At 28.9% G+C, this 59,582-nt stretch overlaps 5 protein-coding genes across 9 annotated transcripts; 3 read left to right on the top strand and 2 right to left on the bottom strand.

Moving 5' to 3' along the window:
- Window positions 1-1,009: 1,009 nt before the first annotated feature.
- LOC132949082 (probable peroxisomal acyl-coenzyme A oxidase 1) lies at window positions 1,010-6,919 on the bottom strand. 4 transcript variants are annotated; one of them, XM_061019855.1, is made up of 14 exons: window positions 6,769-6,919; window positions 6,006-6,153; window positions 5,765-5,933; window positions 5,540-5,708; window positions 5,351-5,474; window positions 5,169-5,288; window positions 4,965-5,089; window positions 3,725-3,888; window positions 3,501-3,663; window positions 3,200-3,390; window positions 2,762-2,911; window positions 2,595-2,700; window positions 1,740-1,886; window positions 1,010-1,664 (listed from the first exon to the last, which is right to left on the bottom strand). In XM_061019855.1, exons 2-14 carry the CDS (start codon window positions 6,124-6,126, stop codon window positions 1,404-1,406), a joined length of 2,010 nt encoding a protein of 669 aa, XP_060875838.1. In that variant the 5' UTR covers window positions 6,127-6,153; window positions 6,769-6,919; the 3' UTR covers window positions 1,010-1,403. The 4 variants fall into 4 exon arrangements, with proteins under 4 accessions (XP_060875838.1, XP_060875840.1, XP_060875839.1 ...); XM_061019857.1 differs by lacking the exon at window positions 6,769-6,919 and adding an exon at window positions 6,289-6,426; XM_061019856.1 differs by lacking the exon at window positions 6,769-6,919 and adding an exon at window positions 6,228-6,417.
- A 2,913-nt stretch (window positions 6,920-9,832) lies between these two features.
- LOC132948841 (TAR DNA-binding protein 43-like) lies at window positions 9,833-17,313 on the top strand. Of its 2 annotated transcripts, XM_061019501.1 has the most exons (7): window positions 9,833-10,575; window positions 11,925-12,097; window positions 13,045-13,182; window positions 13,246-13,886; window positions 15,988-16,092; window positions 16,196-16,263; window positions 16,951-17,303. In XM_061019501.1, the coding sequence occupies exons 1-4, from the start codon at window positions 10,338-10,340 to the stop codon at window positions 13,873-13,875; spliced, it is 1,179 nt and encodes a 392-aa protein (XP_060875484.1). In that variant the 5' UTR covers window positions 9,833-10,337; the 3' UTR covers window positions 13,876-13,886; window positions 15,988-16,092; window positions 16,196-16,263; window positions 16,951-17,303. The 2 variants fall into 2 exon arrangements, with proteins under 2 accessions (XP_060875484.1, XP_060875483.1); XM_061019500.1 differs by having other exon boundaries at window positions 9,834-10,575; window positions 13,246-16,092; window positions 16,951-17,313.
- Window positions 17,314-18,732: 1,419 nt separating this feature from the next.
- Window positions 18,733-23,245, top strand: LOC132948838 (V-type proton ATPase subunit H). Its single transcript, XM_061019496.1, has 11 exons — window positions 18,733-18,800; window positions 18,883-18,970; window positions 19,069-19,150; window positions 19,224-19,407; window positions 19,511-19,729; window positions 20,147-20,352; window positions 20,422-20,506; window positions 20,566-20,744; window positions 20,822-21,049; window positions 21,138-21,251; window positions 22,828-23,245. The coding sequence occupies exons 2-11, from the start codon at window positions 18,913-18,915 to the stop codon at window positions 22,904-22,906; spliced, it is 1,434 nt and encodes a 477-aa protein (XP_060875479.1). The 5' UTR covers window positions 18,733-18,800; window positions 18,883-18,912; the 3' UTR covers window positions 22,907-23,245.
- A 1,819-nt stretch (window positions 23,246-25,064) lies between these two features.
- On the top strand, window positions 25,065-36,103 carry LOC132948839 (putative cystathionine gamma-lyase 2). Its single transcript, XM_061019497.1, has 6 exons — window positions 25,065-25,429; window positions 29,660-29,947; window positions 31,997-32,131; window positions 33,231-33,366; window positions 33,883-34,210; window positions 35,825-36,103. Exons 1-6 carry the CDS (start codon window positions 25,265-25,267, stop codon window positions 35,982-35,984), a joined length of 1,212 nt encoding a protein of 403 aa, XP_060875480.1. The 5' UTR covers window positions 25,065-25,264; the 3' UTR covers window positions 35,985-36,103.
- On the bottom strand, window positions 36,027-50,041 carry LOC132948840 (putative cystathionine gamma-lyase 2). Its single transcript, XM_061019498.1, has 7 exons — window positions 49,883-50,041; window positions 45,193-45,363; window positions 44,452-44,739; window positions 40,129-40,263; window positions 38,965-39,100; window positions 37,444-37,771; window positions 36,027-36,259 (listed from the first exon to the last, which is right to left on the bottom strand). Exons 2-7 carry the CDS (start codon window positions 45,355-45,357, stop codon window positions 36,109-36,111), a joined length of 1,203 nt encoding a protein of 400 aa, XP_060875481.1. The 5' UTR covers window positions 45,358-45,363; window positions 49,883-50,041; the 3' UTR covers window positions 36,027-36,108.
- Between the last annotated feature and the right edge of the window lie 9,541 nt (window positions 50,042-59,582).

Below are 59,582 nucleotides of genomic sequence, written 5' to 3'. Positions count from 1 at the left end.
AAGATGGTGTTCTTACTTCCATCAAGTTTCATAATGGGTCGATTCATTTTAATTGTTAAACAAACGAAGCTAAGCGTGATCTCCTGAGTTCTGAGGGTAAATTAGCTATGTTATGCACTTGTAAAATGGAGACAACAAATGCCTGTTATATCCTCTTAAAATGTTGAATTCGAATGTCTATGAAAAAATGTTACACGCAACATACCTTAGTAGGTACCTACTATTTATACACTAGTTATCCACAATTATACCCAGCGATTTATGATGTAAGAGTCTCCTCAAATATTTAATATTATTCTTATTGGAGTGGGTATTTCCTAGTTGAATGATAATGTTCTAATCAATCAGTATTTTCGAAAAATATAAAATATTTTTAAGCATGCAAACAATTATTTTGTTACATTTGACCTAGTTAGTAAGTTAGTTTGTAAATCAAAATATGTATACATTATTATAGTAACACAGAATAGCTTAAATGTAATCTAATCTGTGATGATAGTAACAAACTGACATTTTTAAAGTATCAAAAATAATGAAAAACAATCAATTTAAATATTAAATATTACATAACGTAATAGTAAATAATAATAGTTATGTCAGGTGTTGATGTAATATGCTCAACAGGATTAGGTGAGTTTACAATAGGAATAGGATGAGCTGAGAGACATTCTTGGGTTCAAGGTTGAGTATTTCGGCTAGGTAACCAATATTAGTAATTTTCTTCTTTCCTGGTCATATATTCTATATTTAGTTTGAAAATGTTTTACTGTAAGGGAGACTCTACAGCACTTAAATTACCTAATGTTTTTTATTCTATTTGGTGGTCTTAATTCCATAAAATAGGTTAATAATTCATCTCATTTTGTTTGCAATTTTTGCTCATATTAGATTAAAATATTATTTAAGAACTAATTATTATTGATTGATGATATTTTAATATCATAAAACATGTATTTATACATTTTTATTTTAAAGATGTAGGTCATAAACTCATAAATAATATGTAAAATATTGCAATCGATTTAATTTATTTTCAAAAAAATGTATAAAGTATAAAAAAAACTAATAAACAATAAAGGATAATTTGGCAAATCCATTTACATTTCGATTCAGTTGTATACAATATTCACCATAATATAATTATAATTTATAAATATACATATATATATAATACATAATAGTAATAATATAAAAATAATAAAATAAAACTCATTTAATTTAATCATTTAAAAATTCACCTAAACTATAGCCACCCACTTACACAATTAACCTTTACTACATAACAACATCGTAATAACAGAATCTAGATAACAATATTAGTATTGCATTAAAATGTTTGATTTGTCACAAATTTTGAATTTTCTTAGGTAAATGAGTACTATGATGAATTTTGATATTTATGCTTATAAATTTGATTTTAAATAAGGTTTTAAATACTTATGAAAAGATTCGTTGACAGGCTCTTGATTTAATGGACTTTTATTTGCGTCTTCTATTAGACGCTCGTAGACATTTCCATCGTAAACTCCTAAAGCCGATCCCAGTATTTCATCTCGAACATCAAAACTATCGACCAAACCAACTGCATTGGGTCTAATTTGTTTCAAACATTCTTCTAACAGAGACTGTATGGAAGGAACATCACTTGGTTTTAGATTTGAATACTAAAAAATAATTTTATTACACAAATCAGAACAATATTACAAAACACAAAACTTAATAAATTAAATGAGATTTACTTGAAGAAAATCACCCATCTGATTAAGCATCCAGTGAGCACATACTAATTTACATAGCTCTGTTAGTACTTTCATTAATTCTGAAGACAAATGTACTGTTTTAACTGTTGTAATAAAACTCTGTATTACAAATGCTCTACAATGTGCCTAAAACAAACAACAATTAAAGAAATGTTTTGGTAGAACCGTAAATGAATTAATGTTTTAAGTTTCCAAAAATCTGATTTACCAGTCACTCCCTTTTTTTTAATCAATTGTATTATTATTGTATTACTACAGTCTACAGTACAATAGTACATATCTAGCACATACTATAATATCTATAGAAATAAATAACTATTTACAGTTTACAAATTAAACTTAAATTATAATTAAATTTCGTAAAAGATTAGTATGAAATATGAATTATCAATTTTTGTACCAAATTTTGAATTAAAACTGACCGACAATATATCTATTCAAAATTATAAATCAATTTATTAAGTGTCAGATAAATTACACTGAACCAACATTAAATTTTTTTTAATTACTTTACAAACAATTATCAAACATTTCTAAAAATACCCAACAGCTATGCATATGTTAAAGATAAAATATAATCAGTAAACTTCATAATTAAAATGACTATAACAATTAACTCTAACAGTTCCAGATCTACTTTAATATATTTTTTAACATTTCTCATTAAAATATATTATCAGTAAAAAAATTTGATTTCCTAATATCCATATGCATAGTCAATTTATGTATCACAAAAGGCATAGTTTAACATGTTTTATGTGACACATACTTCACTATGCATACGGGTATTAGTAGACATATATCTATAGTTAAATTGGAACAAATAAAAATTACTTCTGTTGCTTTCGATAATTTTATAGTGGTTTCATTCCAAGCATCTTCTTGAGACATCCCAGAATTGATTAGTTGATTAATAGCAAAGTAACAATTCTCAATTTTACTAAAAACAGGTTAATGATATTAGAATATTAGATTTAGATTAATTTAAAAATAAAATTTACCTTCCAGCAACTTGTAAGAATGCGTTGCCAATACAATCCAAATCTGTGATCCAGTTCCTACGTCTTAAGCTTTTGAAATTACTTAAATACAATACAGTTTCAGTTAATTTTAGTCCAGATTTTGCATCTTGACAGGCTTTCATCAAATACCTTCAAAATTGAAATTAGTTAATACCGAATAACAACTATTAGTTGTTAAACGATTCTGTTTGTGCTATAAAGATATGAAATATAGTTTTTTTAATAACCTAGTAAGTAAACTTTTTAAAATACAATCTTAATTAAAATTAAGTACATATTATAGTGATTGAGTTTCATTAAATTCTATGCCAAAGAATCGTGTAAAATGTAATTTGTTTTAAATTACTAATTCTTTATATTACTATTTAATAGAGTACATTTATTCAAATTTCTTTAATAACACCTTAAAAGCATTACCTAGCTGTTTGTAAAAGTAGCACTGTGTTTTCTCCTTCATATGTTTCAGCAGCAGATGCCATTGCGTACATATTTGGGAAATTACTACAATTCATATATCCATGACCTCCGCAAGCTAAACGGCATGTTGTTACTGCAACAGCAGCATCAGCTGTACTAACAGCTTTTAAACAGCAAGCCATTGCATGTAACTAAATATATAAAATTAATGTTTTATTTAACATGTAAAAAGTATTTTAGAAAGAGGTGGATTTTGAATTACTAGTTAGGATTAATACAATGGCATTTAAATTAATTTCACCTCAGGTAATCGTTCTAAATCTCCTTGTTCTAATTGTGAAGTAACATCATTGTACACATCCCAAAGCCATGATGCAGCAAATTTGTATGCTAAGCTAATGGCAATAGCTGGGAAAATTTTATACTGTTGTGTTTGGTAATCTAAAATTTGGGGTTCACCAGCACTAAAAAATAGATTAAAATTGAATTATTAATTAGCTTTAATGTTAAATAATTAATATTTACCCTGGTTTGAGTTCTGATTGCCTTCTGACACAGCTATATCTAGTTGCAATTATTGCAGCTTTTGATATATAATTTGATACTAAATCTCTAACAATAACTACACGTACAAAAATCATGGTACCGTAAGTTAGTTTATCGTTCACTGACTTTTTATAAGTACCATCCTTAAAAAAAATAAACGAGTTAACAAATAAATAAATAAATTATTTTAATAGCAATTTAAAATTAAGAATTTTTTAACACCATTTAAATATATTATGGGTACATAATAATATTGAAAAATATTTTTCCCTCATCAAATATTTATTTTTATTTTTACTACTTTAGTTATGACTAGAGCCCGGAATCATATGCATTTGCATATTTTTCCTAAGTGTATGAACGTCTAGGGGGTTTTAAAATGTCCACGGTTCATATTACATGGAATTTAAACACAACATTTTACATTGCATATTTAGAGGATTATTGCATATTTGTTCATAAATGTATATAACATGCATATTTAATGGGTCTTTAGTAAATTAGCTATTTTAATTTAAGATAAATACATTTTAGTAATTTTAAAGGAAAAAAAATAATCGTTGACAGTGTTTCCTGGAAGAATATTGTTATATTGTGATGTTTGCAATACTACATGAGATCGTAGCACGTATAGTTAAGGTATTAACAACAATAAATCACATACACCCGCGTTCCGGCTTACTATATGTTATTACTTCGACATGCTCAACAAATAAGGCAGTAACTCAATTTTACAACTTTTTTTTTATAAGTATAATATTTACAGATGATTTTAGTTTATTTTTATTTTGATTGTCTATTTTTTAAGTTCTCTGAGAGTTTTAGGCATTGTATTTTAAGCAATCAGTAATATGAAAAAATGAAGATTATAAAATATTGTATTTTGATTTTTGAAGTAATACAATTTTAGTTATATAAATATTTTTTATTTCTGATAAAATATCTAGAACCTACTTTCCTTGAAGTAAAAGTGTGTTTTTTTTTTAAAAAAACCACATTCAATAATGTATAGCATATGGCATATAATTGCATATTTAGCCACTTTTTCCTTGCATATTGGCATCATATTTGACACTTTTTAAATGCATATATAGTTACAACTTAGTTATGACTTATGAATTACTTCTGAGTTCTCAGTTACAAAATATTTAAGTACATTGGTTCATTATACATATTAATGGGTCTATGAATCCAACTATAATATAATATTAATATATACCTTCAAAACTTGGGCATTTTTCATCAACATATTCATTCTGGGTATTCTCACATTATCGAATGCTAAATATCCATTATTAGTTGAGTTCATACCTAATTTGCCACCAATTTCACCAATTTTTATGCCTGATACCACAGTAATAAAAAAAGTGTAATTATTTAAATCATAATTTAAATAATTTTTAATTAATTATTATATTATTACCAGGCATAGGGTTCCATGTTTCCTCGTCTCTGAGTTGAACTATAAATGGGTGGATTCCATGACATTTTCCTTGGGTGTAAAGTTGAGCTATTACAACTGCATAGTTACAGGTATGTCCAACTAAAAATTTAAAACTGTTTAAGGTTACTGTTAATTAGGTAAATTAAATTTTAATAACTTACGTCCACCGGGCCACCATTTATACGATGTTAATGTAGGACTATTCAAAACAAATTCTTCTGTAGCTGGATCATAAGTACAAATTGTTTCTAAGCCTCGAATAAATGTTCCATGACCGAGTTCAGTCTATATAAAATATTGAAATATTTTTTTTTAAACTAGAAAAGCTAAGAACCTTAATAGCAAAATACCTGAGCATAAGTGCCTATAATCTGATTGCTAAAAGCTCGACCAACCCATTCTCCTTGTTGCTCCAAGGTGCCCTGACCCATAATTGTTGGTATAAACATGACATAATGTACTGCAAAAGGAGAACCATCTTTAATTATTGCACTACCCACTGATCCACCTAGAAGTGACCTGAAATAACATCAATAATTATAAACCATAATTACATATATGTATTTATTTCATACTTATAAACCTCCATCGAATTGCTACCACTATCACCACTTTGTTGCCATTCATTGACTTTTTTGAATAAAATACAACTTTTACGCACAGCTTCTTCATAACGTTCTTTGTGACTTAGGTATTCCATAGGAATTTTATCTTTCAAATTCAGATCGGACAGAAAAAAGGATTCTATGAATTTTTTTTTAAATGAGAATATTAATATGTTAATTTAATGTATTTAACAATTAATTAACCACAAACCAAGTTTTCTTCTACTAAGTGTTTTATTAGCATCTCCATCCAAAAAATGTGTAAGTTCCTCTGTGTTAAATGTACACTTTAGGCGTTCTTTCCGCAGATCCTCATTGACTTTAGGATTCATTTTAATTCAAAAATCCGTGATCGTTACCTATGAATAAAAACAAAATAATTGTTCTAAAATAAATGGACTTATTTTTACTATTTTAAACAGAAAATGTATACAGTTTTAAATTTTACAAATTCAAATTAAGTGCTTTAAAAAATGGAACTTTTGATTTCATACAGTAAAATGTGTGTAAAAAACTTAAAGAAACTCGATACGATGAATGTTATGACGACACGATGAAATTGTTGAGAGAATGTTCAATAAAGAGGGAGAAATAGAAAATAATATGTTTATGCAAACACTGCGAAATACCGGTCCTAAGAGTGCTCGACAATATTATTAAAACGCGTCGAAATGATGATAACGGTGATGATGATGTAATGATGATGATGACGATGATGGTTGAGTGCAGTGACGAAGTTGAGAAAAGAGAGGATGACTATACTTCTATTACTATTACTAGATTTTTTTTCGTCATAATACTACACCAATTATTGCGCAAACAAGTTTACGTAAATAAAAATTGGAAGTGGTCGGTTTCCAGTGGGTCACATTAACAGTCTATAGTCGATCTCATAAATATTAAATTATTGTACGCAGTAGGCATTAACAAAATATTTATTTATAGTATCTATTTACGCCTATAAAAATAATTACTTTGTAAATAATTTATAATATTCCCATTGTTTATAAATAGTGAATACTTTTACTAGACACTACTACACTAGTATTTATAATGAATAATATGACGTATTGTAAATCATTAATAAGTTTATCATTATCAGAACTTAGCGCTAAAAAAAAAGATCAAAGAACAACAAACTACAAAGTACAAATCTGTTATCTGAGCAATCAACAGATAACAAATAAGTAACAACAATCAACAACCCTAAAAATATTATTATCAATTATCATCATCATCATTCATCGTCACTTCCGTTTCCGTCTTGCACATAGAGTAATATTACTCTATGGTCTTGCAGCACCACATAACCACAGAACCACAGAATAGATAAATACAGAACCCATCATCATATTATTACAATATTAGAATATTACCTATATTACCTATATCTTAAATCGTGCGCAGCACTTAGCCACCTGTTTAGTCATGGACTCGGGCACAAGGTTATATTGTTATAACTACCTTTCTCGAGCAGCAGCTTGAAGAACAAATCTGATAGGACATCGAGTTTTTGATCTGGCCATCTATAATACGTAATAATAAATAATAAATAGATAAGTTTAAACCTACACTATAGTAATAGTATAGATGTATATAGTACAGATGTAAAGTATCCCGTTCTTACGGTACCTCTGACCAATCATTTAATATTCCGGTAAACTTGAAACATTTCACTATTACTTAGGTAAATAATTATGGTTTTTAATTTGAAAATATTTTTAGTAATTGTTTAGCTATTTATAGAATAACATTTAAAATTTTTAAATTTTGTAGTGTGAGCCTGATTTGGGCATTTTGAAGCCTTAGGAAAAATAAAAAAATGCGGCCTCTTGTCAACACAATAGTAGCGTATCTAGCCCCTCACACACATGAGTTGTATTTAAAACAAATGAATAATTACAATTTACTTCTTAATTATCACAAACAAATTTACAAAGTTATACATTTTTTATCCCTACAGATTTCTTATACCTATTAATTCATATATACATACATACCTATAGTAAAAATTCAATTTTTTTTTTATATTAATGATTGTAAAAACAATAGATTTGTATTTTAGTATTATTAATAAGTTATTTGATAATAATATAAATACTTTTCTTGCTTTTTTTGAAAGAAAATTAATTTATTATGTCATTAAAGTTTAAAGAACATCGTTTTCTATCAATAGTAAACCTAAGTTATCAAGTATTTCTTGAGTTAGTGTTGATTTTAATCTTGTTTTAATCCTCTTCACTCTTCAGTTAAATTTAGTATAGAAAATGACCTTTCACTACTACGATTGGTACTTAGTACCATGAATTAAGATATACCCATGGCTTAAATATTTAAACCATGGATATATCTATATCTTAATTCGTGCTTGATTGGAAGCACACGTTCCTACATGGAATTGATAAAAATATCCTTAAATAATAGTTTGTATGTTTGGAAATGTTTGATGAATTTTAATTTCATACAAATGCTGAAATGCTTGGTGATTATGTGGATTCTGCTTACACTGGTTAACTAAAGTTACATTTTACGCTGATATAAGGATTAATTATTTTATTTTTTTTTTTAATATTAATTGTTGCTTATATTTATTCTATACGAGATGGAAGTTGTATTCTAAAAAAAAAGGGTTCATACAAATTCAAGGCCCACTAATAACGGAGTTCATAGGCAGTTGTCTAATGACTAATGGTAAATATGGCTCTGACGAGGTTCCTCGTAAGTTAGAATATTGATATTAATTAATAACCATTGAATATTTATTATAAATACTATTGTATGTTATTATTACTACTATATAATTCTATTATACTAATATTATACTACAACTATTATAATATACTATTTATAATCAATAATGGTTGTACCTATAACAATTTAAAAATATTAAAACTATAAAGGAGTAATATTTTTCATAGTAATTAAAAAATTTAATTTTAACAAAACTGTGTATTTTAATATCTATTCAAAAAATTACAATTTTAGTTATTATTTATGTCATATACTTATATTTTTATAATTCAGTAAACAATAATCTAGGGCAGTGGCGTAATTAGGAATTTGGTTTGGGGGGGGGGGGGGGGAGGGATATACGTTTTTAGCAAACATGAATGGTCATTATCAATACTTTGATCAAAATGTTAACGGTAAAAAAAAAGTTTTGGCGGGATCCATCCCCCTAATCCTCCCCCTAATACGCCCCTGATCTAGGGACTTGTTGTCATCGAATAAATTACTATTTTCTATACACAAAACAAAGACGTATATACATCTTATTAAATAAACGATGCTACATGGGGGCCAAGCAATGTGTATACAGTACGGCTCCCAATTCCCATGTAGTGATTAACTAAGAAAAAAAATACTTCCAAAATGACGATTCCCGCAAATTCTTTTTTTCACCATCGTTCTTAATTCGTTAAAATACGTATGTTTAAAAAAAAAAATTAGTGGGTAATTAAAGTGAATCTATTCCTTTTCCTCAGTATATTGCTTAGCGTTTGCGTTTCTATACCAATTTTGTTTAGAAATGTCCCCAGCCTACTGAATAATACACATGTTGTGTAGAACACTTGTTTTCCAGGAAGCAACATGCCAAAGGCGGCAAGGGGCGAGTGCCATAGCACCCTAGCACCCCCTCTGGATCCGCGCCTGAATATATTATATTTCAGAGTACAATGATACGTTTCTATAGTATGAATAGTATGATATACACCTCATATTAATAAAATATTAAGGTTTTTCAGGCAAAATTAAATATGTATTAAAAATTAAAAGTTATGGAAAGCCTGGGGGGCATGGCTAAAGTGCCTCCCCTCTTAGAGCGGTGCCTGATATATTATTATATTATAAATATAAATATATTACAATATAGAATATAATATCACTTAATCATTAATCACTAATAAATATATTTTAAAAGCGCGGTTAAAAATTATAACATCTGGTACTATATAGTTGATTTGTTCATTACTTGGCGCGTATATCTCATATTACAACAGCTGTTCTATGGTTTAATGTTTTACCAGTGTCCAGTAACCATTAACCATAAAAATAAGTTCGGAACCTTTCACAAAAAAAAAACTTTTAGATAATAGAACATTAAACATTTAATCTTTTTAGAGTTTTCTGTGAAATATTGAATTATAAATATTACTATTTTAGACTATGTCGTATTTTCGTATGATCTCGAAACTACCCAGTTCCGGACACCAGTATATTAATTATCAATAATTGTCAGCGACCGTGCGTCCGTGCTTTCAAATTTTATTGTCGCATCTGCATCAAACGATCAAACTCGTGGGTAAAAATTATTGACTTGTGTCGCTGTCGTACATTTTGTGTTTAAATCCATAGTAAATATCCGACTTTCGTTGTCACAACAATCAATTAAATCGATTGATAAAAATACAATAACATCATTCATAACCCATCCATTAAACTCGGATATCACTACATAGTGCGTCAGAAATTAAATTTTTTGTAAACGAGAGAACGGTAGTCCGTTTGAAATTCCCCTTAGGATCGTCGGGATTTCGACGACATGTCTGTCAAGTATGTCTTGGTGTCTGACGAAGAATATGGTGAAGCGGTCGAACTGCCACTTGAGGACAATGGTACATTACTGCTGTCTACGTTAACGGCCCAGTTTCCAGGGGCTAGTGGTCTTAAGTTTCGCACTGAAAACAATGTTGTCAGAGGCGTTCGGTTGGCTGACTTCCGATTCCATGTGCCTGACAACGAATGGGGAAAGACACCTTACTACTGTGTTTTCCCTAAAGGTAATTTCATAGTATTACAAAATGTACAACAATGTTTTTAAATTTTTTTTATTTCATCAAATATCTTGTCAACCTTTATATTAATAATCTACTTAACTGAGCATGTAGGTAGGTACATATTAATTAAGTCAAATTATCCTAACTACTTATAACGATTATGGGCATTCCCTAAGAAGCAAATGTATCTTAGGGATGCTTGCATACATGTATGTACTACATATTATAATATACTATAAATCGCAGAGCTGTAGACAATTTTATTGAAATTTATTATAAAATATTAATTATTTAATATCTTGAACATTTAAGTCTAAAAATCTATTATTTCTTTTAGAAAATGTATTAAATATTTTTATATTACTTAATATATACATACTATGAATGCAGTATTTAAAATATGCCATTAATATTAATATTATTGTTATTTATTTTCATTAAAGTTGAATGCAAAATTTAACAATTAAACAAAAAAATGTTCTTTAATCTCATCTGAGTTTTTCTCAAAACACACATCATTTTTATATTTTGGTTTATACACTTAAGAAGACGTCACATCCGCACGTGTCGTCTTCGTCTTACAAATGTATAACATAGCTAAAACTGTTTTGCGCGGGAAAATTTTTCTCGCACCATCTTTGTAGTAGAACTACCAAATTTTCAAAACACATAAAGAAAAACTTTATCTGTGCAATTATATTTTATTTTAATAGCACTATCCAATCCTTTTTTAAAAGCAAATGAAAAAACAAAAAAACAAAATGTTTAGAAGCAAATAACTTTAATTGTATTTATGTTATCTAAAATATAGGCACGCTGTTGCATAGATAATATTCTATGTTCAGACATTTTGGAGCCACTACTACAAACACAGAAAGATAAAAGTTGTCCAGCGCAAAACATTTTTTGTTATGTTATACATTTGTTAGATGAGACAGCACATGCGGGTGTGACGTCCTCTTAATTAATTACTACTTTCAAAAATTATACTTGAGTATTAATATTGAAAAAAAAAGTTAATGTTTAATAATTATTGATATCATTGCCCAACACTAGATAATAGAAAATTTATGTTCTTAGTGATGGAAAATATTTGATTAATAATTTTTTTTTGATAGGTAGATCTATTTACTTAAAAATTATCTGCTTCACCTACAGCAAATACTTACACCATTGCTTTAGGTCGTTTAGGATAATACATTTATCTAATATAAATAATTTGTATTATTTATTTAAAACCTACATAAATAAATAAATATGTGATTATTATTTTAAGTATATGTACTATAATAATGTAAGTATACCTTTATAAATTTAAAATTTTATATTTACCTATAATTTTACTATTTTAGTTGAAAATAAGCGAAAGATTGATGATAGTGTAGAAAATCCAACTGCTAAAACCAAGAGATTAGAGACAAAATTGAAATGTTCAGACTTAGTTGTCTTAAATATACCATACACTTATGATGAACAAAAATTAAAAGAATACTTTGGTCAATTTGGAGAACTACTTATGTTACAGGTAATAATTAAATGATCTAAAAAATGCATACATGAACATAATTTATCTTGTGCATAACTATCTGGAGGGGAGAAGAGAAATATTTTATTTTTGAATTTTAAAATTACACAATTATTGAATAATATTATAAATAGAGAGAAGAATATACATTTGTTTATGGTATTTACAGATATGGTTAAGGCCAGTGTTTATTTCAGGGGAGTGACTGGAGGAGAATTACCCCCCTCCCCCTCTGGAAAAAAATTATACCATCCCAAAAATATATTTTTACTTTCCTTCATCATAGGATACCACCTTGAAAATGTACAATACTCCCCGAGATAGAAGGTCTGAAATAAACACTGGTTAAGGCTTATGATGGAATTGGAAGCAAGGGGCTAAAGCCTAAAGATAAGTAGAATTAAAACCGAGATAATTGTGTTTGATTTTGAAGGATTTAAGTATTTGAAAAGTTTATGGGGCAATGCTTGTGATGAAGATGGGAAATAATGCAGTGTATGAAGTGAATAGGTTACAGTGTATATCCTAAATATGTTGAATAAAATAAAAGGTTTTGAGGATTTTGTGTGGATGGATGAAGTAGAGAGAAGTATTTTGTATAACAAGATGATGATGTTGAGATTAAATGGTAAATTGTATACAGCAGTTGTCAGGCTACAATCATGCCCATGGGGTATGCCAATCATGACTACAACATGTATGAATTGGAATGTTGGTCAGTGGACAATAAAACAGAATATAAAGTGAGCGTAGCAGATATAAGAATGCTAAAGTAGATGTGTAGAATGACTAGGAAGGATATAAGAAGAAATTAATTCATTAAGAGTAGTATAAAAGTTGAAAGTGATGGGCGAAAGGAAAGAAGATTATTATTGAATAGTGTCTTACACATATATCATTATAGCTAATAATATTTATCTATTATTATTATTATTATTATTCTATAGATAAAAAGGGATAAAAATGGACAATCTAGAGGATATGGATTTTTAAGATATACTAACTTAGAATCACAAGTAAGAGTTCTTTCTCAGCGTCACAAGATTGATGGTCGTAATTGTGAAGTTAAGGTTCCAAAGTCTAAGGTGAGATAAACTTAGTAGATTATACAAACTTTGAATATTTATTTAAGTATTTATATAATTTAGGAAGGTAATGGTTCAGAGCTTTCTGGAAAAGTATTTGTGGGTCGTGTGACAGAAGATTTAACAGCTGATGACATTCGTGAGTATTTCAGCAAATTTGGAGAAGTCATCAATGTGTTTGTACCCAAAAATCCATTCCGCGGATTTGCATTTGTAACTTTCCTTGATCCTGAGGTAGCTGCTAGTTTATGTGGAGAAGATCATATCGTTAAAGATGTTTCGGTGCGTGTTTCCGAAGCCGCCCCAAAACCACAAGCTCCCAAAAATCGTCATCAAACTCCCCCACCTAGTGAACCCTGGGAGCGTTCTAATAATCGCCATAATGACAATTATCGAAATTGGTATCACTCACAACATGATAATCGGGGGAGTGTAGACATGCCTAATCTACAGTCGTTGGGGATTAATGGTCAAGACAGCTATAACCCAATGTTGCCTTTGAGCCCAGCTATTGTTGCTGCTGCATTAACGCAAGCTGCTGGATGGAGTCTAGCTAATGGTCGTATGATGCCACCACCACCGCCTCCTAGTGGAAACAATCAATGGTCTCAACATGGTCTCAACTCTCAACGAAATAACTATAATAACAGGAAACGTTCTAATAATGATTACAATTCATCAGGCAATCGCTAAAAAAGATAATGGTAATATAATACAAAGTTAAATGAATAATATCAATAACAATTTATTTACTATCCTTAAACCATACCAGTTTTTCTAACGTATTCAATATGTACATTGTACATACATGATTATTACAAATAAAAAAAATTAAATGGCTTATGTTTTGTAGTTACAATTTTGTTCCAGTTGAAATGTTATTAGAATAATGATTAATTTTATTAAAATACAACTTGTTTTGATACAGAATGTGGCATAGCAAAAAAAAAAAAAAAAACCTTATTTACTGGACAAATTAACTTATTAATCAAAATTTAAAAAGTAGATTCACATTACACGCATATGAATAGGTATATGTAAAAACCATTTTTTTATGCATCAGAGTATGTATTAAATATATACTTATAGGTACTTGTGTATTCTTTGTTTATAAATCTATTTATTGTTACTACTATATAATTGTTAATTTAAGGATTATCTTAATATTAATAGAATGCATATTTAAATTATTAATTATCCCTTGGTGGTACGAATGAACTTACAAATGGTATGAACGTATTTGTATGACATTATTTGATTGGAAATTATACTATCTCATTAAAACATTTAATAATTGTGTTTTACTTTGTGCCTGAACACATGGTAATACAATATTATATACAGAAAAAAAAAATAGTTATACTTTCAATAGAAGTTTTATTATGTGTCTGTATGTCTACTGTATAGACTGGATTCTTTTTGTAACGCAATGAAAATATGGATGGTATTATGGCTTTCAATATCCACAATACAGTTATTTTACCTTACATAATTATTAATTGTACTACCAGCTAATTTTTTTTTAATATTCAAGTGTCATGTACTTCTACGTTTTCTGACAATTGAAAAATATTTGTTATTTTCTTATATCTAAATTTGCTATTAGTTTTCAATAAAATTATGTTATATTATATTATACTATATTATATTATATTATATTATACAGTCGTAAAAATATTTTAACCAAACCTATTTGAAAATAAAATGAAGTCTTAAAATACAATGTCATAATATATGTATAATGTATATATATATTTATTTGTTTGTCTTTCCCAATAGTTGACTGTATCAATGTTTTCTATAATAACATGTATGCATAAAATATAATCAACTTCCAAAATATTGATTCTGGTTGGTTATTTGGTCAATTAGTTATACTACTAATATTTGACTTATGTTTAATTTATTTAAAACAAAATTATAAATATGATGGTTTTTATCTTTCATTTGAATAAAATTACATTATAACAGTTATTATTCTAATAAAATCTAATACACAATTGAAAATCAATAATATACAGTTTGAGTCAGAGTATTTTATTTCATTCATGTTTTTAGTATATCTCAATTACAGTGATAATTGTTAATTTAAAAAAAAAACGTGTTCATTGGGTATGAAGTATGTTATTTAGCATGATTGCCATAATCCTCCTTGTATATATAATTATTTCGAGTCTGACTGAATGAACGATAATTTAATTGTGATTGTTATCATTATTGTCATAGACTATTTTGTCTGCCGGCAATGAATAAGTTGTTTCATTTTAACCTTTTTTAAATGTATGCAAAATTATCTGCCTGTATGGAGTGCTCGGTTTAAACTTTAAACATTGAGTTAAATATGTCTTACGATGTCAAAGTGGAGTAATGTGATAATTATTTGTTGCTGAAAATATAAAATTGAAATGAAATTCGGTCTATAATATTGTCGAATAGCTGTCAATCTGTGTCCGTGAATGTATTCAGCAAACGGAACATCTTCAATGTTTTGTAAGTATGTATGTTTTCATGTGTGTTAACTCAGATTCTCGATTATGTATAATTTTTGTTTTGTTTATTTTACCAGCATGTATTTTTTATTTTTATCCTGTTTATATAGTTGAGCATTGAAATATATTGGACATATTGATCAGCTTACATGTAAATTAATTATGATTTGTTCTGTTTGGTTTACAAATAGGTATTTTTTTATTTATCCAATGCAAAACCATTTTTATACAAGTATTATTATTATTATAATTTAAAATTGTATAAATCATGTTTTGTTTATTAGTTAGTATAGTTAATGTTATTAATTCATTTCAGCATTACGTGTGAAATTTACCAAATGTATCTGACAGCCAAATTTTATCAAACAAATGGTTATTCAATAAAAACTGAAAAATGCCTCGAAGAAGTAGAATCCAACAAGTAAATTTAAATTTTATGCAGTTTCACATTTTAAAACAGATTTACTGTTAACAATCTGTTAGTTAAAGTTTAAATAAGTACTCACGGTTTTTATTTTTTCTAGGAAATGCCTTTGAATTGAAAGAATAGTTATTGTAACCAAAAATCCTTGCTAATAACATTTTATGAAAGGTTAGTACTTTTTTTAATGGTTATTTATTTTATGATTTAAGAACACTGATGTATATCATTTTATATTTTTGCTAAATTTTGATAACTACAATATTTAAACAAACTAAAATCCAAATAGGCTTCCAATGATAAAATAAATGTCAGGCCTAAGTGCGTAATCTTTTGACTAGTAAATAACATGGAGCTTACTAATAATTATGGAATTATTACATTAGTGTTTAGATTTATAGGTTTATTGAAAACGATCAACACCTATAGTTTTAAGCCTTAACCACGAGTATCATAGATAGTCTTAATGATAGTGTGAATTTGAGACTAGAGGAGATCAGGTCTGAATTAAGAACTCTAAGGGCCAATACAGAATTGTGGACCAAGTCAATGAAAATAAAATGCAATACTACTCTTATGCTTGTTTGAACATTTTAATACGGCATACACATAACTTAATAAACACAAATAAAATAGTTTGACAGTTTCTTAAAATGTAATATTTTTCACTGTAAAAAATTAAAAAGCATAAATTATTTCAATATAATCTTTGGCTGGCAGTTATGGGCTTTTTACATATATATAATCTTTATGGGACAAACTCCCTCTTAATCCAGGCTAGGAAAAGATCAGATACTATCAACCATAAGCGCTCAAATAAGAAGCAGAAGTACATATTATTTTAAACTTCTTTTACAGGATGTAAGATTATTCAAAGAGCAACAACAACAAATCGTCCCGAGCGAGGGATAAGTTCAAGGCACTAGCAAGCAGATATTCTTTTGTGGATTATGGACAAAACTGAGAGAATAATTGTATGATACAGGAACGATGCATTGCTAGAATGAAAAAAAAAGGTTTGGAAGGCCTTGTAACTGTATTGAACTGTACAAGTTATTTTTTGTTTTTGTTTTGTGAGAGACATTATAATTCATAATATATAATAAGTTAAATATTTGTTTGACTTCTATTATTTGAATTTTCTACTGTTCTTCAATCCATTCTACTAAAAAATTAAATATCACTGTAACTATCATGTTTGCAATAGACGGAATATGGATCTGTTGGAATAAATAACTTATTAACAATAAATAAATAATTATAATATAATTCAGTGACTTACTGAACTAGTGATTAACTACCTTTATAAATATTTATTCAACAATTTTCCATGTGCAATGTTTTACTATTTTAAAAACATAATTATTCAAGTATTTAAAAATCTTTATAATGTTGGTAACCAAATTATACGTAATAGTGTTTATCATTTTACCATTTACCAATTACCAAAATTTCCATCCGAGAGAAACCGGTGAAGCAATGTGAGCAATGTATAATCACACTTCACAGGCATATAAACTAGTTTTATAATACTACTATGTATGTAGGTAGTATTATACTAGTATGTGAATAATATAGAATTTATTATCGATAGTAGTGGTACTTAAATCCAAGTTGTGTAACCGTATATATGGTTCATTGCATGGGCGTAATAGTATACGGAGTGGGCGACGGGCTATTTCACTATTTCAGAAAATTAATTGATATTACGGATCCGTAATGAACTATTCTTGCTGTTCTCGGTACTTATGGCCTATCTAGATTCGCCCAACTGTTTCATATCTCGGGTCTCGGGAGTTACCCAGCTTGCAACTAGTATTAATTGATATAATGATATAATATTAGATAAAATGTATATGACACGCATACGATAATGTCTGATTTGGACAGTGCATTTTCTGTTCGCTGAATGGAAAAAGAATTTTCCAACGCTTCATCCTCAAACTGTTCCGGTGAAAAGGATAATTTTCAATGCCGATGGAAGCGCTGGAAAACGACATTTTTCCAAAATCTATGTAAAGGAAATTTTTATGAATTTCCAACTCAAAATAATTTACACATTTTCGTGATTTTTACGTATTTTGTCAAGATTTGGATTTTAAATGCTTATAAAAACGCTTGCCAAGTCATGGATCGGCATATAAACTTTCTTGATTTTCAATTTTTAGAAATTTATTAACTGATATTACACCCAAGCGGTATAACAATTTGAATCCAGGAAAATTTCTGTGTGAACAGGCCCACAAAAAATCATTTTCATTTAGTGAGATAAATCTCCGAAACCGAATGGCGGATTTCGTTGTTTAGGATCTTGTTAGATTCACATTGGTTAGGAGAAGTGCAGTGAAGATTTTCAAGATATCTTAATTCTTAGTTGTCTTACATAAAGATATATATAGACATATAGTAATATTACTAATTACTCCATAGTCCATGATAGACCTATGACAAATTATAATTTATTATGATATATTATAATTGTCATGGATAGACGTCCTAATACCTATAACCTAAGTTATACAATATGTATTACTCTATATTCAATATTGTTCTATGATATAGATTATAGACTCAAGAACAGCTGTCGCACAGTATTACTTTCGCATTGTATTGGTCACACTGTCTTCCATTAACAGTGGATAATAATAATAATATAGGTCTTTAGTCCTTACTCTTCATAGATAAACAACGATCATCATCATTAGAAGGTTTGTAGTTATTTTCTGAATCCACATTAATAAAGATTAACATATTTTTCCCAATTTCTCTCACCAAACCTACCGATTCTAGATTCTCCTCCGGGTCATCAGAAACTGTGGAATGACAAAAACAGCGAATATGAAAGAAATTCTGCCAGCGTTTCCGGAAGAAAATATCGGTAAGCGAATGTCCGGAATAAAAGGGCGTGTACCTCCGGACAATATTCATCACGAAGACTCGTTTAAACAATTTTTTGGGACTTGTTTATGTTCGCAGATATGTTTGCCGCCACCAGCGTTCTGCAGCAACAGGCGGCTGAAATAAGGAACCTGAACCCCAATTGGTCTTCTTATTTACAGTAAAGTTATTTTATTTGATATCACCCAATGTGTGTGTGTATGCCTATTAGCCTAAACTTAACTCGGTTGCAGGTCTCAAATGATATCACAAGACGTGTTTGATTTCATCAGTGCCTACGATGTGACCGATACCAAAGGCCAATTTTTAAATGACAATCGTCAACAGTCTGCAAAGGCCTTCTTCAGTCTATTGGAACATATCTCTAAGGAATCGACAATACAATATGTACTTGTTTTGATTGATGATCTGTTGACCGTGAGTTGTTTCTTTCTTATTCTGTGCTCTGACCAAATCATTGGTCGAATGTAATCAACAATATGGTTAAACTAATTTTTTTTTCAAACATTTAATCTCACAGGAAGACCGATCACGTGTGGAAATCTTTCATGAATATGCTCTTAAGAAAAACGAACCAGTGTGTGGTAATTTTTTGAACCTGTTGAATGCTGCAGATGGGTTCATAAATAACATGTCTGCTCGAATTATAGCGAAGTTTGCATGTTATTCAACTGATCTTATCAATCAAACTGATCTTCAATTTTACTTAAATTGGATTAAAGAGCAACTGCTATCTGCTGTAAGTCAACTTAAAACAAATATGAAACAATTAATCTAGTTAGTATACTTATGTGTGCTATTATACTTTTTTAACTAAAGTATTTCAACAAGGTTGGGACGTTGTTTGAGATATTTTCAAATTAAATTGTTTTATAGTATAGATAAACATCTAAATTAATATATTTATGACAAATTTAGTTACAATATTTTCGATACAAAGGTTGCCAAATAGAACTATTGAATCAATATGTATTTCTATACAGGTATATGTATATTGTATAGGTCACAGATCTCACCCGTAACTAAACTAGACTTACACCAAAAATATTTAGAATCAATTTACTTTTATTCTATGTATTTCATTATAATGATAAATGAGACATAATTATTTCTTAATATGGTATTTTAATTTCAAATTATTGATTAATGATTTTAGAACAATGAATACATGCAGTCGGTTGCTCGCTGCTTGCAAATGTTACTTCGTCGTGATGAATACAGAACTGCATTCATTTCTGTTGATGGTATATCTACTCTTTTGAGTATATTATCAGGGCGTGTCAATTTCCAAATTCAATATCAATTGATATTCTGTGTGTGGGTCATGACATTTAATCCACGCTTGGCTGAACGAATGAACAAGTTAGATTTCAATAAAAAAAAAATCTAAATTCAATAATTATTGACTAACCTGTGTTTTCTTTTGTACAGATTTAATGTTATTCCAATTTTGGCAGATATTCTTAGTGATTCTGTTAAAGAAAAAGTTACACGAATTATTCTTGCAGTATTCCGGGTAAATTTTAATTTATTAAATTAATTTAAAAAAAAAATTTCTAATTAATCAAAATTTAGAATTTAATTGAGAAACCAGAAGATAACACTACTTCCAAAGAACATTGTATTGCAATGGTCCAGAGCAAAGTTTTAAAACAACTTAGTATTTTTGAACAAAGGAAATTTGATGATGAAGATATTGTTGAAGATATACAATTTTTAAATGAACGTCTACAAGCATCTGTGCAAGATCTTAGGTATCATCATCAGAATCTTAATTTTATATAATTTAATGCAATTCACTTATTTTGTTTAAAACATTTTTATTTTACAGTTCCTTTGATGAGTATGCAACTGAAGTAAAATCTGGCCGATTAGAATGGAGCCCTGTGCATAGATCAGCACAATTTTGGCGAGAAAACGCATCTCGTTTAAATGAAAGAAATTATGAACTTCTACGTATCTTAGTGCATTTGTTGGAAACAAGTAGAGACCCACTCGTTTTAAGTGTTGCTAGTTTTGATGTTGGTGAATATGTAAGACATTATCCACGTGGTAAACAGTGAGTATAAAATATCATATAATATTTAACTTTTATTATAACAAATTTATTTATTTCATATTACCGAATCTTCTTTAATATTTTACAGCATTATTGAACAGCTAGGAGGAAAACAACTTGTTATGCAACTGTTATCACACGACGATGCAAATGTGCGTTATGAAGCACTATTAGCTGTACAAAAACTTATGGTGCACAATTGGTAAGATTTTAAATGATAAATTGTTGATTAATATTTTATTTTTCCTCGTTGATTACTTGATGATACCTTATAAGTTATAATTATAATTAATTCCAAGTATCTACTAACTTAGGTCCTTGAAAAAATTATTCATAATTAGGGCTCAGATTTTAAAGCACAATTAATAACAAAAAAGAGGATATAATTGTTTGAAGAAAGCAAAAAAAAAAGTATGACTAATTAACTTAAACTAAGTAAAAAATTGAAAAGTTAGTTAAAATTTAAAAAAAAAAGAATGTACTACCTTGTATTTTGCTAGATTTGCAACAAAAACAATAATAACTCAATAACCATTTAGTCCATATACTGGGTTTTACATTTCTTATTAATTAAATTACATTTTTTTTATAACTATTGTATAATAAACTATAACATATTAAAATGCCACAGATGGAATAATTGCAAAAAATCAAAAAAAGCATTTACATAAAAATAGCCGAAAAAAAGCAAAAATAAATTTGTTTATTTGGAATAACAATGATATGAAAAGATTTTATGTATACTAACTAGATGTCTATAGAAGTATATCCTTTAAAATTCGAGCCCTATTTATAATTATACATTAAACATGTTGACTGCTGGCGTCCACACAGTATCAGGGTATGAGTGAATTTTGTAGACGTGGGTGATTGCATCTTGTCATTATCTTATATCTATAGGCCATATGACCGTGAGTTGTCTGTCAAAAACACATTTATTTGTCAATGGAATTTTTCGTGCCATTGGACTGACAATTAATATTTTTTTTATGATAGTGTATAAGAGAACATTTTTCATCAAATAATATATTTGTGGCCTTAAACGGATTAAAAATAATAATAAAAAAAAATTTATTTATTCAAAATGCAATACATTGAAAATAGAGTCATTTAACTCAAGGGGAACCCATGGTAGGTAATGTGTTAAGATAATGTTAGCACACTATATTTTGTTTTCTCTTTCTGACCTACGTGCAACATAGCAAATTTGCTACCAGTATAACCAAGTTTGTAATTTTAATTTTAGTATCAGAGTGAATTAACCTTTTATAAAACTTAAAAACATTTACTGCATTTTCACATTAAAATTTTTATGATATTTGAATTTGTACATCATATTATTATTTGAGTATACTTGTTGTGACGCTAAAAAAATTTGTTAGGTTTTTATATGTATATAAATAAATAAATAGTTAAAAAATGTAATTACCAAAATCCAACATTGACAGTGTATGCTTGAAGTGTGAACTAGTTTAGTTTGTATATTTAATTATATAAATTTAAATGTTGACAAATTCATAAATTGCATATTAAATATTAAATATATTAATATTATCTTTAATGATATATTATATACTGACCATTTTTCTTGTACATAGTTTTATGTACTAAATTATTATGAAAATTCAAATTTTTTTTGTTTGATTACAATTTATACTAATATTTATTTGATTAAACGAGATTGATTTTATAATGAAATATTAGTTAAAAATAAAAATACAACTTTTTTAAATTGATTTAAATTAATATATTATTGATTTGATTTTTAATTTTTTTAGGGAGTATCTTGGTCGTCAGTTGGAGAAAGAACAGGGTACCAGTACAGACAGAACCACTGCTCTTACAGGAAAAGCTTAAAATAATTTATTCATAAATATACACAAAAAAAAATCCAAATAATAATGTACAGATGTTAAAGTTTTCATTTTGTAGATTCCTCATAAATACAACACTAGGTTGAAAAGATTAATATATGATAACTTCTTATTAAAGTTAATATATATATTTCTTCTTCTAATTTTATTATCTATGTATTATCATTGTTTCAATGCGGTATTTTGTGATTTATTGTTTTTTTTTTCCATATTTTAATTATACCATTAAATTAATGTAGTTGTTAATCATAGATATATACCTAAGCAATGTTATTAATTTGATCATTCCAATATAATTCAAAAAGTGAATTTATTAATAATATTTTTGTTCATTTCCTTTTAGTTTTACATTTTATCATTGTACTATACGATGTACGTATTATGTTTACAGTATTTATTTATTTAAATATGATCAATCTTTATTATGGATAAACATATAGATCATCAACATAATATTAACATTACAACAATAAATTGTGATAATACTGATGTAAGTGTATTAAAAAGTGTTATAGTACATAATAATAATTATTATATCTGTAATCACCAGTTTAATCAATAATAGTTATTGGCTGTTAAGGTCATCTAAATTATTTTTAATAATTACTGTTAAATTATAATATATTTGCAATGTTCAATAATTAAATATCATATATAGTTAATGGTTATATTACAATACTTTCACAGTATACAGCTGGTAACAACTGGATATCCCTATTGAATGCCCTATATAGCCAATGTGAGCTTCAGGATGAAATCTCATATACTATAACACAAATAAATAATATATTATTTTTTATTATGATTTCGAGACCGCATATACACACACATTTATATATTATAATATTACGTCTATTTTATGTTAAAAATAATTGCTATCAACCCTTTTAAGGCAGGTACATTTGTGGGATTTCCAATGATAATTAATCCCGATTAATAACACTGGTGGCGCCAGGACTTTAATCTAGGTAGGAATATGAGCTAATTAGGGGCTTTTTTTTTTAATTGAAGGAATTGCTTATGTTTTTCTCTTTCACATATTTATTTTAGACAAAATATAACAATATACGCAGTATTAAATACAGAAGAATCAAACAATTATCCACAATCACAGGCAATACACTCATACCAGTAGTTATAAATACAAGTAGGTTGGGATATTATTAGGCAAGGCTGGGCAAGTTAATGATTTTTTTTAACTCAGTTAAGTTAAGTTAATATGCACCAATAACAAAAAGTTATAAGTTAATACACACTTTTTGTTAACTTTTTATTAAGTTAAAAAAAAGTTTATTTGTTTATACAACGTATACTATAAGTGTACTTAATTTTTTTCCAACTCAAAACTTTATTATAGGATCTAGTGTTTTATACTTCATACAGTATTTCCATATAATTTAGATTCGAATGATATACATTTTAACTTTAAACAATTTACGATGCATATTTTTTAACATGAAAACGAAATAGACTAAAATAGTGAAATATAATAAAATTAAAAACAAAATAAATTAACTTACTTCTTAAAATGAAAAATTAACTCATTAATTTCACGTTAATTAAGAAAGAAATTTAGTAGTTAACAGTTAAGTTAATGAAAAGCCAAAAGTAACTAGTTAAGTTAAAAAGTTAAAATAAAATTAACTTTTTAATTTTTTAACTCGTTAATGCCCAGCCTTGTTATTAGGTATTATATAAAATCTAGTATATTATTATTGTTAATTACAAACTTTTATCTACCTACGGTGAACTTACAATTTGTGTTATTGCTTATGAAACATGACCAAATTAAAATGTTTGAGATCAGGGTCACTCATTTTCGGGTAGTCTAATAATAATAATTAATAACCATAATAATCTAGATTTCTAGACAGTTGTTCGATGAACATAATACATACATACACATAAGACTGGCAAATTTACAATAAATTATATTGTTTAGTATAATATATGTGCGCATAAATAATAGATTATAGTTGTTCGATTGTACATAGCTTATGATGTTAATAGCTTCCAAACACTGCGGGACGGTGACCAATCGATCGAATGACTCCATATTAATTACATCGTCCGATTAATTGTAACGAAATTATTCGATATTATTATGCGCATTGTGTGACTACTAGATAATGATAATATTGTACACGGAGTTATGTTGTAATTTGTTACGAGCCATCTATACGTGTCATAGATCATTTTAGGTCCGTCAACGCACACGAAACAATCGTAGTTTATACCGTACAAATCAGTGGTGTGTATTCGCGAAGGCCTTTAATCAATAGCAGGCAGGACAAAGTTTTCAAGATATTCGTTCGTCAAATTTGCCAAAAAAAAAAAAAAAATGTGTGACAACGGGTCCGTGACGAAAAATAACGTAAAAGATCCGAATTTCGGAACCAAACTCGTACACGCCGGGCACAACCCCGCAGAGTGGACTTACAACGATGTCGTACCACCGATTGCAATGAGCACGATATTCAATTCAAGATCGCCGGGAGTAATCGAAGTAAAATATTGTGTTACCTTACTATACATTTTAATTTACTATGACGTGAAAACATATTGTGTAGATAGGTTCTCATCGTTCATTTATTAGGTAGGCATATTATAATATATTGTTATATATGGTATATTAATATTATGGTTTACATTTGCATATGGTTTAAAAATTATAATATTATGGTTTACAGAATTAGGTACTTACTGTGCGTTTGTGTAAAACAAATAGTTGATAATGATCTGGATACGGTTATAATATAGGTTACGAAAATGCGAACTAACAATTGTAAAATGGATCAAATCGAATAAAGATCAAGATCTTTTTGATGGCGTGTCATTTTCGTCAGGAATGCTTTTGTGATGGGAACTTATATTAACTGGAAATCACTTCTTAGTAAACATAAATTTGGTATAGTATATTTTAGAGGAAAATTATTTTTAGAAATTGAAAATTGATGAAAATATAAATCAGGAAAATAATACATAATACAAATTCAAAATAGGTAAAATATTAAACAGGAAAATAATGAAATAAAATAAATAGGTATAACTTTCCTGGATTTTATAGTTCCTCTTATAGGTATTGGTACGAGGTACCTACCTAGATATTTATGGTTATACACAATGTCACAATCAGTGATGTACTAAACAGTCATGTTCACCTCCATTTTTCCTTTAATAGTATAATTCGAATTCTATTTTTTAAAACCACCCAAAGACTGTATTTTCAAATTCCCGATATTTTTTGGACTACCTAGGTACTTGTGTCCTGTGGTGATACAAACTTATATTTCTAGTTAGGTATTACGTAATACCATAAAATAAAATAGGTACCTATTTATTATAATACCATAGACCTATTCGCGCTGTTCTGCGGTAAGGTGGTATTATTGACTCAAAAGTCAAAAGTTATAATAAATAATAACAATAATATAATTATATAACATGTTAGAAAATTTAATATACACTATAATACACTATTATAATAATCAAATATTAAATATTGTGATAAATACAATATTGCCGGTAAAAAATAAAGCAACCTACTGTAATACTAATAGTAAAATAATTTACTTTAGTTATAGCAATATCAAAAAACATATCATGAACTATATTTGAATACTTGATATAGACCATCATATATCTGTTTGGACCATCTCCACTAGGAATAATTTTTCGTTTACAATGATGTAAAGCAGAACAGCACTTCCAAACCTTTTTTTAAAAAATAAACCCTACACTTGAACTGTTCAAGTCAAATATTTAAACCAATTATGGATTCTCTTATTTTTGAATTAAATAAAACAATGAGCGCTTATGCAGAGATCAATAAAAAATTTTCTTTTTTTTTCCGGCTTCAAACGTTAAGTATAACAGAAGTTCGAAAACAAGCAGATTATTTGAGGAAGTATTATCCCGATGATTTACCTGTTACGTTTACAAATTAACATAATCATTTTAAAAGGTATTTACTTACAAACTCAAATAAAAAAAAAATACCTAAAACTGCTTTAGAAATGTGTAAAATGATACATGATGATGACATTTAAAATATAAATCCTTACGTCAACATAGCACTCAGAATATTTTTATCATCTAATTATTGTTCATCGGAAAGATCTTTTAGTGCTCTAAAGAGAGTTAAAACATATCTAAGGTCTAGGACGACAGATGATCGGCTCACGACGCCCATGTGCATACCTAATACACTTTAATATAAACAGTTCAAGTTAAATATTACATCTATGTAGGTACCCACATAAATAACTATGGGCATTCGTGTATCAATGTAAAAATTAAAAACATATTTTTTTAATAGTATACTATTTTAGATTCTGAGCGAAGCGATGAATGTATTGATTTTACAATGATGTGTGTTTTATTTTCTAAGATTTGAAAATGTAATATAAGATTATCCAAAAGTTTATGTACCTTTATCAAAAAAAAAAAATGTCTACAAAAAAGTCAAATTAAATTTTTATGAGCGTTTGAAATTCATGTTTTTACAACATTTGATATTCGATTTCTCGTGTAAAATATAAAATATAAAAAATATTGTGCCTATGTATTTTTAATATTTTTCAACTGCTATTGTAACAATATATCAGGAGCCTTGCATTAAATTTTCACGCTTTTTTACACAACAAATAAAATTTTATTAATATTTATAGAAATAAAAAATAAAAAAGTTGAAAACTGACAATGTCCGTAAACAGCTCAAAAAGAGTCAAATTATTTTCAAACTTTTATCGAAAATGCTAATAAAAACATTCAGTAAAATTTTCAAACTGAAAATGTCCCTAAACAGTTCAAAACAAATCAAAATATTTTGAAAATGTTATCGTATATAGAAAATGCAAATATTAACAACCAGTGAAAAATTCATTTATATACGTTCATTTGTTTTGAAGTTACACCAAAAACTAAAATTTAATTTTGTCAAAAACCGGTTTTGCGTAAAAATTTCCGTTTTTTTTAAATTTTTTTTTTGTGTTTCCGGGCGCTTTTGAAAGCTATTGGGAATTTTAAATTTTGACCTCCCAAAAGTACCAACTAGATTCACTTTCCCATCGAACAAGATACTGAAATTGAAAATCGAAGCATTATGTCGACTACTAATCGTGTACACACACAAAAATAAAAAAATAAAAAAACACACATCATTGTAAAATCAATACATTCATCGCTCCGCTCAGAATCTAAAAAAATTCCAAGTATAGACATAAACATTTTTAGTAACAACTAAACATTTAAAAAAAGTATGTTGAAGATTAACTGGCCTCCACCGTTGTTCCGATGTAATGTCATGCATTTTTCGAAGTATTTTCTGGGTGTTGTCTGGGTATTGACGGCGGTTGACAAAATTGTTTAGAATGGTTTACAGTCAAGTGATTATACCTAACCTTTATTTTATAAAACTTATAGGGTTTCCATTCACCTGACACGATTGTTGACATTTGTTGTTCCTGAAAGTATATTTCTTTTTAAATTATTGGAATAAGTGTAGCTCTATCTCGACGTTCAACAACAAAAGAAACGTTTCAAAAACCCAAGACCCTTCTACTCATTTTCCATAGTACCTACCTATTCCCGTTATTAGGAGGAATATTTTCAGAACCAGAATCTGAGTTTGAACTATTGTCGTCTATTCAATTTGCACCTCTATAACCCAGAGAATCATGCCTCTATTATATTTCCTTAAGAGGACGTCACACCGTCAAACTACCTACAATATACGTATTATATAATAAGAAAAATATTGCTAAATATAGTGTTAGTGCCTACTGCCTATTGGTTTAAGAAATAACTGAATTTAAAACATTGTACTTTTTACTAATTTACTGTTTTTTAAATTTAAAAATATCAAAACAATATTTTTAACAATTATGAAATGAATTAATTTTTATTAAATATGTCATATCATGTAAGTGATTTGCTTATAATTTCAGAAAACTTAAATTTTTAGTAACACAGAAAATTCAAAATAAAAATACATAGGTTGGTGTGTACCTATCTATATTATTTTGATAATGCCACGGCTCAAATGCTCTAAATACTCTTGTAGGTACTCTTGTATTTAGTTATTAACAGTACATAGTAACAGTAACTTTAGTCAGTACATATTAAGTACATGACCGACCTAAAATGATTTTTAAAACATTATATTAATATACAATTTGATAGGTAGTTAATGTGTTGTCTTGTTGAAATTTTACACGATTTTATATAGGTACTATTTATTAATTACTTTCGAATAAAGATAAGAAACAAAAGAATAAAATAGTCCAAAATATAAATGTATAGATTATAATAATTTTAGTCATTCTATTCCAATAAAGCCATGAAAAATAATCAATATTTTATGCGAAATACTCGACAACACGCTGACATGTATGATTTTCTTTTAGGGCTTTTGAGCTTGATAACCCCCCTCCGTAAGCTCAGAATCTATGCTTATAATATTATGGTTTTAGGTATACTATTATTTATCTCGGAACGTTTTGAGTATTCACAATTTAACAGTTTTAATTTCAAAGATTCGACATTTTAATACCTATACATACTTGGCTACTTATATAGGTATAACATCGAAATATATATGCGGGACCGGTTTACTCGGAAAATATCTGGAGGGTTCGACGCGCAGTTTTACACTGAAATTACATATTTTATAAATACGTCGAAATATTCTTTCGATACGTGCATAGTATTAATACTTACGTATGGTGTGTTATAGGGTTTCGAGTACACGAGATGCGGCAACCCAATCCGGTCGGTGTTGGAGAAATGTCTGATAGCGCTGGACCACGCCGAGTACGCGCTGGCCTACAGCTCCGGCATGGCGGCCATCTCGTCCATGGTCAACCTGTTGGCGCCCGGCGACCACATGTTGTGCAGCTCCGACGTGTACGGCGGCACGTACCGGCTACTGAACAAGATGGCCAAGCACGCGGGCATCTTGTTCGACTTTGTCGACTTTTCCGACATGGCGACCATCGTCAAAAGTATAAGACCCAACACGAAGGTGAGACGGGAAGCATAATATCGTACCCGCGCCCATACGCCATTATATTATACTATAAAGCTCCGAGTTTAATATAGTTTTAAAATCTTGAAAAATTCAAAATAAGAACAAAATTATTCCTTTATTTAATTCTTATATTATTCTTCAATTTAAATTCTCTCAAGCTTATCAATCAAACTTAGATTTGTAGTAAGCTAAAAAGCTTTATAGTAAGCGTTTTTCTACAAATTCACAACCCTAATCATAGCCGTTTATCCGTGATTTACTTAAACAATATTGTCAACATTCCATTGTGCTCAAGAGACTGCTAAAAACTTCAGTTGAATATGTGCTACAAATTATGATATTGCACGAAAAAAGCTTAAAATAGGTAAATAATATAATGCTTCAAACAAAACAAAAGCTTAAGAAAAGAAATTAATAAACTATTTAAATACTATGAAATAAATATTCGATCAAACATTCAAAATAAAACTTAAAGGTTGTATAAGATACAGCAATAATATATTATAATTTATGAAGGACTGTGAATTGAATGCACTAAAAATCATAAAATATGCATGCATAAATAGGAAAAAAGGTACACCCTATAAAAATCCAAATTATGTTAAATAGACATAATAAAATAATAAATTTAGTACAAATTTACAATTATGAATTATGACGGGTAACTTTTTCAACTTTTGGTATTTTACTTATTTTGAATTCAGAACGAATTTCCTCGTAAAATATGCAAAATCATGAAAATATTCACTTAAGGGCCCGATTAGAATATTGTATAGTTAAATTAATTAATATAGAACAAAAATTAATGAATTAATAAATTCATCTAGGGACACATTTTATAACAACTGTCAACTATAGTATATTTTCAATTATGTAGTCAGTTTCTTATCACTGGAGCTTTAATACAATAACTATAGCAATTACACATTGACATTCTGAACACACGCGCGTGAATATTATATTTGGTATTGGTAAGTATCTATATCAATTATTTTGATACAATTATTTTACGCATCTGTATAGATTAATACATATCTATTTTGATTTATTGGCAGCTGCAGCTAATTCCTTACACTTCAGAATAATCATATGGGATAAAAACAGATCACTTATTTATTAACTATACATTTACCATTGTTATTGATAACTATTATACAAATATATATTATAAGTATTGTATAGGTATTTAAACTATTTGGATTGCATAGTTGTATGTTTAAAACATATTTTTTAATCATTTGAACATTTCTAATAACGTATAGATAAAATATGTGTCTTTTTCGTATTTATAATTAACTCATTCTGAATGAAAATGTCAAAATGTTGATTTGGACCCATAAATATTCAATACACACTTCCATACATTGTTCACATTTCATGTATCATTTTATAAGACTACACGTGTCAAAAGCTCTGTATTATATATTAATTTTTGCGCAAAAACATACCAGTAAATTATTTGTTGTTGCTTTTAGATTCTGAGCGGAGCGAGGAAGCTAGTGGTTTTACAATTGTATTTTTTTATTATTTTTTTTTTTGTTATATCCTGTATACAAAATTTCTACCAGAAGGAGTGCTTCGATTTCAACATATAGTACCTTATCTTTTAGAAAATTGGACCAATATGGTACTTTAGAGAGGGCATTTTTCGATTTGCTCAATAATTGTTTAATGCCACGGGAAAAACTACTGACAAATTACGAAAAACCGCTTAAAATGGGATTTTAATTTCTAACGCTTTGTTTATCACCGTAGCAACGAATAAAAAATTATAATATTATAATATTAATTTAACTTAAAGGCTATAATAAATAATAAAAATTTTAAAAAATCCAGACTGATAAACCGTCTCCGCTCAGAATCGTTTTTCTTATACAATGATATTATATCATTGAATTCAAGTTTAATACAATCCATTATACATTGACTCACTTGTAACGTACTGTACAGCAGAGCGACATCCACTTACCCGATTTTTTAAATTGTCTTCTTACTGATAGTTAATATAATGTTACCTATAGAATATATTGCATTTTTTTTCAGCTCGTTTGGTTCGAGAGTCTGTCGAATCCTTTAATGATCGTGTTGGATGTACAAAAAGTGTCTGAAGTCGTTCACAGGACTCGAGCAGACATTATAGTGGCCGTTGATAATTCATTCGTGACCCCCTATTTTCAGGTAATTATACTGGAATACAGGATTACATAAATGCATGTACGGTGTATCTAATTTCTTCTGTGAATCGTTTTTATCGTCCAGTTAATCAACTCTAGATCGTTATTATATTGCAAATCGATTTAGCTAAGTGATATTTGACAATTGGTTAGTTGATAGAGTATAGCCAAAAAGTGAAGGCGCAAATATTGTATTATAATATAATGACAGATTGAGTAGCCATTAGACAGTTATTACACCTTTTTTTTTCATATTATGGTATCACAACTGAGACGGACTGAGATAGTATTACTTCCACTTCAATTGCATCGTTTATTGTAGGTAAAATGATAACAGTAAAATTATACAAAATCATCAATATACATACAAACACATATTTTATAATATATACAATACATATGCGATACATATGGTGGGTAGAGCTTACATCTAAAATATATGCATATATACCTACATAATAGCTGCATATGATATAAATATATAATAAAATAAACAACAATTCTTTGGTGTTGGTTGGTCGGCACTCGGTAGGTCTTCCTAGGGCCCACACGGCCACACAGCAAGTTCGGAAGTTCCGCGATTTGGAGGGGTCTTCCGTGGAGCCTTTCCATGCCTATCCTGTCTCAATTCATCAACGTAGTTCACATTTAATGTGATTGACCTACCTACGTCTCGTATATTATGGTGTGATATTTAATGCCATAATAGCGCAAGCAAATATTTTAGGAAAATATTGTCATTAAGCACATTAGGTAGTATGTAGGTAGTATATAGGTAGTATAGGTAAGTACATAGGTAAATTATTTTTGATATTATATTTTTAAAGAAACTATAATTAAATCCATTAATTGGAATTTATGGGGAGGAATGTTTTATAATTTTAATCCATGCATGAATATTTTAGAAAATTGTTTTATCACTTATAGCCTATATAGGTATATTGTATATATAGTACTTTTTGTTACAAGAATACAAAAATACAATATTATACCTATCAAGCAAACTGTTATAATGTTAAAATATTATACCTCCTTTGAATTTTTAAATCATAAGAAATAATTAAAATTGTTTTTGTTTTGTTAATACACCTGCATATGTACAGAGACCGTTGGATCTTGGCGTAGATGTAATAATGTATTCGTTGAGTAAATATATGAACGGACATTCAGATATAATTATGGGGGCACTGGTTACCAACAACAAGGATTTATATGATAAATTATACGTTTTTCAATACAGTAAGTAACGTTATATAAATACGGTTTATACTTATATCGGCTATAATATATAGTGTCGTGGTATGATTTCAGCGGGGACAAAGTTTTCAAATTAAATTTGTAAAACATTACTTATTACAACTATAAGTTATATTATTATAATATTGTATATGTAATATGTCTGTAATCTGATATGACATTATAGGTAGGTGATTATGGTAGGTATACATGATTTGAACCGATAGTCAATACCTATCATAAACAACATGATTATTAAAAAATATTGGAGTTTTGAGCATACTTTACATTTGAATAGTATTTGCATGTCCGCTTCACAAACGATATAATATGACGTGATCGTTTGTGTAACTGCAATTACAATTTTTTTATTCTAAATTTCACTATATAGCTATATAATAGTTATTAAAAGCTCACTGAGATATTTCACAATCTATTTTAGTTGTTCATATACGCAATATTCCTCAAAACTTAAAAATTCAAAATCTCATTAAATCGTCGATTTGTTTTTGGCCGCAGCGTCCGGAAACGTACCGTCGTCGTTCGACTGTTACATGGTGAACCGCGGGCTGAAGACGCTGCACGTGCGCATGGAACGGCACATGAAGAACGCCACGGCGGTGGCCGGGTACTTGGAATCGCACCAGAAAGTGCTCAGAGTGAACTACACGGGCCTGGCCAGTCATCGGCAACGCGAAATCATCGAAAAACAGTTTACCGGCCACAACGGCATAGTGTCGTTCTACGTCAACGGCGGCATCGGAGTGAGCACAAAGCTGTTGGAATCGCTCAAGCTGTTCTGCATCACGTGCAGTCTGGGCTGCTACGAAAGCTTGGCCGCTCTACCGTGAGTATATGCCACGGGGAGTTTACCCATTACGGGGTCGTCCATAAGACACTCATCGTCGTTATTTTAGAAAACGTTATTGAAAATATTTCTTTTATATATGTTTACTGCGACTACTGCGAATGTCCGCAATTGGCGATGGACGATAGTGCTATCTGGCAGTCACTGGTTAATGTCGTCGTACACCAAATTCGTTGGTGAATGTTGGCTATTGATTAAATTTGTACCGTTTATAAACATTCACTAGTGAATGCGACATTTATATAACCATATTGGTGAATGTTGGTAATGGCCATATTATTTAATGTTAATCTGATCTAATCATACTATATCTAATACCTCTTCTAGTAGGTACCTATCGATACAGTAAAGGTATTGTACAAGTATTGATGATTTCGATAAAATGTTTTATTACCTTTATTACTTTTTTTTAATAAGCATGCGTATGATCAATAAATTATATAACTTAATGCCCATAATATGCTTTAATTTACTCGAAGTAAATTTTTTAATCAGCCTCTCCCTTTTAATTTTTAGATCCGCGCCTGAATGTGAGTGACTGTTTGCATTTTAAATAAATAATAAAGTGTAATTAATTTCGATAACAATTCTATCAGTACCTACGTATAAAGATCATAAAAAATAAGACAGAACACATCATCCGAGGTAGTATATCAATTATGAGGTCATGTACATTGAACCATAGCCTTTTCGTGACGTACCGATTTACCGACAACTAAATTTTCTGACACATTATATAATTCAAAATGTATTAAATGTATTACCAGCGCTGAGCATTTCATGCACTAAAAAGGTGTTAAATTATCATGCGCGTATGCACTAAAAAAAATTCCAAAAGTGCTCTATAAAATGATTTTATTATTATTTATTAACAATAACGACGATTTATCAAGGACTGTTACGTACTCACGTGCGTCACCACTCACCAACAAATTCTATACATTTACAATTTTAATATTTTATCGATCAAATATTGAACAATAAGAAAAAAAATGAAATAAAAATCATTAACATAAAATTAATCAAATCATGCATTTACTAAAACTAAACAATTATTTTAATAGAAATATTACAATTTTAACGAATGTTTAGTGAATTTTTAATTTTGACTTCTCGAAAGTACCAACTGTAGATCCAATTTTCTACAGAAAACCATAATCAAAGTTGATGGTCACAGCATTTTTTCCACTATAAAAAGTGTTTACAGAAACCAAAAAAAAAGAAAACAACATAATATACACATCATTTTACAATCAAACATACTACAGTGCTTTTATTTTATATTTGGGCGTTTTACAAAAATCCGCGTGGACGCACATCTTGCCACACTCCCCTCCCCTTCAATGACTCTACTGATTATATAAATATAATATTAACCCGGAGCCACAATATATTATATACTGTCGGTCACTTATTGGTCCAGCGAAGTTTTTACATTTTACGCTCGTTTGTGATGCACATTGTCCCGATTCCCGAAGAAGCCACACAATATAGTATCGACAGAGAAATGTATTCATTATATTATTTTATTTGTTCCGCAGACGTCCGGAAATAATTAATATTTTTTTTATATTGAAATGTTGTCGTATATAGTTGTAAAATGACGCACGCTTCGCTCACGGACGAAGAAAGGCAATCAACAGGCATTCACGATAATCTCATACGATTGTCCATTGGTTTGGAATACTACCAGGACTTGATCGACGACTTAGAACAAGCAATTCAAGCAAGCGGAGCCGAAGATAAATGTTAACGAATAAAACCAAATTATTAATAGATATTTTAAAATATAATATAAAAATAATAATAATTATATTAACCAATTAACATTAATGTAATTTGACACAAATAAAATACTATTTTAAACTAAAACACTATTACTTTTGAACAGAAGCTTTTAGTGCTTGTTCGAGATCGGCAATTAAATCTTCTTCGGATTCTAATCCCACGGACAAACGGATTAAATTGTCTGTAATGTTTAATGCTGCTCGTTCTTCTGCAGGAACTGAAGCATGAGTCATAAGTGCTCTGAAAATATAATGTATTATAAATTAATATAAAGTTGCAAAAATGTCTTCATTTAAAAATAAAGTTCTTTTTTTATAATATTGGTACAATGATAATGCACTACAGGTGGTTGTCTACTTTAGTTATAGTATTATTGCTAGTATTTATAATCAATGGTTATAGTAATATTATCTATATATAGAGAGTGGGTATAGCTTTCATCACGATGCACAAAGATTTTTTTTAAGGTTTTTTTAGGGTAACATAAAAAAGAATAATTTCTAGAATCACAATACTGCAGCAAGATTACTATAATTTTCCAACCAAACCATTCGAAAATTACGATGAATTGTATTAATTGTTATTAAATGTGGACATTTGTTGAATCACCTGAACAACATATTCGAAAAGTATCTATAATAAAATACAAATATGTATTATATAGAGTAGATATTTTAAGACTTTATAACGAGACTAAATATAAGAAATTTGATCATGAATAAGGATCTATCTTCGGGTGAGTGGGAAGGGTGCAAAATCTATCTGTTATAAACTTATGACTCATAAGTTTTAATTTAATAGACTTTAATTGTTTCAAGTATACATACAAAATAAATAAATATTTAAACGGTATGTGTGCCAATTTAAAATTGGTTCTTAAATGCATAGTTTAAGTCAAGACATGCTCAAAATAGGGAGGTTGTCATGGAGTTCGAACCAGACTACCTCTGCTGATCGGTAACTGATGGGGATACAATAAACAATGTCGTATAATTTTGTATAATATCTAGACAAATTATGAAAACTATCTATTTTTTTAAAATTATGTATAAAATTTCAATTTTGGTACCTAGCATTGTTATATTGCATTATGTATATAGTTATTTAGCCACCCACGTCATTTTTAAATCAACACTCTTCCCTAGGCCCCAACAATTTGAAAATTTTATAATATGTATACAATTATTTAAAGCGTAATTAATACTTTGTTAAATACAAATGGGATCGAATTTGCGATCGTTTTTTTTTCAGTTAAATAGGCTGATAAAAACGTTTGCCTCCAAATTTAAAAAATGTAATGATGCCACTGTGCCACCTTCCAAGTATATATGTATCAAAATATTTTAACAGTCCCTCCTCCACTGCCCCCGTTGAATATTCCTGAACCCGTCTCTGGTTTATAGGTATAATATAGGTTAACTTACGGATGATCAGCCAGACTCTCGAAACCACCGAGACTTTCAGCTAAGCAAAACACTTTGATTGCCTGTAAAAATCTAGTGGCTTCCCCGATGCCGCCTTTGATGTAAAACGACAACATGCCGCTGAAACCGCTGGTCTGACTTAAAGCCACCTTGTGTTGGGGATGCGACGGTAAACCTGGGTGCAGCACTTGTTCAACAAGTGGATGCTGTTCCAAGTACTTGGCCACAGCTAATCCGTTTTTCATGTGCTCCTTCATGCGCACGTGCAGGGTTTTCAGGCCGCGGTTGACAAGGTAACAGTCGAAAGGTGACGACATGATACCGCACGCTGCAGAAAATGGCAAAAGCAATTATCAATAAATATATTCAATATTCATAAGTGATGTTTTATTATGACAAATATTTTGTACGTTTTAATATAAATGTATGGTGAAAATAATAGCTGTCACGTGTGTACAAATAGTACCTATTATAATAAGTATCTATAATGATATGAACTATATTAAATAGAATAAATAGAATACAAATATAAATTTTTAAATATTATTGTTGATCTAATATTGTATAGGTAGGCAACACTAATATAAATGATATCCATTAGGCATTAAGACAGCCGGGACTGTGACCGGCGCGGAGAGTAGGTTCGTGAAGAACTTTGAAGGTCGGAGTACGGGTGTATAGCTGCGACGACCCGAGGGACACTGGCATTATGTATTTTTTTAATAAAGGGTGCAAATTTTTTTGAGTAGTTACAATAGGTACTTAATTACTGTATGCTTTTAATCCGATCTAAAACCGGTATTGAACCATGGTCGTCGAGGATTATAAAAGTTAAATAGTAAAGTATATAGTATAAGTATAATTATTATAGTCTTATCGAATCTTGAGAACCTAACTGAAATCAGATAATTCAACGTCTTTTTATTTTCCAAATGTAGTAGAAGTAGATACCTGTAACGCTGATAACTGTATATACGACAATAAGACACATAGCCATGAGAGTTGAGACGCCACTGTTGTCTATATTATCCATGCAAACAAATTATAATTGCATCATTAAATTATCTTAGGTTAATTAATTTTTTTTTTTAATTTCTGTTTTTATTGTCTATATATGTTTCTGAAAAGGTTATAATTAGGTACGTATTTATACAATTTTCAGTAATTTAATAGGTATATTACTTATTAATTATTATATATAATATATGTATAGGCAAGTATAGACTATATGGGCTATAGAGGGTGCTTAAAATATAATTACAATAAATCCTCCCCCCCCCAAAAAAAAAAAATCTGCTTGTGAATATGAAATTGAAAATTTGAGCATCAATTTAAAATACATTCATTGCTCCGCCAGAATCTAAAAGCAGTTGGATAAAAAATTGGAAATACGTTTTTCCTTTGAGGTTACAAAAATGTGAGCACTAATAACAGATGTAGATACTATAGGTATATATATTCACTTAATAAAATATTATGAACTATAATTTATAATTAACTTATACGAGTATAGATACTTACAGTTCTGAATGTAGGCTAGACGATCGTATAATTCTGTATCGTTTACGACAAGAGCACCCATTATGACGTCTGAATGACCATTCATGTACTTACTCAGTGAGTAGAGCACGACATCTGCACCCAATTCGAGTGGTCTCTATGTATAACAAAACACAATATGTAAACGAATAAATCTATAGTACCACGCGGAACGCGTGTCGTCATTATACTCATTATGAGAAAAATATTTTTATGGGTAATATGATAAATAAAAATGATTTTTACGAACTGTAGTAATTGAACGATGACCATAAATGTGTAACTACGACTTACGAGTAAACAATAATATACAAGACTTCGTAATCCAATACTTTCTTTACTTAATACTTATCAACATAAATATTTAAACAAAATCTATTTATCCGCTTTTATAAGCTCCTACTACTCCTACAAAAGCATTTTTTTATTATTGCAATACCACATGGATTATAATATAAATTATAAATAGTATAAACACAGTATAAATTGGTATAAATAGACTGAAATAAGTAGGTACTGTATATAATAAGTCATGACTCGTAAGGAAGTAAGGAACAAATTATTATGAACTGTTAATGTCTATATCTAGCGAAACCACAGCCAAGGGCGCCGGGTGGTGGTTTTGCAGCAGTTGCAGGGTATTCACGGAATAGATCGCGTCTGCGGATAGCCTTTATAGCTGGGAAGAAGCCGGTCAAAAAAAAAGAAGTCCAAGCCCGGGTGATACCCACCACCTCCTAACGAGGTTAGGTTAGACTACCGACCTATGTCGGACTGCCCAATGTCCCACGGTTAGCCTGAAATTTCCCATGTCCTCAAGGTATCGAGGGGATTATAATATGCCGGCACTGGTCGGATCGTCTTTCACCTTATCCCACAAATTGGTATAGAGCGCGGCGGCTGGCTACCGTGTGTCCTAATCATGTCCTACAGATGACGAATTAAGATTCAGACATCGGAGGGATTCTCCCACGTCTATCCAGAGGGAGGTAAGGTTAGGTGGTGAGATGTACTTACTTATATGTGTAATGTGTATACACAAAATACATTTTAAGTGAATTTAAAATACTATGTAAAACTATATCTAGGTATTATACATTACAATTATATGAAATAGGTGATTTAATGTTACGTTTACTTATTTACTTGGAAATAAGGTGTCTGGAACGTGTTGTCGACAACTATTATGATGTCTTTTCGTATGTTATGCACAATCGTCGAAATCGATTCCAAGTCCACAACTCTCATGCATGGGTTTGTAGGGCTCTCCATCCACACCAACTATGTACACACACGATTAAAATTTTTTTAGACGTTTAGAAATAAAATACCTGTATAATAATATAAGTACCAGTCAATTAATAAAAAAACACTTGTAAATAAACATTGCAGAAAACGAATTAAATGTCAAGTACAAGCATATTTATATATATACGTGCTCCGTTACCATTATATTATTATTATTGTTATTATAGTTATTATTATGACCTGTGTGCTAAATGCAAAATTAGTTCATTCATAAAATAATAACTCAATTTATTTGATATTTTAAAATCCACTTAATAACCACTTGATTGGACACGAGGTAAATACAATTATATAGATAAATAACGCGTACCCTCGTACCAATAAGAATACTGAGTAAAATATATTAATATACCTACTATAAATATTACCTTTATGGTAGCTACAGCCAGTATATAGGTATAAAAAAAAATTATATTGTAAAATACACCCATTTAACGTGAGGTACCACCCACCAAACCAATATCAAGCAGATTCACATAGGACATAATAATTAACAGTCCTATATATTGGCTAGAACAGTAGAATTCTATTACATGCTATTGTTTTATAAACACATATATGTTTGTACTAAATTATTATAGTGTTTCGTACAATCATCACAGACATTACAATAAGAAATCATAATATTAAAAGGTAGGTAAGTGGATGTCGCTCTGCTGTACAGTAGGTTACAAGTGGCTCACTTTAATGGATGGTGTTAAATTTGAATTCAATGATATAATATCATTGTATAATAAAAACGATTACGAGCGAAAACGGTCAGTCAGCCTATGATATTACCAAGTATATTTGATGATATTATTGTGAATAAAGTCATTTATATATAACCTATTTACGTGGAGCCTTGTTTTAAATTTTCAATCCTTAGCCATAAAAGTGAAACATTTTATACATTTTTAACTACAAAATAATTAATAAATTATAAATTTGATAAATGTTGTCAAAATTTGAACTTTAAATGCTTATAAAAAAAAAATTGTGCCTATGTATTTTTAATATTTTTCAATTGCTATTAGAACAATATATCAGGAACCTTATATTAAATTTTCACGCTTTTTTACCCAACAAATAAAATTTTATTGATATTTATAGAAAAAAAAACTAAAAAAATTGAAAACTGACAATGTCCGTAAACAGCTCAAAAAGAGTCAAAATATTTTCAAAATTTTATGGTGTATAGAAAATGCTAATATAAACATTCAGTGAAATTTTCAAGTATCTAGTCATTCGTTTTTTAATTACAATAAAATAAGAAAATTGTTACATGAGAAATCAAGTGAATATCAAATGTTGTAAAAATATAAATTTCAGATGCTCATAAAAATTTAATTTAAGTTTCTTGTAGACATTTTTTTTTTTTGATAAAGGTAGACAAACTTATGAGTAATCTTATATTACATTTTAAAATCTTAGATTTAAAAAGAAAACGTTTTATGAATTCTCAACTCAAAATAATTTGCTAATTTTCGTAATGTTTCCGTATTTTGTCAAAATTTGAACTTTAAATGCTTATAAATAAAAACTGTGACTAAGGATTTTTAATTTTTTTCATCTGCCTTTGAAACAATAACCTAGGAGCCTTCTATTAAATTTTCAAGCTTTTTTTACTCAACAGATAAAATTTTATTGATATTTATAGAAAAAAAAACTAAAAAAAATGGAAATTGACAATGTCCGTAAATAGCTCAAAATAAGTCAAAATATTTGGAAAATGTTATGGTGTATAGGAAATGCAATTATAAACATTCATTCAAAATTTCATCTCCCTACGGTCATTTGTTTTAGAGTTACACCAAAAACCAAAATCGATTTCCTCGAAAACAGATTTTACGTAAGAATTCCCGTTTTTCCTTAATTTTTCTTTTGTTTTTCACGTCGCTTTTGAAATTTTTACTTTTGACTCCCCAAAGCACCAACTAGATTCACTTTCCTATCAGAAAAGTTACTGTTGAAGAAAATCCAAGCACTTTTACCGTCCTAAAAGGTGATGACAGACAAAAAAAAAATAAAAAATAAAAAAAAACACACATCATTGTAAAATCAATTATACATTCATCGCTTCGCTCAGAATCTAATACAACCAGAATTTGGTTTTAATTTATCCTCATTTATTTATGTATACGGTGTATCTACTTATATTCTTGTTTCTAATAGGTATTTCAATCATTGACGAATCTGTTTTATACTGTTAAAAAAAAACTATCAAGATATTTTTTAAATTAAATAAATAATATTACCCAATTTGTAATACTTAGGTACCTATAATAATATCAACAATATAGTTAGTTAATAAAAATACAAAAGTTGATTATAATTTTTTTTTAAAGTATTAAATGTGATTCAGTAAATAATAAGGTGGGGGATGTAGTGGCCGAGCGGACTAAGGCGTCGGTTGCGACGCGCGCCGTCACCGGTTCGAACTCGGCCACGGGCGGCATTTTTCTTCGGGCAGGAGAAGCTCTCCGGAGAGAGAGGCCGCCATCCCCCCCCCCCCCCCCCCCCCAGACATGGCAGATACCTACAGGTGCCCACTTAAAAATTCTGCCAAAATAAACACACACGTGTTCAAAACCTACAGTACCCTTCCCCACAGTTCCACAGGCTAATGACCTCAGTTGTCGAAACCACAGCTCAAAAAAAATAATAATAAGGTATGTACGCGTGTTAAACAAAAGGATATTTTGAATTCATTGCAATTGATGACATTGATACATGTATTTACTCTAGTAAACTACAATGTCTTTCCAACGATGAGGGGGAATATGTTTTTTTCACATTTGTAGAAAATAAATTAATATAAAGACTAAACTGAATTGGATTAAAAGCATATTATTATGCCTACCTTCGACTTGAGAAATGTAATCAAATATTTATAGGTATCTTAAAAACATGCTGACATGCAGTTATAACTTTTAATAATATGGCATATCGAGGGGAAAATATATAAACGTGTTCGAATGATTGATGTATTATTGTATTATAGATTCGTTAAAAATTTCGCATTGATTTTTGTGCACACTCGAATAACTGCAGTGGTGTAGCGTTATATATATCATATAATGTGTGTTATGAACAGAGACGTACAAATTGTTATAGAGGTACCTACGTAAAAATCGCAAGAAGATGTATAAACCTTTGAACTTCAATAGGTCGACACGAGGTCAACTACACGGTGGTTATGAGATTGGAATAATATAGATACATATTTCGTAGTAAGTAAGTATATAAGTATGAATCAAATGTATTTAAATCACACAGTATCTACATTCTACATTGTTCAGACGAATATTAAGCGTTAATATAATATGTCGTATACATATACCTATAAACTTATATAATAGGTATATATAAATATAATTTATCACACAATCAGTGCTGATCAAGTGATAAACTTGAACGCGCAGATACCATGCAATATTTTTAGGATATAGCTTTCTTGAATTGGTCATTTTTTTACAATGGAAATTTTATCATGTATAGCCCACATAGACTATATATAGTGCTACTCTATGGTATAGCCTATGGCTGGGTTATCTATTATTTAGATTTTATAATAATTATCTAACCTTATTTATACGTATAGCGGTAACTATAGAGAGCCTTTATTATACAGGCTCTCTAGCGGTAACTGTCTATAACTGCAATATTGTATTTACAAACATCAAATCGATATAACTGTTTTTCATAGCTACAGAAAATATATGATTAGTGAATAGAAGTTCTCTGGTGTGGCGGCGGTTGCCCTAATCTTGATCATCCTTCCCACCCATCCTCTTCAAATATGCTACCAATAGCGAAGTTTTGTATATCTACGCGCTTCTATCAGGTTAAATGCTGACATGCATAGGCAAAATATAGCGCAAATTTTTTGCGGGGACCATAGATATATTATATAGAAAACAATGTTGTTTTATATATCTAAGGCGGGGTCAACCTAACTAAAGTCCCCACCCCATAATATTTTTTAAAAATGATAAAAGTACCTATATATATGTTTAGTATATACTAAGTACTACAATTTGAAATGAGGGAGTGAGGGGCGTAAGTTATAAGGTTATAGGTTAGGTTATAAGTTATAAGTCCCCATATTTGCGCCGCCAATGTTTATATTTATTAAGTTATATATATATAATTAGTGATTTATAAAATCTGACCCCTCACCTTGGTCTCGGGCAAAATCAATTTCGCTATGTTCTTGTCGTTAGTCATGTCAGTCATTGTGAATTTCACATTGAATTTAGACGCGATCTTCGAGAAGTACCGATTTGTGCCACCATACATGTCATCGCCGCACAGGATGTGGTCTCCAGCCTGCAACAGTTGGACCACGGCCGTAGTGGCGGCCAGGCCGGACGCAAAGGTCAGACAGTGTTTGCCACTATCCAGCGAAGCAATGCAGTTCTGCAACACATTTCTTGTCGGGTTTCCGCATCTACTGTACTCGAATCCCTGTCGTGCGGGGGAAAAAATGAATAAATATAATACCACTCGAATGAAGCCTAAAATTCTTGCTAGTTTATTACAATAATCTACAAATAATAACATTCAAATATTGATCAGTAATCACTATATTACTGCACCCCGTGTGCTATACAGGGAAGTTGGAGACTTGGCAAACTCGTGCGTTAGTATTTATTTGTGATTAATAAAATCGAGACTAACTTAAGTACTTAAGTATACAAGTATAATATATGTGTGTGATATTTCTTATGGTTAGAACCGTCACTGCAGTGTTCCATCATTTTAAAAACGGTTTATCGAATAGTTCAACTTAAATAATTTCTATAGGTTAAGTAGTGGAAATTCAATTTATTTTTGCGCTGTTGCTTGCAAGCAGTTTACTCTTAAAACCCTAAACAGCTGCGGGCCTATGACAGACTGTTTGTTGAAAGAAAAACTCACAGCATGATCGTTTGGACCGTATTGTTTGTAGGTGGTGGTCAACGAAATCGGAGGAACGACGTCTTTGAAAGACCACTGGTCGGGATTTTGACCCACGTGAATGGCTTTAGTTCCGAAGTGTGGATCGATCTTCTTCTGGCACTGGAGGTCATTCGAATCCGCCATTTTTTACTGAAATATTGAATTAAATAATTAGTAATAAAAAATAATAATAATAAATATTAATATAATAATAAATAATAATTTAATTAACACGCTATCACAAACCAAATTTTGTATCTAGAAAAAAATACAAATTCTGGACAAATTACGACTTTTTTCCAAGGTACTTAATAGTTTTACGTGTACAAAAATATTATATTCATTATTGTAAGTATATAAAAACACAACAATTACCTATATATATATGCTAGTATGCCACAGCAGTAGATACCTAATAATAATTGAGGTTTTGCAAGTTAAATAACTTAATTTTCACTTTGATGCCGAGAATACACAGTACCTAGGTACCTATACAAAGGAAAGTATTTTCAACTTCAATATATTTTCTGGTAGACAAGCGAATTTAGTATTTGGTACTTTTGAGGGTCAAAAGTAATAAATAATAACAGATGTAATAATAAATTGGGAAAAACAAAAAAAAATTATGGAAAAACGCAAATTGTTACATAACCCAAATTTTTATTCATTAACGATAATAGTGGGTCAGCGCGGCGCAATGGCTGAAATCAATCACGCAACGTGATTGAGAGTAAGCAACGACTGCTGCCACTAGTTCCCGAATGGGTGGTCATTGGATTCGTAGTGCGCAAAAACCTTGCCACACATACCTTATTCCTAATCAACCGTACCAACCGTCTCAACCCTACCAGCCTTACAGGCTAAATACCTTGGTCGTCGAATACTTAGATCTAATAACAAAAAAAGAACGATAATAACCCTCATAAAGGTACTTGAAGTTTTCACCAAATTTGTGTATAAGCATTTATATAAATACATAGTTTAATTTTTAAATTATTTTGCTTTCTGAGCTATTGCCAGGTATATATGCAATTTTCAATTTTTTCGGAAAACAGGTTTCGACCACTAAATTTTAAATGAAAAATAATTAATACGATTTTAATTGATTTGTTGTAATTCAAAACCCTATTTGTGGAGATTTGAAATTTTTAACTGTTTTACGTATATTATTATATTTTACTATACTTAAACGTTCTAAACACAATAATAACATTTTCAAAATAATTAGATTAATCTTAAATTATTACCTTTTTATGCCACAACCTATTCAACGGTAAGTCAATATTGGCTCAATAGGGAATAGCAATTATATTATAGCTATATACAGGGTGATTCACTAAGCATGCTCATTGCACATCCCTTATTTTCTTTAATAACTCTTTTATTTAAAATTTGATATTTTAAAATTCTTGAGATCTGTTGTAATATTTAAGGAGTGTCCCGTGGAGATACAAACTTCTGTTTTTTAAATGAGAACCCCCCCCCCCCTACAGCTGTAAGTTGTTAAATGGATAATTTTTCTGAAAAATTCTACGTATCAGAATCAAAATTCGTACGAGTAGTTTTTGAGTTATTTAACTTTGTGTTCTAAGGATAAAAGAGCAATGGTAATGGTTTCATTATAAGATACGAAACTATGTTGATTTGAAAATTTTAGTTATTAGAATTCATCTATCAACATAAATAATTTGTAAAAATGGCCCAAGGATAACAAATACTAGTTCCAATATTATGTCTATTTTATACTTTTGTAAAACCGTTTTTAAGTAAGTATATTATCCTTAGTACAAATATTTTAATATAAATATATATATATTTAAATATTTTTAGTGACTTACGCTGACGGTCTACGTTCAGAATGGTTTTTTGTATGCTATAATTATTTATCATTGAATTCAAATTTAACTCATCCATTACAGTGACCTACTCAATGACGAGATACATTTAATATCTATTGGCTGTATACCTACTGTATATATCAGAGCGCCGCGCCGGAGCAGTTACCTATATACTATCATTTGGGACGATTAATAGCTGATAGTTCATATAGGTTCATATAGATGTATGCTATTATATGGCCTAATCCTGCTATCGTGCAATGAGCATTCGTGCATATATCACGTGTTGTTCATAATATATATTATATTTTTCCGTTTTAGTAATGTAAATTTGACCGCATTGAATTTGATTAGGCAAATATGAAACTAATTATTATTTTCATTTTAAACTCATTATCCGTAGGTACGTATAGTATAGTATATTAGCATGTATAATACATTATAGTACGTAGGTATGTAATATAGAATAGAAACCAAAAGGAACTTTACATGCTGGTATTGCAGGAGTGTAGGTATATGCGTTATTCCTTATATGTTTTGTAATAATTTGTGTTATAACTAATAAGTATATATTGAATATTGATAACATATTAGCTAGTCATAGATAATAATATTATATTGTGTATATACTGTATAACTATAATATGCATATTATAATGTTATAAAGTTCATACCTAATTAAATTTTAAGATAATGTTTACATGAGCGTTTTTCAATTCGTATTTAATCAATGAAACAATCTTATAGGCACAAAAACATTTACATATTAGGTTTTGATAATTTAAACATTATAGGTATTATAATTGGGTATGAATTTTTTATTAACACTTTTATTATTGGATAACCTAACTATAAAGAGGTTGTAATAGATCAAGTAGGTAAAAAACATTACAGATACACCTACAGACTGAGTTATTATTTTCACAAAAATTCATGTTTACTTTCATTATAGCGGCGCAACTCTAGTATTTATTGAATATGTAATAAATTATTTAATATGTGTAATAGATATTTTTAAAATGTACTTTGCAATGAACATTATACTTAATATTTAACTGAAAATAATCTTTATTATAAGTTCATATACATATATTATATATAAATAAATACGACTACCTACCATCCGTGTTTATAAAATATTAGACATATATAAACCGAGACGCGTGTCCAGCGGGTAGGAAGGGTCTGTTCTATTGTATAATAACTGTTCACGATCTACTAATTCCGTAAAATGTCCGCAAACACATGGATTGCTTATTTTCATAAAAAAAAAACACTAGGATAATTTTGATAGGTATTTAAAAGATAAAAAACTGGTTTTGGGTAAAAATTCCCATTTTTTTTTTGTTTTTCCTGATTATTCTGAGGTATTTTCTTCTCTTTTGGTACCAGCACCACCCTCAAAGTTGAAGGTTAAAACATTTTGTTGCTCCAAAATATTAAGACAGTCAATAAGTATAATTACTAATTACTATAGTTAAATATTGAATTTGTTATATTGGTGGTGTTTTATTTATTTTTTCATTTTTTTGTAACACGTCTATATCTTCTATATGCATATTATAACAACTATCCGACTAGAATAGATGACAGTACCTACCTATATGTCAGAAATCGTATGATTAAAAAAGAACGAAATAGCAGGAAACGTATTGTGGAACCCAGTCTGCTTAACTAGGATTTGAAGTTATCTGGGATAGAGCACAACAAAGCTTAAATAAATTCAGAAAACAGGTAATTGAACGTGGTTACTATTGGTTACTCGTAGCTACATCCGGTCATAAAAAAATGTTATTTGGGGTTCTAGGACTTTTAGCACTAAAGAGACCATTAAAATATGCACTCATATAATATATTATATAAGCTCTTAAAAATGTGAATAATTAACTAAATATGTAAGAATATACCTAGTTAGTAGTAGTTACATGCATTCATTTTTTTTGTTTAATACAATAGATATAAAATAGTAGGTATAAATTCCTAGTTAGGAAATTTTTTTTTTCCAAACAATCATTTTGAATGCTACAATGTCACCTGCATTACAAAATTAGTATAGCATGAAAGCACGTCACGTAAATCAAAAATTTAAATTTTCCCAAATAACAAAAAAAAACAATTACAAAGATTTAGTATTAAGAATATTTTTATATTTGTCAACAGTTCAATGTAAATTCTAATTGCCAATTGGAATAATTAAATATTTAATTAAATTACATTTTTAATTGCCATTAGGTATTATTACCTATTATGACTTCATATATTTTTTAAATTATTATTACCTACTATACACTTTAAAACTGATATTTTACTTGAATTTTCATTAGTACTTAGTACTTACCCATGTATTTTAAAATTTTTTTATTTAAATTTTTTTTGGATACCTATCTTACTATTATTTTACCAATATTATTTTGATAAAATAAATAAATTATTACAACAATGCATTAATTATTATTTATTTGACACTCAACAGTAAACATATCCTTGGTTAAATTTAAACCAGTTGGTTTTTAAAATATAAATACATAACTATATAACAAAGTATATCGGTATAGGTATATTTTATTTATATTTCTAAAAAAGTAAGTACTTTTTCGAATACCTATGAATATATAAATAAGTAAGTACTGAAATAAAATGATATTTAGATTTCAGAGTAATATATTATTAGGTATGTAAAGGTATTTGAATCATTTTTTTCCTAAGTACTCAGAATAACTACTGCCCATACGTAGGTACTCATGTTAGTTAAATGCCAACAATTGTAAAATATTAATAATTGTATTAAACTATAATATATAGCACAACTTGAATGCGAAAATAACACTTACAATATTCGGTTTCGGTGTAATTATTTGTTGGACGGCGAGCACGTGGCCTAGTGAACGGCGTTGTATCAAAGGAAGGTTTGACTCCACTGCTCCAGACAAACTCCACTCCGGTTGTCAGACTGCCACACTGGTGCTGCACGATCAGGTATCGGTATTTTATCCGTTTCGCCGACTACAGCCACACGCATGCGCAGTACGCACGCGTAACCCTTCTCCACTGAATGCGTACTGCGTGTCGTATGTGTGGCTATACTCAAAATAATAACAATTATGATAATGATAATAATAATAATAATAATAATATACACACCTGGTCACATCATACCTAAATAATTCGGCTACGTACTTCAAGAGCGGACGCAGAGAACGAACTACTAAGTGACTGGTTAGTACTATAAGGGTTGGAGGACGATGTCATTGTAGTTGAATAATATTTAATCATTCGTAAAGTATACGTATACTTAAGAGGGCGTGATATCCATATTTGTTGTATCCGTCTTACAAGTGCGTAACATAGCAAATTGTACGCGTGTTGCTCCGTTAATTTAAAAATTGGAGTGAATTGACCTCTTATAAAATCTAAAGGTAAGATTATTAACTAGGCAATCTCATGGGCTTTTTATTATATTTTAATTTTGAAGCGAGTAATGAGTATTTTAAAACTGTAAATTGTTTGTACATCTGAAAATATTCATAACTCGCTTTAAAATTAAAATACAATAAAAAGCCCATGAGGTTACCTGGATATTAATTTTTCCTTAAGATTTAACAAGAGATCAATTCACTCTAATTTTTGAACTAACAGAGCTACACGTGTTCTGTTAAGCATAAAATGTTCTATGTTACGCACTTGTAAGACGGAGACAACACATGGGGGTATACACTATACACAATATTGTTGAACAATTCCGAATCAAAACATTCAAAACAATACAAATATATTGTAAATTGTAATAAATAATAATCCTATATTATACACAATACACATGAAAGTGACTTGTGTAATATGTATAATATAGTATATTTCTGATTCGTTATTGCCAAGATGAGACGATTGCCGATGCGCGACGGTTAAATTGTTTTTTGCTCTGAACAGAAATATAGGTTGGTAATCAGACATTTAAGAAAAAATAGATTATAGGTGAACAACAAATAGCAATATTACAAAAATATTCAAAAAAAGCAGCTCAGTACGTTATAAGCTTTTTGAAGGGGAGGATCCCGTTAACACGAAAATAAATTGAATTATTGCATTTACCTGCAGGCGCTAGTTTATTATAATAATAGTAATAGTAATAACATCAAGTACCTAAACTGAAATAATTTAACATAGTTTGTTATACATAAAATACAATTTTGAAAAATCATCTCCTTTTCCTCTATATTTGTAACATCTTGACATTGTTCGGAACGTTCACTAAAAAATTCGTTCAAGTTCACGTTCTTTGAAAATATGAATGCGTTCACTTCGCCGTTCATTTAATTTATTTAATTTTTTTTTCATGTATCGTTTAAAAACGAATAGAAAATCGTGGAAATCATAATATTATATTATTATTGTTATTTTATGTCCAGGCGTGCCCACTGGAATTTCATGTAGGTACCTATTTTATTTTTATAATTTGTAATATTATAATAGTATATAATATATATTATAATAATGGTATTTTCAATCAATGTTTATTAAATAATAAATAATTTTAAACGTCTTAAAAATCGTTCAAATTCATAAAATGTATAAACGTCGTTCACGTTCTATTCTTAAAAAATACGAGTGACGTTCGCGTATCGTTCACTAAATATGAACGTGAACGCGTGTACGAGCGTTCTTAAACGACGTTCATTCCAAACACTGCATCTTGGTTTCAATCACCCCTCTATAGCGGTAAGTATGCTTGCATTACTTCATTACATATTTTATTGTTATCAATCAACTTAAGAGGACGTCAGCGAACTACCTATTTGTTTCCTCTCTCTGCATTCTCGCGCGCAACATATACAATTTTAACTTTATTTTTAGAGTGAATTAACTAATTATTATCGAACTTAAATTTAAGAAAAATATCTGTATTTGTACGTTGGATTTTTTACAATATTTCAATTTTATAATGAAATACTTAAGTATGAGCATTTTTAAATAAATTGCAAAAATCACACATAAAAGAATATTGAAAACATGAGGTTTTATTTTAACGACAAATTATACAGTGTTTTTCCGTGTTGAAAAAAAAACGAATAGACAAAAAAAAAGGCAAGGGAAATATGACACCCTTATCCAGTTATCCCTCCCCCACCGTGTGCACGCCCTATTATTACCAAGATATAGGTATACGACACCTCAAAGGTAAAGTTAAAGTTAAATTAAAAAGTTAATTTTCTAATCAACTTATGAACTTAAATAGTTTGATGGACCGTTGGACTCACTTAGCATTCTTAAATTGATTAAAAATAATGCATCAAATTAAATAAATTTAGTTTTTATGGATATTATACGTAAATAAAAATAAAAATAAATCCAATACCATAATAAAATAAATTACAAATATTTTTATATTTTTCTTGATAAAATAACTTTTTACATATATATTAAATATATTTTAATAGATTAGATGGGAATAATATTATATGACCTTAAATTGCTATTTGATAAGAAAAAATTAATATTGGTTAAATTATGAATTGCAGGGCCGTCCTAAGGCCGGGGCGAGCGTGGTTTGGACTCCTAGTTTGGGCCAGGGGCTCACGTACTTAAAAAATCCTAAGTTTTCTTTAAATACAACGATGTATACATATTATATTATGAAAATAGTTAACATTTTTTATAATTTTATTTGACAATATTATATCATTAATTAAATGAAATCAAGTACGAACTACTTGTACAGACGGGCCCATGTAAACTCCGCCACGAGAATCTTTTTTTAGTGTAAGTTCCGCCAGGAAAATAAATCAAGCAACAGTATACACTATACAATTAATATAATATACAGATTATTATTAAACAAAAAATCTTAATTTTATAATAATAATTATCCTTATTAAATAAGTATAAGTATGCCAAAAAATATAAAAATAATAATTGTTCAAACAAATCATACAAATTGCAATGGCCAGTATTATGTTAAAAAATAATAGACAATAATATTGTAATAACTAATAATCAAAAAATATGTAGGTATATTATATTATTATGACATTATATGTATAATGTAACAATATAATATAATATAATAACATAATACTTATAATATTTTGAGCTGTAAACTAAAATTATGAGATACAATTTGTAGATATTTAAACCATTAAGTCTAATATAAATCAATTATTATAACTATTTAGTATTTATAGCTTTCTCTAACACAATAGTTTTTTTTTTCATTTTGAATTTTTGAGTTTACTTTGTAGAGAAATATCATTTAGTTTTACATAAGGAAGGCCCTAATACTGGCGGAGTTTACAATCTCCCGTACAGACGTACAGTATATAGTTTAGGGTGGGCCTTATTTATAGAAGTAAGAACAAAATATTTATACTTTTAATGTAGGACCCCCTCACAATTTACAATGTTGTACTTTATTAGCAGCTAATTTGCAACTACCACCGTAGTCAGTAGGACTGACCAATCCACGTACATAATCCTCAGCTGTGGAGAAGTTTTCACCATTTAAATTGTAAGACATAATAATAACTAATAAAGTTATTTAAATTACCAGAGACCTAAAAAAACAATTGTATTTCGAGCTCCATGTCCCCGCCCCCACCCACTTTGGAATTTTGAAACAAAATTAATTCCACTTGTTTGTGATAGTTTGTGCTTTTAATCTCGTCGTTTGTGCTCAACTCCTTCCAAAGTTATTCAAACCAGCACAAACGAATAGAGTTAATTTTGTTCCGAAATTCTAAAGTGGGGGGGGGGGGGTTAAAAATATCCCCAGTCCCCCTACTTTGAAAGTTGAATAACTTTGGAAGGAGTTGAGCACAAACGACGGTATTAAAAGCACAAACAAAGCACAAACGAATGGAATTAATTTTGTTTCGAAATTCCAAAGTGGGGGGGGCCGGGGACATGGAGCTTGTATTTCGGATCTCTTGGCATCTTTCTTGAATGTTAAACACATTTGTATGAAATTGATCAGCAGGCACCATGACCGATAATTGGTACCTACAACTATTTGAGGTGTCAATATTCCATTGACAAAAATCTCTTTAGTTGAAGACATTTTTACAAAATACAATTATATTAAATTTATATTTTTTTAAATATACAACCAACTATATGTTTAATAATGAAAATAAACAATAATAATGGTAATCATGGAAATAATAATAATAATAATAATAAAGTTCAATGTATATGTATAATTTACTCGTAAATTTTGTTTTTGCCGATTTTAACCACTTAAAATCAAAATTTGCAAAATCCTTTCTTAGTGCACGGTGAAATTATAATATTAATCTAATCTCAACATTTCAAATCGATAGCTCTAATATGTTCGGCTCTGCGTTATTATGAATCAGTCACTCAGAACACTCTCGTTTATATAATATATATAATATATATACATATAAACATATATTACATATATATCTGTTATTGTTGTAAAAAATACTGTTATTTACCGTTATTTAAAGCCAAATGTCGTTAGTTTAAAAAAAATTAAATATCAAAACACAAGCAATGATATTATACTACGCCAATATACTACCTATAATATGACAGCACTTGAATGTTTGTGCCAATTCGATTGCAGGTTGAATTGTAAGCAGAGTCTAGTATCACACTTACCAAGACATCATAATATGTATTATTGACTTAAATTAATATGATCAACGAGGTTAACATATTCAAAATAATAGACAATTAAGGTTAACGACCAGTGGAAAAAAATTGTACAGTAGGTATATACTATATACAATATAATTTGTATACACGTTTACACTGAAAATATGAGTAATATAAATATATAATGTTATGAATACTTAATTTCAAGATTTAATTTACCTACGTCTTTTGCAGGTGGAACACTTATCAACGATAAAAATTCTCAAATGCAGTATAGGCACATCGTTGAATGTTTGATAGCCGACTCGCTATAATTCTACGTAAATTAAAGGCAAATAGGATTATCTAATATATAATATAAATGCACAATTTTATTTTATACTCAAGACGTGTACCTACCAGCTATCGAAGTAAATATAGGTACCCAACAAATACAAATATATTTTTTTTAAATAACACTAACACGTTTAGTATAGACAATAGACTATAAAATAGTAAATTAAAATTAGGAGAAGAAAAACCAATTGGAACTATCGTTATAAATCAAAGTCGACGAATCTAAAATTCTATATATTAGTTATCTTCTTTTTCTTTTATCTCCTTTCTCTTCGCCCTTCGCTCCTACCTATGTATGGGGTCGGCCAAAACCTTGTCCTAAACCGTCATAGGGATCTCTCCCCCCTGCTCTCATCTCTTCATTATTCACACCAGTTATATGTGTGTTAATATATTGGTCTCACCGACTATTCGACTCCTCGTATATTATCATGTCAAAATAATTTAATTTTAAAACTGACCATTACAAAAATTATATCATATATTTGATATATTATACCTATTATACAATGTATTTATTGCCATTATTAGTAATATTTATTAGGTACTAATAAGTAATATGTACGTTTAACTGGACGTAGCCTTTAAATAATATTATCATATAGTTACGTCATAGAACTTCCTAAAAATTTTAAAAATACCTAACTTAACTTAAGAAATGTATTAAAATATTTATTTCATAAATTGTATTACTTATCAAAGTATCAATAATAATAAATATGGTATTATAATATTATATTATACAGTTGATCTACTTTCGATTATAATTCTTAAAACATTAATCAGAATTTTTTAACAAACTATAGCTGTATGTAACAATGATATCATTTCTATTTTATAAAATAATAATCATGAAACTATTTATCAACTTATTAAAACATACAAAATTATAATAAAAGATAATGTGTTTACAGTATATAGGTATAGGAACAATAAATAAATTATTATTAAAATATTGTGTTGTTACATTTTAAAAACAGATTTAATAAATACATAATATACAAGATAATACGACGTACGTATAGTAGGTTGAATAAAATTTATTTTTTTAAAAGTAGGTACCTAACCATAATTACATTAGGTGTTAGCCATTAGGCATTGAATATAATACCATTAATATGCATATTATTATTTCTTGTACCTATCTAAAAAACAAAAATGTTATTTTTACCAATATCAAAGTAAAGAAATATTATAATAAAAAAAGTTAATGCTCAAAAAAAATCCTGGTCCGAGCGTTGATTAATGAATCTATTGATTTTACAATGATGTGTTTTTTATTTTTGTGTCTGAAAAAACTTTTCCTCATAGGAAAAACGCTCTGCTAATCCTCCTAATGGAGGTTCCTGGTTGTAAATTGGATCTAGTAAGTACCTACTTCTGAAAGGTTATAATTGAAAATTCTCGGTGTTTTTAAAATAATCAAGGGGGGAAGGAAGGTAACTATAAGTCACTTGTAATATGCACGATAAATTTGAATCCAATGATTAATCATTATTGCATACAAATAACAATACAGAGCGAAGGCGGTCAATATATATTACTAAGTATATAATATTATATGATATATATTATTGCTTTTAAAGTAATTTATTTTACTATTAATAGCCAATAGGTATAATACAATAGGTTGAATTAATTTTTACCAAAAATATTGCATTTGAAAATATAATTATGTATAAAAAATAATAACATGTACTTAGAAGTTTAAATTACAAATGATAATTATTATATAAAATCATAATTCTTAGTTTAAATATTTAATTTTATCCAAATGTGAACTTAAAATAACTATTAAAAACTGTACCTACTTCTGAGAAACTTTGTATTAAATGTTCAATCCTTAGGTATAAATACTACAAAATGATTTAAACATTTTTGTAAGTTTGACGAATTTTGTCAAAATAGTTTATATAAACGTTTGGTAAAAATATCAAGTACTTACGGTTTGTCGTTTGCGAATTATATACTAAAAAATATAAGGGTCCCTACTTTTTCCTTTTTTAGAAATTGTTATAATCAAATTAGAATTTTACTATAGATTATTTTTATGCTCTCAAAAAATGTTGCTCGTTGTTAATTCTTAGGATATTAGTATGTTACGTGATTTAACCTAACTATAATATAAGGTGTTGACAATATCTACGTATCATTAATTACCATCTAACAATTATAGGTAATACATTTGTAGTCAAATAATCAATGGAATTTACGAAATTTCAATGACAAATCATAATTTACTTACCTACACTTATAGGTATTAACAATTTGCTAAGCTGTGTAACACCAATAATTATCAGAAAGTATATAGTGTACATTTCCTACATAATATAATAAAATAAATAACATAAAATATTAAACACTAACAGCCAATTTTGGTAAATTCAACATTGATGTAAACAATTCATTAACATGACGAATTTATGTCATAAGGATCAAAAATAAAACCATAACAAATAAAAATTCATAATAATAGGTATACTATTCAAATACAAATGAAATCATAGGTGCTGTCAATGAAAATTGTATAATTTATTTATTTATTTAATTTTATAATACGCTTTTGCATGATTCTATAGTTTAACTAAGAATTGTTGAATCGTAAAATACATAAATGTTCAATTGGAAGTGTATCTAGGTACTTGAGAGTTAAAACTACTACTCAAGTGTTAGGATTAAGACTATATAGGATATTATAATATATGTTTTATAGAAAACTTAATGTAAGGCATTACATTTTAAGGGCATCATATATACCTACCTAGTCGAAATATAGCTATTTGTTGCATAAGCTATCTATATTAACTACTCATTAAAGATTGAATACATCTATTATATCTATATAGTCAAACTAATTACCATATGATTTTGTATTCACAATTCTCTGAAGTGCACTTGCAATATAACTTAAATAGTTAAACAGCACTATGGATTATTATATAAATATAAAAACAATTAATACCTACTACAAAAGCCCAACGATAATTTATTCTATTTTGAAGATCAAATTGTAATTATATTATTTTTAATACTATTATTATGAATATGCAAGGTATAATTATTTATAGCTAGGTAGGTATCAAATATTGTTTACAGAAGTTAATTATTAAATAATAAATTAAAGTGTATTATCAAAATACATTTGAACTGTAGGCTATATAGACTATAACTTAAGTTAATAAAAAATCATAGCCAACAGGTTTTTGTTTTTATAAATATTACATAAATACCAATATTTATATAGTAGTATGAGAATAATCTTTGGTTTGTATTACAAATTCCATATTTAATTTTTTTTTTTTATTAAACAAAAGTCCGCGGCAGCTCTGGCTATTGGTTTCATAGTTAATTATTGTTTTATTTTAACCACCAACTGTTATTTGATTGAATTATAATGTACAATGTAGCTACTATACTAACAGATGAATAACAATGTTGTTGCGAGCTTATAGTGTGTCCAGACCCTTTGAGGGCTGAGCTCCTTACTCAGTAGTCAGTATCTCCAAGGTTTATGGAGGTTTATCGTGGGGAGAATAACGCCATGTATACGATGTAAAAGCTAAAAAGTCTTTATGTTTAAAAAACTGATACAAAAACCTCGGACAACGGATAGTCATCATCGGACATCTAAAAGAGTTATGGTTAAAATGTGTAATTCGATATCAATAATACCACTGCCCACTTATGAATATGTTTTATTTATTTTGAATATGCGTTAATTATTTATAAGGACTTGTATTTTATTTATAATTTATATAGTAAAAGTACACATAATAACACGTTTAAAATGTATCTATATTGAATACAGAATAGCTGGTAATCAAAGTAATAATATTAAACCTTGCGGCTTGCGCACTCTCACGCAGTTAGGATAACTTATCAACCTCCTAATCGAGATATTAGATAAGGTCCATAATTTACATACACAATTAAGATTATTATTTCAATTTTAAAATTAATACAATTACAATATATTAGATTTTATAACACCCGACGTGCCTTCCATGTACCTATATTATAATTGTAATTATGTAATTTATAATATACGCCAAAGCAGACACGTGCACAGAAAAAAAATAATTTTAAGAATACAAAATAAATATGATAATATAGGTATGAATTGTTATAAAGATGAGATATTAAGATAAACTTTATATAATATTTGTATATTTACTCCTATTTTAAGTTATGACAAATATGAAATATACACATCACCCCTCACTTAATGGTCTGCTAATAGTAGGTGTCTCTACTCTGTAGGCTCTCTATAGTCTAATATAGTCTACATGAGTATATGACTACATACTATAGGCGTGCCACAAGTTGGCCATCGGCCGGCGAATCGGCCCTGACCTATTGGTAGATTATCTAGGGTCTAAGACTCTAAGACAATGTAGAGAAAATCTTCTCGGTAGCCGGTAAGTTGAATTAATATCATTAAGTTACAACAAAATAACCAAAATCGTATTCTTGGTTATTAAAAATGTTATTTCGTCCAAATTTTAACATAAAATAATTATAGAAAAAAATGTGTTTTTATATTTTTGAGATATTTTGATTAAAGAATAACCTACTTACGTG

Source organism: Metopolophium dirhodum, chromosome 7 (genome assembly GCF_019925205.1).
Source record: "Metopolophium dirhodum isolate CAU chromosome 7, ASM1992520v1, whole genome shotgun sequence".
Taxonomy (NCBI): Eukaryota; Metazoa; Arthropoda; class Insecta; order Hemiptera; family Aphididae; genus Metopolophium; species Metopolophium dirhodum.
This window is presented reverse-complemented; position numbering and strand designations above follow the sequence as displayed.

Coding starts and splice junctions, on each gene's coding strand:
- LOC132948840 (XM_061019498.1), bottom strand. CDS start 45,357: ATGGCGGATTCGAATGACCTCCAGTGCCAGAAGAAGATCGATCCACAC. Junction 40,264..44,451: donor TGATTTTGCCCGAGACCAAG/GTGAGGGGTCAG, acceptor GTGTGTACATAG/TTGGTGTGGATGGAGAGCCC. Junction 37,772..38,964: donor TCTAGCCTACATTCAGAACT/GTAAGTATCTAT, acceptor CATTTTCTGCAG/CGTGCGGTATCATGTCGTCA.
- LOC132948838 (XM_061019496.1), top strand. CDS start 18,913: ATGACAAAAACAGCGAATATGAAAGAAATTCTGCCAGCGTTTCCGGAA. Junction 19,408..19,510: donor TGATTGATGATCTGTTGACC/GTGAGTTGTTTC, acceptor TTAATCTCACAG/GAAGACCGATCACGTGTGGA. Junction 21,050..21,137: donor CATTATCCACGTGGTAAACA/GTGAGTATAAAA, acceptor AATATTTTACAG/CATTATTGAACAGCTAGGAG.
- LOC132948841 (XM_061019500.1), top strand. CDS start 10,338: ATGTCTGTCAAGTATGTCTTGGTGTCTGACGAAGAATATGGTGAAGCG. Junction 10,576..11,924: donor CTACTGTGTTTTCCCTAAAG/GTAATTTCATAG, acceptor TTACTATTTTAG/TTGAAAATAAGCGAAAGATT. Junction 13,183..13,245: donor TTAAGGTTCCAAAGTCTAAG/GTGAGATAAACT, acceptor TATATAATTTAG/GAAGGTAATGGTTCAGAGCT.
- LOC132948839 (XM_061019497.1), top strand. CDS start 25,265: ATGTGTGACAACGGGTCCGTGACGAAAAATAACGTAAAAGATCCGAAT. Junction 25,430..29,659: donor GATCGCCGGGAGTAATCGAA/GTAAAATATTGT, acceptor GGTGTGTTATAG/GGTTTCGAGTACACGAGATG. Junction 32,132..33,230: donor TCGTGACCCCCTATTTTCAG/GTAATTATACTG, acceptor GCATATGTACAG/AGACCGTTGGATCTTGGCGT.
- LOC132949082 (XM_061019855.1), bottom strand. CDS start 6,126: ATGAATCCTAAAGTCAATGAGGATCTGCGGAAAGAACGCCTAAAGTGT. Junction 5,709..5,764: donor AATTCGATGGAGGTTTATAA/GTATGAAATAAA, acceptor ATGTTATTTCAG/GTCACTTCTAGGTGGATCAG. Junction 3,889..4,964: donor AAAATGCCCAAGTTTTGAAG/GTATATATTAAT, acceptor ATTTTTTTTAAG/GATGGTACTTATAAAAAGTC.